Raw genomic sequence first — 72,089 nt, forward strand, 5'->3', positions numbered from 1 at the left:
GGCGTGGCTGGATGTTTTGGTGTTCTTTTCTTTTCTTTGCTCTCCAGGTGGCATGAGGGCTGATTTGTCTGTGAAGAAGGTGCTGGCTGAAGAGTCTTCACCCTCATCAACATCATGGAAAGCACCTGTGATCGGTGCTCACATGCAACCTGGACGACTTGCAGCTGAAGCAGATAATTGGATGGCGTTCTGCATTTAAGTCATGTGTGATTCAAGCAGAACTGCCGGGAAATCGACCTTGTGACGTTCGTTTGTGAGACGCTGAGGACCGCGCCTGGGTTTGACACATCGAGCCCGTGAAGCAGGGAGGGGTGAGGACACATGCTGTCAGCACACACGAAAGGTAATTAAGTGTTTAGGTACTTGTTGATAGTAACTTGGTGTTTTGTTACACAGTATACTGGAATTGTAAAGAGAATTGCGCAGTTTGCTTCTCACTGCTGTGGCGTGAAGGATAAGTGATCCTCCACTTGTTGTGAGAAGCTGCTCATTTGCATAAAGTAAAAAAAAGGACACTGACCTGAGTGTGTTGCTGGCAGCGTGTGTTTATTGGAAGATATAGTTGTATCTGTTGACTTACCTCACCGTCTCTTTGCTTCACAGAGAATCAGTTTGTCGTGTCCACCTGGGGGGTGTTTGGCGGTGGTAGGAAGTCCAGGAGCGCCGGCTTTAATCCTTGCGGGCGCTGGAGAGCGAGCCGCGGATCACTCCACCAGAGGGACGTTGTTTTTTATGTTTTTACACTTTTAAACACAGGTGTATAATAAATAGTTTTTGTTTGGAACCGCTTTCTGGTTATTTTTAGCACTGGGTCCTGTCTGACGCAGGTTCGCTCCTCAATCCGCATCGACACATAACACATTCTTTATAATACAGCCTTTTATTGTCATTGTACACATACATACAATGAAATTTGTCTGCATTTAACCCATCCAAATTACAGTTAGACCGTTCTCCCAATTTAAGATCAATTTACAGCTTGTTTAATACCTGCTTGATGTGTAACAGATATAATCCAGATCCTTTTTTACCAGATTATTAAATGCCCCAAACACACACAGAACTGAGTTTTTTTTTTAATATACCTGCAATTAAATGAGTCATTTAGATTAACTAATCACAAACCCTGTAATCAATTCCATTATTGTTTTAATAACCTGACAGCACTAATTAAAATATGTCTGCTGTGTGTGTGTGTTTCAGATGGTTTTCTCAGAGTCACCGCTGCAAAAGTTCATGCCACGGAATGGGACACCTTTGTCATCATTGGCCTACATGTTATACACCGGTTATGTTTCACTGTGAATTTTGAATAAATGTTTGTACTTTTTGCTAAAATGTCTCCACTTTTGTGTAACATCAGTTTGATTTGTAAAACTTAATAAGGTTTACTGATTTAAAGTTACAGTTAAAGTTACAGTTTAAAAAGTTGCATAATCCAGTAGTAAAATAAGTTTTACATTTAATGGGGTCATAAATGTACAATGAACTAAACAGACAGTAAAACTGGTTGTTCAACATTCCTTGATGTAATGGTGCTATCACTGAAGTGACTAAACCGTTTTGTTTATGTTAAATACCATTTGGTAAAATCTCAGTTGAGACATGGTTATTCCAGCATCTGTGTTAAGATTTAGCCAGGTGTAGTGTGCAGTGTCTTCTGGAGTGGCAAATCCCAAATTAAAAATTCTTAGAAATGAACCTTCATTGCACCAAAATGACACACAATGACAAAATGTTTTTTACTGTTGACTCAGCCTGAAATGACAAATTATGATACAATCACATAAGTCAAATTGTTTACTGCAACTAAATGAAGAGCAAATACAAAAAAAAAAAAAAAATGCAACACAAACTATACAATCAGCTAGCTCACTGTGTCCGCATACATGAGACAACAATGTTACTTTAACACAAGTTTAGACTCAAAATCTTCATTTGTTAAAGTGCGCTTCCCACCAATGGGATAAGTAACGTTAAATGGTGCTTTCAAGCAGACTACAGACAAAGTCTCAAAAACACTTACCATCTGTCCCCTCCAACAAAGCCATGGTCGAGTCGCGGTCATCCTGCCTCCGGGTGCTCGCTGGTCGGTGTCCGTAAACAGCGTTCCTATGGTTGGCCTTACAGCCCTTACAGTCTGACCTACTCCAGCTGTTGTGGTCCTGTAATCACTTTTAAGCTTTTTCAGCTGTTCTCTGCGTTGCTCTAATGTTAGGTACCGGTGAGCCACCAAAGACTGGGAGATTTTCTTATTTCGGATTGCTTTATCCACCTCTCTGTATTCTCTCCTCTGCCACCAAACACACAAATGTCTGCAATTCATCCATGGACCACGGTGTGGTTTTGTGTTAGTAAAAAAACTCGCCGTGAAATGGAAGAAAAGGACAGTCGCTGTAACACCACTGTGAGCAGGGCCGTATATAGGAATGTGAAAGGGGGGTTTCAAATCCTTCAGTTGGGGGTCCAGTGGGCCGCAGGGCCCCCGGTGGGGTCGAGGGGCAACGCCCTTGTGGGAGGCTCAGGGGGGCGAAGCCCCCCGAAGCAGAAGCTTTTTGAGGATTTCGAGGGGTAAAAAGCTACATAAATTTCATTTGAAACCCAAAATGTATCATTTTAGGAAACACATTTTTATATACAAATAGTCCTTGCTTGGGATTGGATCAGTTGCCATAAGAACCACCCAGGAAGAACCAAGATAACATTAATGCAAACTTTATACCTGCCTGTCGGTTGCGAATGACGCAACTGACAGATGTGAAAAAACTCACGCATGCGCACGAAGGTTCAAGCTTGGCTGATGCAAGCACACATGATTCAAATCCATATAGTTTTTGCAAAAAATAAAAAGGTCGGATAGTTTTCTAACAGATCTCGTATTTAGCTGTATTAATATTCGCGTTTACATTATGAATATGTACGTATATGTATGTTATGTATTAAAATAGCGGTATTTAATTTGGCGACCTTGTTTAACTCACAAAATTCGCATAATAAATCCCACGCGAATATTTGCACCTATACAGTATTTGCAACAGGAAGGAGAAGCTCCCTTTATTTCTCAGCTTATACATACAAACATGTTTTTACAAACTAGACAAGTGTAATTGTGTGTCTACATGGGTATTTACAAGCCTACTAATCTGTTTGATATCAGAGGAGAATAGGGACCAGGGAGCAAAAATTCTCAACCCCCATGGGAAAAGTTTATCTAGCAGTTTCCCCTTTCATCACTTAAGGGATTACTCTGGCAGAGGAAATTGAAACTTGAGGGTGTGTGATAATAGGTGTGTAACAGTTAGTGCTTGTTGCTTATTATCAATGAAAAGAAAATACATAACGTTGATATCCAGATCAGAAAAAAATCAGCAGAATTCTCAGGTGGGGGGTTCGGTTGAACCCCCTGAACCCCCTCTATATACGGGCATGGTGAGTATTTAAAAATAGTGGGTTTGATTCTAGTCTCAGACGGCACAATCATGAATCATCCAGTGACGACATTCTCTGTCCAATCAGTGGCCGGCAGCCTGTTGACGTCACATTTTAGTATCGGCTTGGCTCGCTTGGAACCGCTTCTGAGCAGGTACCAAAAAAGGTACCAGGTACTAACCGTAATGGAAAAGCAAAAAAAAAAAAAAACGAGTTGAGTCGAGCCGAGTATTGCTACTTTTGTGTAGTAGAAAAGCGCCTTTAGTGACCCTGACTCAGTTACAGCACAGCAACACATTTAACAATCTCCAGTCTGACAAGCATTATGCAAGTCAAATAAACCTGCTCATGTAGGGCTTGTGAAATAGGATAAGTTGGGTCACCAAAAACAAGATTTTATTCATTTTTTATGCCTAACCAACTGTGGTTGTCAGAATAATCCTGTTAAATATACATAAATCAATGCATGCATATACATGCAGCTAATTCAGTTGGCCTTTGAGATGGCGCTCAAGTTCTCGAATGAATGGAAGTACCAAGCTGAATGACCTGCAGTACTTTTTGAAGTTACCTTAAAAACTGTTCAGGGTTTCTTCAAAATTTGGAAAATGGAAATTTAGCGAAATGTACTTTGTCAGGCACATAGTCATGCATGATGTCATCCATTTTGATATAAATAACTTCAGCTTTCCTTTTCTGAAAAGAGTGTGTGATTAATATTTGTAATGAGTTTTGTCTGGAACCACAAATTGTTATACATATTTAAGATATATTATCAGCAGATCTTTGAGTTAAACTCATGAAAAATGGGAGCAAAAACAAAAGTGTTGCATTTATATCTCTGTTCAGTGTGTGTATGTATATACGAGGTCTGTAAGAAAAGTAATGGACCTTTTTATTTTATGCAAAAAATATATGGATTTGATTCATATGTTTTTACGTCAGCCAAGCTTGAACCTTCATGCGCATGCGTGCGTTTTTTCACACCTGTCGGTTGCATCATTTGCCTGTGGGCAGGCTTTGAGTGAGCACTGGTCCACCCCCCTCGTCGGATTTTTATTGTCAGGGAAATGGCGGAATGATTTGGGCTTTGCTGCATCAGAATTTTTTCAGAAACTGTTAGAGACAGGCAGCTGGAAACCATTCGGAAAATTCATTTGGCTTTCAGTGAAAATTTTTTGGGCTTCACAGAGATTAAGGAGTGTTACTACCGCTTTAAGGATGGCCCACAATGGCGCACGGCGCGCTGCGCTCCGAGCCGCTATCGACAGGCAGAAACGACCATTTCATTTCTAAACGGATGGCTGTATGGCTCCGGGACCATCGTGTGCAATTTCTCTGGTTATCACAAGAGCTGGACATCTGCCATTTTCTGGCAGATTTCACTTTTAACAAGAGATTTTGTCATGGAAAGCTGCACAGAGGCTTCACGCGTCACGACGGATTCGCTGATGGAGCGAGACAAAGAACACCTCCGTTTTGGAGTGTCAGAGGACAAGTTGGGACATGCCCAGCTCTCCACAATTTCTCTTATACTCACTCGACTGGTAAGCCACTGAAAGCCAACACTCTTAACCCAGATTTTGTTTTAACTTAAATTTCTGAGTTATCATTAATTATTCTTTCGTGTTTTGTAAAAAAGCATTCTCATTACTAAACTAAATTAGTTGATTGCACTATTCAACTGAAATTTTCGGTGCAATGATCATGTTAAGCAGAGTTAACTTTTTGTCTCAAGTTTCTGTAAGGGAGGGGAGGCGCCCATTTTAAATTCTACCTAGCAACCATGTCAAGTGTGAAGACTCCACTCATCCTGTTGCTTCTGCTCATGGCTTGCTGTGCTCAAATTCAAAACCTGTGGATTTTGAGAGCAACACATAACTTTCTGGTCAAAAGACGGTTCATTGAAAATAGCTTAGTGTTTAAGTGCTGCTTCTTCTTTTTTTTCTCTCCGCTGTACGCAGTGTACACTTGGCTGTGGGTTTTTGAAAGAAACACTGACTTAAAGTGGAATGTAGGCTTCAAGTTAGTTATTTGTTGATAACTTTCTGGAAATTAGTTTCGCCCAAAGAGTGGTCTAGTGAGAACACATTAGCTAAACTGAAGTTATTTTTTGGCAATATAACTCATCATTTGGTGTGCTATTACTAAATCAAACACATTTCAACTGTTGCTTTTTTTAACATGCACTTACTTTTTTTGTTTAGGTTTAGTTAATGTATTAAATACTTTTTAAACAAAATTGTAGAACTTAAAATCTGTTCATTTTTATTATGTGTCACTTTGTTGCCTTTTTTTAGTAAACATTTGTCACATTTTTTACAGTACAATTTTAATGCATTTTTTTTCTGTTTTTACTTGTCTTTTGGTTGACAAGGTGTTCATGAGGTGTTCCTTCGTAATATTTTTTTAAATAAAAGTCTTTGGAACATTTAAATGTATTGTAGCAATCGCCAGGCCGGTTGCTAAGACTGTGAACTGTTATGCTGCAGTGCATCATGGGAGTACAGGGTTTTGAGAGTTTTAAGTGTTGTTAATGTGTTTCATGTTAGTTTAATAGTGTGGTTAGTGTTACTGATTTATTGTGTTCAATAGTTCAGTTGAGTTAGTCAAGTTTAGTTAAGTGTCTGTTGCCACCATAAGTGAAAAGTGTATTGCGTTTGATGCTTTCCACCATTTTCTGTGTTGTTGGGGTTGCAAATAAAACGGCACTTCCTTGCGGCAGAGTGCAGAAAAGCTCAGAGTGTCTTGTTCTTCCATACCACTCGCCACAGTATTCTTTAATTACTTCCCTTCCATACACATTTGTTGAAACAATGCATTACAATCTCAAAATAAAGATGGAGTAGTTAATTAAATTACAAGAGAAGACATTATTTATATTAAGAAATAGTTTTAACTATTGATTAATAATGTTTATTATGTTATTTGTTATATGTTTACGTATGTTTAACTTAAAATAGTTATTTTATACACCAATGAGAAACCATTTATGTGAACTAATGATTTTGAGTAGCAACTACTACTGTGATTTGTTAATACAACTTAACCTGATTAGTTTTAGCTTGTGTAAAAACTAAAGCAGTTTAAGGCAACGGGTTTCCACGCAATTTTCTAGTAAACTCAACTAATTCAGGTTAAGAGTGAAGATAGGCATGTCCCAACTTGTCCTCTGACACGCCAAAACTCACGCATGCGCACGAAGGTTCAAGCTTGGCTGACGTAAAAACATATGAATCAAATCCATATATTTTTTGCATAAAATAAAAAGGTCCGTTACTTTTCTAACAGACCTCGTATTTGGTTTTACATTTTAGATCAGTTTTCTAATAGCTGCATCTGAAATCTCTTTTTTCATGTCTTCTCCATCCTTGGGTGGCTCAGAAATTGATCCGATCCACCATCATGAAGAATGTTCCAATTGCCTTAATTGTGCTACAAAGATCGAGAAGTAAGGATGGAGGAGGGAATCTGGAGGATTGATGATTGATGATACAACACACCATCCGTGGAAGTCTTTAAATGGAACAACAGGCTGCTTTATTGGTTATCTGTTAACAATTGGATGCTGAAGCACATCAGGCTGCTGAAACAACACAAACAATACAAGCAGCCAATCAGCACAGACCCATATGTAACATTATTCATGGCTTATATTGAGATGGTGTTGTTTTCTGATTTAAACTATATTGAAACTGGGTGGTTATATATTAAATGGTCATCTGGATTTATTTGCCCCTGGTGTGCATTCTTTTCTGCAATTATGTGAGGGCCCTGTATTGTAGTTATATGCCCCTAAATCAGCCTGCCAAGTACAAAATAAAACCAAAGATTTTATTGCCATGACCCATGTTAATTAATGTCTTTTCCCTTTTCCTTGTGTGCTTTGTTTCCTCCTTGCATTCTCTCTGTTTGTGTTAGCAGTGTGGGCATACCCACCATTTTCCTGTCAAGCTGAATCTAATCTGTTCTGCTCACCTACACCCTCTCAACACCCCATAAGGGCCAGTGTATCCGCTGTGGCTCATTAACCATTCTTTGCTGGTACATTAATCACAATTGTACAGTTTGTATCCATGTTTCTGGTATTATTTAGACAAGAATCATAAATTAACAATATTTTCTCTAACATTACGATCACATGTTGGCTCAGCTTTTGGATCAGGTCTCTATACCGCATTATGAATCCACATTTAGAAGAAGAAGAACAAGGGCATCATCAGAGGGAGTTTTTCCTTACCACTGTCACCTGTGTGCTTGTTCTAGGGGTTGGTAAGGTTAGACCTTGTGTGAAGCTCTTTGAGCCAGCTTTGTTGTGATTTGGTGCTATATAATATGAAATAAATTGAAGGGTCTTTATTGTCATTGTACATACATGAATACACACACACACACAGATCTTCAACCGCTTATCCAAGATCAGGTCATGGGGGCTTGAAGTCTATCCCAGAAGTCACAGGGGCTGAGGCCGGGTACAGGATGGACAGGATGCCAGTCTGTCACAGGGCCACATATAGAGAAACAAAGACAGTCACACCTGCACGCACACTTACAATTTAAAGTTTCCAATTCACCTAACCTGCATGTCTTTGGTTGTGGGAGGAAGCCGGATCTCCCGGAGAGAGCCCACACAAACGGGGAGAACATGCAACCTGCAAATGTCACACAGAAAGAATCGATCCCATGACCTTCTTACTGTGAGGCAACAGTGCTAACCACTACTCCACCATGCCATGGGTGTTTTGTTTTTATACCTCAGCCATTATTGTATTTTTATGAAAATGATATGTTAAACAAAAATGGTGATCCATGTTGTGTGGAACTTTTGTACTCATGCCAAAAAAGATGGCCGAAGGAAAGCAGTTCGGCACAATGTGGATCCACTACAAAGGATCCAGGGTACTGGATCCACTTGTAAACCCTTGATCCTTATCTAGCTGAGGTATACCGGGGCTTGCAAAAGTATTCAGCCCCTTGGTATTTCATGCATTTTAATTTGTTTATGGCATTTCAAATGCAAAATGTAGATTAATATAAAAGTTTCTAAAATTATCTTCCTTAGACTCAAACTGAAAGTAAATCTGTACAACTTGATATAAATTAATAAAAAAATATAAAAGTCAAGCTCATGGGTTGCATCAATAACCTGCCTCTTTGGTATAATACCTGTAAATAACCAGTTTAATTTCCAGTTTTCTTCAGACAAGTCAGAGGATGGATACATGAACATTTCCAAGTTAATGAATATGTCATGAACTTTATTTATATGGTAAATGGTAAAATAGTAAATGGACTGCATTTATATAGCACACATATATATATATATATATATATATATATATATATAAACTAAGAAATCACATGTACATAAATATTCACACCCTTTGCTCAATACTTTGTTGATGCAGCTTTGACAGCAATTACAGCCTCAGGTCTTCTTGAATATGATACCACAAACTTGGTGCACCTACCTTTGGGCAGTTTGCCCATTTCTCTTTGCAGCACCTCTCAAGCTCCATCAGCTTGGATGAGGAGCATTGGTGCACAACCATTTTCAGATCTCTGCAGAGACATTCAATAAGTTTCAGGTCTGGGCTCTGACTGGGCCACTCAAGGACATTCACAGAGTTGTCCTGAAGCCAATCCTTTGATACCTTAGCTGTGTGCTTTTGAAAGATGAACCGTCATGCCAGTATGAGGTCAGGACAGGTCTGAAGCAGATTTTCATCCAGGATGTCTCTGTACATTGATGCATTCATATTTCACTAATTCCTGACTAGTCTCTCAGTTCCTGCTGCTGAAGAACATCCGCACAGCATGATGCTGCCACCACCATGCTTCACTGTAGAGATGGTGCCTGGTTCCTCCAAACATGATGTCTGGTATTCACACCAAAGTTCACACCAGAGTTCAATCTTTGAATCTTTGTCTCAGCAGATGAGAGAATTTTGTTTCTCATGGTCTTAGAGCCCTTCAGGTGCCTTTTGGCAAACTCCAGGTAGGCTGTAATGTGCCTTTTACTAAGGAGTGGCTTCTGTCTGGCCACTCTGCAGCAATCTACTAATCATGCCCGTATGGCAGAGATGGTTGGCCTTTTGGAAGGTTCTCCTCTCTCCACAGAGGAATGCTGGCGCTCTGGCAGAGTGGAGCATTGGGTTCTTGGTCGCCTCCCTGACTAAGGCCCTTCTCCCCCAATTGCTCAGCAGCCAGGTCTATGAAGAGTTCTGGTGGATCTAAATGTCTTCCATTTATGGATTTATAGATTTTCCATTTATGGATTAGGGGAGGTGATGGTCTAAAGTTTTGGGCTTGAGACTAGAGGATCCTCGGTTCAAATCCCAGCCTGACCGGAAAATCACTAAGGGCCCTTGGGCAAGGTCCTTAATCCCCTAGTTACTCCCGGTGTGTAGTGAGTACCTTGTATGGCAGCACCCTCACATCGGGGTGAATGTGAGGCATTATTTGTAAAGTGCTTGGAGCGTCTGATGCAGATGGAAAAGTGCTATATAAATGCAGTCCATTTACCATCTATGGATGATGGATGCCACTGTGTTCATTGGGACGTTCAAAGTAGCAGAAAAGTTTCTGTACCCTTCCCCAGATTTGTGTGTCGAGACAATCTTGTCTAGGAGGTAGACAGACAATTTATTTGACTTCAGGCTTGGTTTGTGCTCTGACATGCACTGTCATCTGTGGGACCTTATATGTATGCCAATCCAAATCATGTTCAATCAACTGAATTTACCTCAGGTGGAGTCCAATTATGCTGTACAAACATCTCAAGGATGTTAACACAATGCTCAATTTTGAGCTTTATGGAAAAATACTGATGTACATGTGATTGCTTAGGTTTTTATTATTATTTTTAATAAATTTGCAAAAATCTCAAAAAAAGAACTTTTTTTATATTGTTATTATGGGGCATTGTGTGTAGAATTTTCAGGGAATAAATTAATTTCATCGATTTTGGAATAGTGGGGGTAAGATAACAAAATGCAGAAATTGTTTCCTATTAACAAAAAGAAACTCATCATGTGATGGCACCTTCATAGCAATATGTGTGCAGTTAATCGCTCTGATTACATTTTGGAAACTGAGTCTCGCTACAAATTGCACTTTAATGTTGGAATGTAGCTGGATGAGATTCGGATGATTGCGTTCCACACAGCTGGCATGGCTGAGCACAAGGTTAACTGTTACACACCTGACTGATCAGCCATTAACTCTGAGAACCAAGTTGATTCACTTTAGTTGTGGTTTTTAGGGTGGAGACTTGAGGTCTGATGTCAGCATCTGAACTGGGTTCGACAAGGTCATAGGTGTGGTGACTTTGATGATTGCCTTTGAGCAAGAATTTGGGGCCAGTAAACCAGTGGTGAACCAGTGGTGAACATGAGCTGATGTGCAGGAACAGATCGTGTTACAAGATCTGCAGGATTGTGATCAGTGGGGACATACTGCCATTGGTTTTCTCGTGAGGACCTCCTTATCCGAGCCACACGATTGCTGACATAGGCATAAAAGTGGCTGGTCTCGTTGTAAATATAACCCAGGACCACTTTACTGTCTGTAAAGAAATGAATATCATTCAAATGAATGTCCAGCTCTCCTGAGACCAGATCCGCAAGCTCAACTGCTGGCACAGCAGCACAAAGTTCTAGTCTGGGGATGGTTTATTCAGGACGTGGTGTTAGTTTAGCTTTCCCCATAATGAAGCCAATTTCACAATTCCCACCTGCATCAGTCACCTTCAAATAAGCCACCGCTGCAATGGCTTTTGTCGACTCATCACAGAAGATGCACAGCTCTCTGTATGCAGCTTCTGAGGGTGCGATATTTGTGTATGTTCTGGTGATTGAGAGGTTAGACAGTACATGCAGTGACTCTCTCCAAAGAACCTCCATCCCTTGGGGCAGTGAAGCATCCCAGTCACCATTATCTGCAGTGAGCTTTCTGAGGATGAATTTGCCATGGGTTGTGGTGGATGCTATGAAGCCTAGCGGGTCATACAGACTGTTTATAGTAGATAAGACACTGCGTCGAGTGAAGGGTTTTGTCTGATCAGACACATTAAAGGTGAAAGAGTCTTTCTTAAGGTCCCAAAGGATACATAGGCTACGCTGCATGGGCAATGCATCCGCTTCAACATCTAAGTCTTTAAGGTCTTTTGCATGATAATGGGATGGGAATGCTTCCAGGATCTCTTTCCTGTTGGCTGCAATTTTGTCCAACCCCAGGTTTGACTTGGCAAGGACATCACAAGTCCTTTGCAGCAGATTCACGGCTGCTTCAATAGTGGGATGGGATTTAAGGCCATCATCTACGTAAAAATCCCGTGTCACAAACAGCTGGACATCTGTGTCGAAGTCTGTCTCAGAGCACTGGACAGACTGGTGGAGGCCAAATATCACTACTGCAGGGGAGGGACTGTTTCCAAAAATGTGGACCCACATGCGATACTCTGTGATGTTGTTGCTGAGGTTGTTGTCTCGAAATCACAAAAACTGAGAAAGTTCCTGTCCTGTTGTCCTGTTTTTACTGTTTCTATGTGCGGGAGCACATAGAAACAGTAAAATATCTGCTCAATGTAAGCTGTAAAGGCTACAGCTTCTTTTCTGAAGTGCATGAGGACGGAGTGAGTTGTTGAGATCTGGTCATTAAGTGACAGTCCATTGTACTGAGCACTACTATCAAACGCAACTCTAATTTGTTTGGGCTTTCTGGGGTGATAAACCACAAACAGAGCCAAGTACCACCTCTCTTCATCTCCTTTAACGGAGGGGCAACCTCTGCATGGTCATTTTGGATGCATAGCTTGTGGTCTGTTATTTGGGAGTGGTGATTTGAACGGTAGTAGAGCTGTCCAACTCTTGTTTGCATCCTTTTTCATCCCTTGTTCCATTATTTTCATGAAGGCATTGTCTTGAACAGATGGGGAGACTTGATTGTCATTTTTAGTTTGTTCAAACACATAACACCCAAGGTGGTCTGATTCACAACCAGATCTGTCACTAGGTTGTAGGAGATTTGGACCCCGCAGGGTTTCTCTTTCACATTGAATAGATTTGGGCAAGGCTGGAAACATGTTGGTCGACCTCTCTCAGTTGCGTTTGTGTAGAAGGTGTTTACTGTTACTGTTTTGTGAACGCCACTCAAACACACATTTCCCACTATAACCCACCCCAAGTATAATTTTTGTGCAAAGGGTGCACTGCTGGGGCCACTTATCTGTTTATGGACTTTGTGTACCTTGACAATGTCCAATCCAAGCAGCATCAGTATGTGGGCATTTGGGTCAAGCTCTGGGATGATATGTATGACACTCTTTAAATGCGAGTGATGGAGTGCCATGCTGGGCGTCGGTATCTCCTCCCTGTTGTTGGGAATGTCACTGCACTCGATCAGACTGGGCAGGGGGACACTGACTGTGCCATCTACAACGTAACCAGTGGCTCTCCTACCCATTGTCTCTTTAAGACCAGCGCATGTTCTTAATGAGTAGGGTGAACTAGGGCCATTGTCATTAAAAATCTCAAAAAACTCTGAGCGAACAAGAGATCTGTTACTCTGTTCATCATGAATTGCATACAGCCTGACCGCCTGGTCTGGGTGGCCTGCTGGGTATACCTTTACAAGATTTTTTAACATGACCTGTCAGTAAGGTTTCCACCACAGACTTGAATGCATTTAGAGGTGATTTCACTGGGCAGACTAGCACCCTGCTCCCTGCCATGGTCTACATCAGGGTCAGAATCTTTGCTCCAGGGGGCTGTGCCTGGGTGAAGAGCTGTGTTGTGATTCTCATTGCCACATTCAGAGCATTGCACTTTAGCCTTACATTGTTTAGCAAAATGTGTTGAAGAGGCACATCATCTAAAGCAAATGTTGTTCTCTTTCGGAAATGTTCTGCGTTCAATGGGCTTCTCATGAAAAGCTCTACATTTTAGAAGAGCACGGGGTTTCTTGTGTACCCGGCACAGTTTTTACAATCATCTGTCATTTATTAATTTGTTTGTGATCCATATCTAGGGTTTGTAAGTACCTCTGTTTTGTGTACTGACACTTGTCACTGTTTGTTAAATTTTCAAGAGGGTTTCTCAGATCTGGGGGCTGTGTCAAGATGAGAGGTAAAGTCAAAGCTTGGGTTATTTTTGATATTAGCTTCATGACTGACAAAGTCTACAAAAACACAAAATGGGGGAACAGAGACCCAAAAGTCATGTTTGTAGTTTGCACCGACTGAAACCCACTTCTCTTGCAGGTAAAAGGGGATTTTTTGCACAATTGGGTTTAAACCCCGTGCTGAGTCTAGGAAAGTGAGGCCAGGGAGGTCTCCCTCCTTCTTGGCGCTCTGGAGCTCCATGAGTATGTCACTGAATTTTCTCAGCTTCACATAATCTCTGTTTGTTATCTTTGGAAAATTGTTAATTTGTTTAAACAGACCATCCTCAACTACCTCTGCTGAGCCGTAGCATTTGGTTGAGTCTCTCCCATATCATTCTTAACCCAGCATCTAGATGGTTGATGTGTATGGCTCGGATTTGTTCAACATGCTCTGCAGATTCTTTCCCAAGCCACTTAAGTAACAAATCCATCTCCTCACTTGCTGTCAAATCAAGGCCCCTTATTGTATTTTCAAAAGAATGTTTCCAGGCTCTGTAGTTCTGGGGCCTGACACTGAATTGGAAGCCTGTTGCTACAATTTCACAATGAGCAAAGTGTCTCACAAAGTATGTTACAAACTCACTGATATTTCCATCACTGTGGCTTGACGGCCTGGGGTTGCAGGCGGGAACATAATAGCTGTCTCTTTGGTTTTGTTGTGGCCAACCATGATTTCCATCACAGTTGTCTGGAGGTGGATGGGGTGGCAGGTGAGACAAAGAAGTGGTTGGCATGTGGTGCTTATACACAGGTTGTTCAGCTTTTGTTTCTAATGATGATCCACAGTTTATAGAGTTGGTGTGTGAGTGATGAGCATCACAGGGAGGGTCGACTATGACAGCTGGAGGTTTATCAAATGGTGGAGGCTCTTTCTGCATTGTAGCAGCTTCATTTTTTAATAACTTAGCCTGAGCCATAACATAATTTTTAGTCCGTAGTGAGCTTTCAAGAGAAGGGAGATCTAAAACATGTCCATTACTTTGTCCATCCATTTGTGATAGAACAGCAGCCTCTAAAACTTTTGCTTCCACTGCAGCTGTAGCAACCTCTTTCTCACATTGGATGAGTTAAATGGATGCTTCAGTTTGAGCCTTTTCCAGTTTAACACTTACTTCGTTTTGAGTGAAGGTGAGACGAACCTTTGCTGCCTCTGCTCTGGCTCTTGCCTTGGCTGCTGCTGAACCATTAGAAGAGCATGAGGTCAGAGATCTTGTATGATATGATTTTGCAGATATGATGGCTTCTGGTGAGACACTGGCATGCTAGCCATCCTTGCTGATGCATTGTGGCGTTGCATCTGTAGCCCTGTCAGCGCTACCTTGTCCGCTGAAATGCCAGCATTTCACTGTTCTGTCCTCAGTGCGTTCTAGCACCTATGACAGACAGCTAAACACTTTACTCCAATCAAAACTCTGCGTTTCCAAGAGGTTTTTTTGTTGACACAAAGTGTGAAACTAAAAAGGAAATAAACAAACAATATTCAAACTTGGAATATTGTATGCCCAATAAATGCACAAGGCATCAAATCAAAGAACTTCACGAAGTACAGCTAGCTTAAAATAGCATAGCTAATGCTAACAGTATGCTAGAAAGAAATGCGGCTGACATGAGACTCTAAAGGGCTTACAACATAAATTTAGCTGCTTTAACATAATAAAAAATATAAAAACATATCAATAATACATAACGACAATGCAAGCTTAAACAAGATGTGTGCTGTAGTGGCTGATTAAACATGATGAGCTGCCCGCTTCTCAGTTCCTCAAAGGTTTTGTTTTTCCTCAACTCAAAAAAGACAAAACTGCGGAACTAAAATTGACCAGTAGATGGTGGTATTGAGCTTTAGAGTTTCCTTCTCTGTAAAAAAAAACAATGAAATTAATGAAACTAGTAGATACAGGAAATGTTTTTTTTTTTTTTTAAACTTTAACACTGAATATTAAGAACTAAAACAGAACAACATCCCATAGAATTATAAGATACAGGGCTTCCTAAACTAGCAGATAAAAAATGCAAGTTGCAGTAGGAATGACAGATGCATTCAAGGTGGAGGTGGTATTACATCAAGAATTGGCTCTGAGCCACGAGTTGCTTACAATGGTGATGGACAGGCTGACAGGTGAGATCAAACAGGAGTCTCCATGGACTTTAATGTTTGCAGATAACGTTTTAATGTTGTGAGAGTCGAGAGCAGGTTGCGACTAACATGCAGAGGTGGAGGCTGTTCTGGAGAGAAAGGAAATTAAAGTTAGTATAAGCAAGATGCAGTATGTATGTGTATAAATACGAGGGAGACCCTGAATGACAGCAGCCGAAGGAATGAGGTATCTTGAGCTCTGTCTTCTGTCACTGGGTTTTCATCAGAACCTACTTGAACAGTAGTAGAGGGTATGAAAACAAATTGCTACTTTATAGGTATACTATTAGTAGTATTAGTATTACTATATTAATCCCTTAGAACTGTTTATATTTCATTTATTCTTCCATTTAATGTGTCTGACAGCATTTTTCTGAGAATAAGTCACAAGTCCTTATGTGTCATTCAATCCCAATAGTAATAATAATAATAATAATAATAATGATAATAATAATAATAATAATAATAATAATAATAATAATAATAATGAAATGGAACTGGCTGTTGAAATTCAGAAACAGCAAGCTGACACACAATTTGTTATACAAGTTTTCACCTCCCACTTCCAGGAATAGCGTGGTATTGTGCTGAATAAAGTCTGTGAATGTGTGAATCTGTCTGCTTTCAGTTTTGGTCAAAGTTTGTGCATGTCATGTGACTGAGAACTACTGGAACAAAAAAGGCAATTAGGCAGAAGGCCTGCACGCACACTGATACTCCAGTATATGTTCTAGCTTCAGTGAAAATATGAACAGTATAAATGTGTTGAATTAAGCAAGAATGTCCTAAAGGGCGGTGGCCAAGTGGTTAGTGTGCTTAAGCCCCCGTCACACATAGCAAGAATGTCAAAGTTTTGATTTGGTATCATTTTCAATGTGAAATATCACAAGATATTGTTGCATGCCAAACAATCATTGTTACAAATCAAATCAAATCAACTTTATTTATAAAGCACTTTAAAAAACAGCTACAGCTGAAACAAAGTGCTGTACACGAGGGAAAATAAAAAGCAACAAACCACAAAGTACAAATAACAAAAAACAAGTCCAAAAATTAAAACTGAAACAAGTAAAATCAGTTAAAGCAACCAAAACAGATCGAGATCTCATTCCGGGTTAAAAGCCAGTGCATAAAAGGGGAGGTGATGGTCTAGTGGTTAAGGTGTTGGGTTTGAGTCCAGAAGATCATGGGTTCAAATCCCAACCTGACTGGAAAATCACTAAGGGCCCTTGGGCAAGGTCTTTAATCCCCTATTGCTCCCGGTGTGTAGTGAGCGCCTTGTATGGCAGCACCCTGACATTGGGGTGAATGTGAGGCATAATTGTAAAGCGCTTTGAGCGTGTGATGCAGATGGAAAAGCGCTATATAAATGCAGTCCATTTACCATTTTTTACCATAAAAGTAAGTTGTAAGATTGGTTTTAAAAACAGAAAGTGAAGAGGCCTGCCTGATGTGGAGCGGTAGATCGTTCCACATCTTTGGAGCCACAACAGAAAAAGCTCGGTCCCCTCTGAGCATACGCTTGCACCTCGGCACCTCCAGGAGGAGCTGATCAGCTGACCGGAGGTGGCGAGCGGGGGCGTAAAGATGAAGCAGCTCAGAGAGGTAGGGCGGGGCAAGGCCATTTAAAGATTTAAAAACAAATAAAATAATCTTAAAATTACTTCTAAAATGCACAGGCAGCCAGTGGAGGGAGGCCACGACTGCTCTTACATGCACCAGTTAGCAGACGGGCGGCAGCATTCTGAACCTTAGCTTTCCTACTTTTATGCAAGACCTTGTTCTTTAAGTAAGTACCTACAGTTTATGACCACACGTGAGGATAGGAGTGCAATTTGACTGGTAATACTAGAGCCTCACCTTCAGGCCAGTCTCAGTTTTTTTTTTTTTTTTTTTTTTTTTTTTTTTTTTTGCCGTCACAAATTGAGTCAAATTTTCATGATTTTTTAAACTCACTATTACTAACCCTACTCCAACCCCCAACCCTAACCTTAACCATAACCTAATCCTGGTCCTTCCCCCCACCCTAACCATAACTACACCCGACCCCCCTTCACTTTTAATTTCATGCAGCCATCATGGAATGAATTAGAATGAATTTGTGTTGCCGTGACAAAAATGGGGCACTTTTCGTCACAATATCACAAACCAATAGATTAATGTATATTTCATGCTCCTGAATTACGACTTGCCGTGAGACAGGGTTATGCATTTTACCCTGACTTGTGAGCAAAACCCCACAATACTTGAACTCCTTCACTGAGGGTGGTATATCTCCCCTGACCCAGAGGAGACAATGAAGATGCTGATCCTCATCCCAGTCACTTTACACTCATCTTCAGACTTGCCCAATGTGCATCAGAGATCATAGTCTTTTGAGGTCAACAGAACATCATCTGTAAGTGTCAAAGATGTGATACTGAGGTCACCAAACTAGATACCCTCCAGTCCTGGACTGCACCTTGAAATCTTATTCATGAAAATCAAGAACAGGACTGGTGACAAGAGGCAGCCTTGGCAGAGTCCAACATTTATTGGGAGCATGTCTGTGATGCTGGAAATGCAGACACATATCCTACTTTGGTCATATAGAGACTGGATTGTGCATTGTACATGTTCTACTACTGGTAGGATAAAAATGTAAAACAAAATCTAAAAAAATCTAAAAATCTAAAAAATATCTGACACCTTATACAACAAACAAGGCAAAATTCTTCCTCTTGGTATACAAGGTGCCTTCAATAAGTTTTGAGACTTTTTTCGTAGGGACACTTTTTTCCTCGGACAAGCACGAAACTCTAGTCCCCTTCAAGTACTCCCCTCCAGATGCAATGCACTTGTTGTATCGTTCCAACAATGTCTGGAAGGCCCCCTTGAAGTCCTCTGGTGTGAATGTGTCCACGACCCTTGTCACAGCCTCTTTCATCTCCTCAATGGTTTCAAAACAACTGCCTCTAAGGTTTTCCTTGAGCTTGGGAACAACCAAAAGTCACAGGGAGCAAGGTCTGGACTGTAGGGAGGGTGAGGAACTGTTTGGATGCCCATCTCGGTCAAATAGTTGGAAACACGGATGGAGTTGTGGACTGGTGCATTGTCCTGAAATTTGCACAAATCTTCTGCACATTCAGTTCATCATGAATAATTGTGTGCACAGTTCCCACACTGACTTCAAACTCTACACTTATTGGGCCTCATGTATCAACGTGCGTACGGCGATATTTGAGCGTATATGGGGTGTACGCCAAAATGGCTGCGCTACTTGGCATTTATCAATGTGGTCGTTGGCGTACGCTGCGCTGAAAATATACACCAGGTCGAGAGGTGGTGTAAATTATACACCAAAATGAACCAGCTCTGGAATCCACATAAAAATTAAAATGATCAACATGATAAACAGTGCCATTATACAAATCAATGCATATGTTACATAAATAACACTTTCCTGATTATACTACATAATAATCAATACAAATCCCGCTTTTGCGGGATTGCTAGTTTATCGAGCACAATCCGTGGCCACAGCGCTGACTGCAAAGAAAGCACTGCTCACCTTTTTCTCCAGACTTCGAGCCTGGAGCCAAAGCAGCACTGAGCTTAACTTTATGTGGTGTGATCATTTTAGACAATGAAATTGATAATTACAACTGTAGTGTTGTCATTCCCTTCGCCCATGCTGCAATCAGGTTGTGTCGTCTCCATTCGTTTGTCACAATAAAATAAATAAAGAAATACATTTTAAGAATAAAGAAATCTGAAAAATTAGGCGTCTTATTAATTGAGCGAGCAAATATCCACGTCAAGAATTATTGACATGTGAAAAGAGAATACAGTGGTCCCTCGCTATAACGCGGCCTCGCCATTTCGCATGCCTTTTTTTTTTTACAGTGTTCTGTGTTCTGCATGTCTGTTTATAAGAATCTTCTCGCCCAGAAGAAAAAAGAGCGCCAACAACTACTCTTAACTGTGTTTGTCACTCGGAAACAGACACCTGCAGCCAGGTGTGAGTGGAAAAAGGCGCGGCGCCAGGACGCAGAGGCGCGATCTGTGAAATACTGGACAGTCACTATTAATAATTTCTTATGTGTCCAACCTCGTACGTTGATCGTTAAAATTAAATTTGTTAGTTCTAAAAGCCATCATAATTATTTATAGGAAAACGTTCTATTTTTATTTCTCAAACAAATGTTTGGGCCTGAAAACAGTTTGGTCTTATTTTCTACTAAGGTTTGAACTTTGAGAGTGTTTACACATGAGAGAAAAGTGAGAAAATGTTCATGCCTGATTGAGAAAGTGTATAAAGTGGTTTTACAGGGGTTTTACAGCTTTGAAACATCTATAATAATTGTAAAAAAATAACGCTGACTACATCGCGGTTTCGCGTATTACGGGCTATTTTTAGAACGTAACTCCCGCAATAAACGAGGGACCACTGTAACACTTTTTGATTATACTACAAAACAATTGATACGACGCCCGCTTTTGACGCTCTATTGGCACGCATCGTGATTGGTGGAGTTCTTTTCTTTGCCGTCTTCCTGGCTTCCATGTCTAAAATGAGGATGTGTCTGAAGCGGAGTCTGAATATTTATGGGCGTGTTTATTATAATTACAATTGTTTTCACCCTCCGCATTTATCAAGGTCACATCAGGCGTACGTCAGAAATGGGCAGGTGCGCACTGCTTGATACATGTCACGGCAGCTTTGGTGTACTTCAAATTTACACCGTAAATTTACGCCACAAGTGCGCAACTTTGATACATGAGGCCCATTGTCTCTATTGACACTCAACGGTCTCATCTATAAAGTATGAATTTCCCCCACCAGCTCCAGTGTTTTGACTTCCCTCTCCCTCCCACACCTCTCCATCGTCTCTCACAGACTCTCTGCCCCCTTAACCTTGTTGTGCCAACAAAACACAGATACTCTGCCCATGCAATTTAATCTATAAGCAGTCTGAAGCAGTTCAAAAGTCTGCGTAGCATTCTTTCTGAGCTTAACACAAAATTTTATAGCGTATCACTCTTCCAAAGTGTCCTCCCGTCCCGACTGCATTTTGCAAAAAAGTCAGCTGTGACGAGCGTCTCTTTCTACCTGGAATAACAAAAATTGGTAGATTATCTCCTTAGACATATGGTAATGACATATCAAAATTACAAGCGTGTGGGATGATTATAACTGCCCTACAAAAAAGTCTCAAAACTTATTGAAGCCTCCTTGTAATTATGTTCATATTTGTAAAACTTTGTCAAGGCCTAACGAAAGAAAGAAAGTCTTTGAGATGAGGGGACAGACAAACTGACACTAAACCCTCTTTATTGCCAGCACACACATTTCATGAAATCATGTTATTTGAGTGACTTTCCACAGGATTGAATTGGTGCTATTGAAATCCAGTATCTCATAATACATCCACATATGAGACATACTCACTCCAATACAAAAAAGAAAATAAAAAAACCCATCCATGTCACTTGATAAGGAGTACAAGTTGTATCAATGCCCTCTAAGTCAACACCTCTCAGCTCTGCTGCATTTTTCCTGGTGGAGAGAGATTTGTGATAGGGATGGAACACTTTCAATCCAGACAAATGGAGAGCTGTTGTATTGACCAGAGGATTAAGAGGAGGCTCTGTCCAGCAAGCTCCATGCAACATTTATCAGCTCCCCCAGCAGCAAGAGAGATGAGAAAGGGGGTGGTGGAGGAGAAGGTACACTGAGGACCTCCCAGCTGCTTCAGAAGCCTGTGTTCAATGTTTGCAAGCCCTCCATTAATGTGTAAGCCTTGTTTTAACAACCAGAAAGTGAAAAGGTAGCAACAAGAGAGAAAGAGGGAGAGAGATTGAATGAGAGGGATGTGGTGAGGACAGATTTCTGAAGCTGCAGTTTAATCCCACAGACTAAATTTTGCAACAGTGACTCTTTGTGTTAAACGTGTTACTGTAACCTTGATAATGTTGCCACTGTGTTTCAAATTAATAATCCATAGCATTGCTCTTGCACTCTAAAAAATAAACCGCTGTCTCGAGAAAACGTGATGTAACAATTTGCATTTTTGTAAGTTATTTCAATTTAACTATAGTTATTTCAACTTAAAGGCTTGTGGTAGTAAATCAGTTGAAACTTGAAATAACTGAGTTGAAATAACAAAAAAAAAACTATGCAAATTGTTACATCTATTTTGTCATTGAGACAGCAGTTCCTTTGTACGTCTGCCAAGGGCGTAATAAAACCATCTGCGTTCATTCACTTATTTCTGTCTGTCTGTCTGTCTATCTGTTAGAAAGATTACATCAAAACTACTGCACAGATTTTGATGACATTTTCACCAACAGATACAGATTAGATCATGGAAGAACCTTGAAAATTTTGCAGGTGATCTGGATCTGTATTCAGTCTCTGGATCACGTTTCACTTTATATAGACTTTGAAGGATTACTGTTAGCAGAATTACGCCAAAACAACTAGACATATTTTGATGAAATTTTCAGATACACATTAGGTCATGGAAGACTCCATTAAACTTTGGAGGTATTGTGGGTTCGAATCCAGATTCTTGATCAAGATTCACTTAATATACTATACTTTGAAGGATTTCATCAAAGTGACTTCAGATTCTCACCAAATTTGCACCACAGATCGATATTAGGGTATGAAGACTCCACTGAATTTTGGAGGTGATCTGGATCCGGAATGGCAGACATCATAAATCAATGATTGCTCTTGATTAGAATGTAGTTATCAACAGTGTTAATAAAAACTTTTCAAAACTGTTGTTTAGACAGAGCTCTACATGGAGGGTAACATTAGGACTTCACAGCAGGCCACAGAGCAGGTGATGAGAGACCCTGCAAGGTTTATGACAAATGTGGGTGTGGAATCCATTAGCTTAGCGGGGCAATTAGTGCAGAAATTCCACTATGGTGATAGTGCAGTTTATCTGCCAGGGAGAGAAATTCAACAAGTTGAGATTGTGGTCTGCTTCCGTAGATGTGGCCATAAAAATCATAGAGGGATATGCTTTGCAACCTAATAGCCATTACTACATTGGATGATGCTGAAATTGAGGATGGCCCATTGGCTGTTCCAGCAATATCAAAGATTTCATGTCTGCTACCTACAACTTGTGTGGAATGTCTCACACCTAAACCTACTTCCAGGTATCTTATATATATATATATATTAATATATATATATATATATATATATATAATATATATATATATATATATATATATGCTTACTCTGGAGCCACCCCTAACCCAAACAGTCTAACCATCAACCCCACTGAGGTCCTTAGTCTGGTTCTCATTAACATAAGATCACTGTCCTCAAAATCATTGTTGATTAATGATCAAATTATGGATCATCACTTAGATATAACTGGGTTATGTGAAACCTGGTTTAAAACCTACAGCTGTCCTCCCCTTAAATGAGGCCTGCCCACCAGCATATACATCTAGTCATGTCCCTCGTGATGCGAGCAAGGTGGGGGCGTTGCTCTTATTTACAAATCTAGGTTCAGCTTATTAGCTGTTGGGGGTCACAATATAAACTCGTTTAAGCATCTGATTCTCCACTCTGCTCAGGATACAACGTATTGCCAAGGTCAGAAGATAAAAATCAGCCGTATTATTTTGTCATTGTATATAGGCCCCCTGGCCCGTACTGTGACTTCTTAGATGAATTGGTGCGTTCCTCTCTAACTTGTCGACTTGTGCAAATAACATTCTGATTATTGGTGACTTTAACATTCATGTAAATAAACCTTCTGATCCCCTCTGCAAATCATTTATGGAAATTGTGGATGCATTAAGATTCATCAATGCATCAGCACTTGACACACATTAGTGGAATACCCTGGATTTGGTTCTTGCATGTGGTATTGCTTTCACAAATATTGACCTCATGCCTCTTACATCAGTGGTCTCTGATCACTCACTTATTAATTTTACAGTTTTGCTGCCGTGTTTAGTGGAACAACAACCTATTTATCACTACAACAGTGCATCAGCTCTTCAACCCACGACTAAAATCAAAGCTAGACTGCCTGATATCTTAGCTTCACATTTGGAAAATGCCCAATCAGTAGACAAGTCCTGTGGATAGTTTAAATTCAGTGCTCAAAACTACACTCGACCATATTGTGCCACCTTTGTTTAAACCACACTCCCCCAAAACACAGTCACCTTGGTTCAGTGATTACTTGCGTGACCTCAAGCATGAGGCTAGAGGTCTAGAAGGAAATTGGTATAGTTTCAAAATTAGAACTGTTCCACCTTGCATGGTGTGATGCTACCTTAGACTATAAGCATGCACTACTGGCTGCAAAGCAACCTATTACTCTGATATAATCAACAAAAACACGCATAACTCAAAGTTCTTGTTGACACAGTGGCAACACTTGGCAATACATGGACAACCACTTGTAGTTCGCTCTCCTTTTACAGCACAAGATTTCTGGATTACTTTGAGAAGAAAATAGAAGACATTCGGTTAACACATCCCAGCACGCCTTAACCCAGCCACTACACCCTGCTATTGAGGTTGGTGCCATTAGTGAGGTATTACCTAGATTTACAGAATTTGACAGTATCTCACAATGCATGCTGGTGAAACTCATAATGTCAACAAAAAGCACAACCAGCTTATTTGATCCCATACCAGTGAAACTGTTTAAGGACCTTTGGCCCATTCTTGGGCTGACTGTGCTGGAAATTATTAATCTCTCATTAACTTCTGGATCTGTTCCTAAATGTTTCAAATCTGCAGTGATTAAACCATTACTTAAGAAATCTAATCTTGACCCTAGTGTATTGAAAAACTATAGGCCAATATCAAATCTATCATTTTGCTTTAAATTCTGGGAAAAGTGGTTTCACGGCAGCTCATGGACTACCTTTGTGAGAATAATCTTTTTGAGCAGTCTGGTTTTAGAAAATATCATTACACAAAGACATCTCTCACTAAAGTGGTGAACGAACTTCTGCTTGCAATGGATTCGGACACCACTATGGTTCTGGTGCTGTTAGATCTCAGTGCTGCATTTGATACAGTGGATCATCATGTTCTACTTGATAGGCTGGAAAATCATTTTGGAAATACTGCGAGTGCCCTTGCATGGTTGACATCATACTTAACCAGTCATTCTCACTGTGTTTTGTACAATAACACTACCTCTAACCATAGTGACATGAAATTTGGGGTTCCACAGCAGTCTGTCTTAGGCCCCCTGCTTTTCTCCCTTTATATAGCAACCCTTGGACACATATTGCGGCGTTTTGAAATTACCTTTCACTGCTATGCTGATGATACTCAGTTATACATGTCGATAACTGCTGGTAATCTCATCCACATAGAATCCTTAGATGACTGCGTTCAAGGGCGCAATTAGAACTAGAAATTTGGGGGGGACAAAGTGCGAGGCCCGCAGGGCTGAAGCCCATAGGCTGGGGGTCTGGGGGCCGCTTTAGGCCCCCAGAAGCCATGGTTTCTAGATAAGCTCAGATGCATTCTGAGCATCCAGAACAGAATTTTAATGTTTGAGAAAACCATAAAGTGGACACATTTTGACTTATGCAATTTAAACCTGTGGATATAAGTACTTTATTCTGAGACAGCCAGCATTGATTTTATTAACAGCCTGGTGTAAATAAGGGTATCACCACATGTGTAGAACTCAAAAGAATGATAGGTTGAGTTTTCATTAAAAAACAACTGACAATGTGGTAAAATGTATTTATAAATATGAAGAACAGGCTCTTAATAATTACTAACTATTGCATACTGTATTTTTTTCTCAAGATTTGTTTTTGCATAAGTTTGAAAAAACAACCGATCATAAGTTAGGAATAAATACTTATCATGAATTTAATTTCGAAGTGGCACTAATGACAACCACTCATACTGAACATAATTCGCTTGCATAGATGATATTGGGATCAAACAATAATTGCAGATGGGCTTTCTGAGGTCCCAGATAGATTTTCTCATTTCCTTTTCTAACTTTCAGAATTTAGTAGATTAGCATATGCTCCACTGATACTTATGTGTAGACACTAGTCCCTAGAGGCAAATATTTTTGGTTTCAAATCTGGGCAAATGCAGTCCCAGAAAATTCTGAATGTGACAAACAAGAAACAGGTGTTGTAACAAGTCAATGCTGTTAAAAATACAAACTGCAGAAACAAAGATACTATTCTGACATGGTTTTGCACATAAGACTAACATGGTTTCCACATAAGACTGGCATAGCATGTTTCAAGTACACACATATATGTCAGAAGGTGGGGGAGACATACCATATTCTGTCCCCCCTGGATGAAAAGGTGGGGGCCATGTCCCCCCTCCACCAAATTGCACCATGATTGCCTTGCATCAGTGAGAAGCTGGATGTCTAGAAACTTCCTACTTTTAAACTCCTACTTCCCTACCCTAAACTTCCTGACTTTTTAAACTCCTACTTCCTACTCCTAAACTTCCTACTTTTAAACTCTGTCTTTTTTAAACTCTGCTACTAGCCTATAAAATTGTTCATCGACTGATCACTTCCCCACCTAACTGTCCTAATTAAACCCTACGTACCGGCTCACGCTTTGCGTTCTCAGGGTGCAGTACTGTTTTTGTCCCTCGGGTAAATAAAAAGTCTGCATGTCATAGAGCTTTCTCTTATCATGCCCCTATTCTGTGGAATGATCTCCCTGCATCAATAAAACAGTCAGGTTCTGTAGAGACCTTCAAGTCCAGATGTAAGACACACTTATTTTCCCTTTTTGTATGGCTACCATACTGGCATAGTATAATTTTATGCTTTTTCCTCTTAATTTGTTTTATTAGGAAATGGAGCATGGTGCAACCTCAACTTATCTAAATTCTGGGTCTTTTAGTGAAGCTTAAGGCTAGTGGATGGCAATCACCTTAGTATTTCTTGTTGCTTAACACTGACAAATTATACTGTATTTCTTGTCTTTCTGATGTCTGATTCTGATGTTTACTCTCTGTTTAAAGTGTGGCTCCATCCAGAAATGTGTGTGGTATCTGTGCTGGAGACCCTCCTGACCAGTGCACCAGCAACATTTCCTGTATATTCGTTTTGTGAATTGTTTTGTAATTTATGTCGGTAGCATGGCCCAAGCAGAGGGTCACCCCCTTGAGTCTGGTCTGCTTGAGGTTTCTTCCTCAGAGGGAGTTTTTCCTTACCACTGTCACCTGTGTGCTTGCTCTGGGGGTTAGTAAGGTTAGACCTTACTTGTGTGAAGTGCCTTGAGGCAACTCTGTTGTGATTTGGTGCTATATAATTGAAAATAAATTGAATTTTAAAAATAAATTGAAACGTTTACTGAATATTTACTGTGATATTTTCATGAAATAGATGGAAAATTAAGTACTTCATTTCTGATTTGTTTTGGAACCATGCAATGGGGACTCATTAGGAACATTAATAGTCACCAAAGGGCTTATTATTTATTTATTTAGTAAAGCTTAATATGATCAAAACCTAAACAAAAATTAAAATGCTAAGCTGCACTTTTTCAAGATAAAGTGCATTCTTCAAGGCGGAGGGGAAATAGGGAAATGTAATTCAGTAGAACAAGCATGATACAATATTTTATTCATATTGTATAATGAGGTACAACTGTACTCACATAGTGGGTGGTGGAATAATAGCTGTGGTTGTTTGCCAAGATGAGGGTATTAAGGCAAATACTGATAGTACCAAACCATTAGCTTCAAGAGTCAGAGAATGGGAGAGTAAACATTTAGAATAATTACATTTTCCACTCTGCACTTACTACAAGTGTTAACCTCAAGACTGAGGCTAAACCCATTACATGGGAAAACACAGAGTGAAAGAACTATAGAAGCTCAGGATGGAGGAAGAGAGATATGATCAGCAAAGTCTATTGCAACAAAAGAATAATTGAGTAAAAAAAAAAAAGCATTTGTGTGTTTGTTCCCAATGCTTGCCCTTGAATGTGACCCTAACAGATGAAGAGATCTACAGCCTGAGGACAGTGACAGCCATCGACTGTATTACTGCGGCTCTGTCCCTTAATCTGCTGTTCAAGGCACCAGGATCGTAGTCCATCATCATATTGGAGCACTCTGGGAATCACAGTCACTATAACACAGCATCGCTCTGCGTTAAGTGATTGACAAACAGTGCACGCACCATGTTCACAATTCACACTTACATGCACACCACTGTAGAAAATTCATCAATGCAATGTCACAAGTGACAGATGAGACTAAATATCAGACCTAACAGGGTGTACAGAAGCTTAAAATCTCTATAATTATTCGTTACAGAGAGAGAGAGACATTGAGAGAGGAAAAACAGAGAGATTAAAGAGACTGAGTTGTTGCTCAACAAAATCAGCAGGATCAGCACCATGGACAGCGTCTTAGAAAATTGTTCTTTATAATGTTGAGCATGACACCTTTTTATATTACATTACCAATGTAACTTTTAGGGCCAAGTGGTTACTGTGCACAGTAGAAGGTTCCTGGATCAAGGCCACCCCTGCCTATTTTCCATGGAATGTAGAGTTGTGTCAGCAAGGATATCCATCACAAAAAAAATGTGAAAAATCAACATCTACCTTGGATCTGCTGTGGTGACCCTGAGTGAAACAAGGCAGAAGCAGGAAGTCCTTACTTTTTACAAATGTAACTTTTAGATTATTTGGTGTGAATGTTCTTGTATATGGTTGGTGCTGCAACATTTCTTTCTTTGCATGTTTGGCAATTGTTCAAATTTTATTTTGCTATTCTTATTATAGCCACAGCAAATTGTCACCCCTCTAAATCTGGTCTGCTTGATGTTTTTTCCTGTAGTAAAAAAAAAAAGAGAAACACCTAAGGGATTTTTCCTTTACCACCTTTGCCAAAGTTCTCACTCTTGGCGGTGAGAAAGGTTAGATTTTACTCTTGTTGAGCACCTTGGAAAGACATATGTGTCATGTAGTGCTGTACATTGAATTGAAATATATTTAAATTGAATTGAACAATTTCTAGTTAGCAGTTATAAATAATATATATAATATAATACAAATTAATAATAATAAATAAATAAATTCATAATTAATTGAAACTGAATTGAATTGTGTTAGGATGGCCAAAGCAGATGACCTCACCGATTCTGGTCTGTTTAAGGTGTCTTCCTATAATTAAAAGCAAGTTTTTACTTACAACTGTTGCCAATGTGCTTGCTCATTCGGGGGGTAGGGTTCAAACCTTATTCATGTGTAGCACCTTGGAGTCACTCATGCTGTGTTTTGACATTGTATCAACAAATAGAATGTAATGATCCATGTAATGCTGGTCCAACTGTTATCCAACAGCGACAGCTGTTTTTCATTTTCATCAGCCAAACATGGGACAACCTCCCATAATTACAAATATAAGATTCATCATTAATACTTAATGACATCCCATTATACTCAATGACTGCTAAAAGTATAAATAAAAATAAACATCACCAAAAGATGAGTTTCCTTCCCTGAGATGCTTTGCAATGCCATTACTGAAGCCTTCGTCTGTTGCTCTTTGTATATGGACCTGTCTGTCTTCACTTTTATCTTCACTTTGTGAACAATATCAAGTTGTATTGGGTTGAGATCAGGTGACTAATTTGGCCATTGAAGAATATTTCATTTCATTGCCGTCAGAAGGTGCTTTGCTTTTTCATAAGATCTGCAGGGCCGGCCCAAGCCTTTATGGGGCCTTAAGCAGAATTTAATTTGGGGGCCCCCCTACCATCACCTCAGCACCAGATGCCTCATTATTCCATAGGCTACACTGTTATGTGTGCAACGTACCCACAATCATTAGCATCATGTGTAATTATCTTACATCATACAGGTGTCACTCTTGTTTTTAACCTTAAAGGGGTAGCAAACTCATAAATATGTTTTAATTAACTTCTACATACAGAGTGATGTATAAGTATGGCTCATTAATTTAACTATTTGAAAGTAACATCAGCGGGCAGGAGACTGCATTTATAGTAAACACGTTAAATAGTTTAATTTCTTTCAGATGTGCAGTAGTGTGCAAAATGTTCAATATACAAATACAAAATAGAATCAAATGACATTCACATTATCTTACAGAAAAATAAAGTTGTAATCAAAATTAAATACTTAAATAATAAATACAATACTTAAATAATCACCAAAATGAACATAGAGATCCACAACATAACAGCAATGTGTGTGCACAGCAATGCACAAACATTGCACTGGGGGCTATTGCTTTAACTTGGCCTGCAAACCATTGAGCTGAGCTACTTTTCCCCACCTTTTGCACCAAATTAATCTGAGGAGTTGATCTGCCCTGCTGTTTAACTCTAAGTTTTTCTTCGTAAGGAAGACTATCAAATGGCTTCGCCAAAATCCGGTCCACAACAAATTGTCTGCCATTATGTGCAGCTTGCTACCTAGCTAGCTCGCTAGCTGGGACTGGCGCGAGGCTAGTGTGAAGTGTGTCCGCCTGTGAGTGCTTTGTGACGGTGGAGGAGCTCAGCAGCACCCGCTGCTCGGTAGGGACAGAAAGTGCAATAGAAGTCAGAAAGAGTGATAGAAGTCAGTCTCCAAACACAAGCAGCTACAAAAAAAACACACACCAGAAACAGAAGCTCGATTTGTCGCTAGTCGTTTTTAACAAAGACAACGCCGCTAAGAGGATTAGGAAAGTCTTCGGTTCAACTCAGAACAGAATGAAAATGCTCCCACGGATGTTTACACCAAAAGATCGCTGATTCGCTCATTTCACTGTCAATCAAAAAGGGATTCAGCCTCAGACAGATCATCCAATCATCATGCAGAAGCTGAGCGTCCGGGCCAGCCGAGGCCAGCCACTGCCCCATAGACCCCAGACACGCTGAGCGTCCGATGGGCGGGACAAAGCCCAGATTTATCCAATGACTCGTCTCGTTTCGCTGCATGCTTTGTGTCGCTATTGAACTCTGTGGACGCTAAGCGACACCTAAAGCACTTTACACTAAACGAACGGAGCATTTCACAAATAATGACAACAAAAATTGTAATATTGGACATGCAAACCTACCTTTGTCTTGTTGTTTTTCTTGTCTTCCAACTTCTTCTTTTTTTCTTTTCTCTGCTCCAGAGGGATAATTTCTTTTCTGAGACATGACTTGCACTCACTTCATTCCTCATGATTAGTCATCGACCACCTGACCCAAGCGGTGCATCTAAATGTGCCCAACGGTGGCAGCAGCCAACAGGAGGCATCAATTAACCTAGTATTGGTATTTTGTCAAAATGAATTTATTTTTTTCGGGTGTAATACAATTTTGTTTAAATTATTCAATATTATTTTAATTTCATGTATATATTTACTTTTTTATCACAACATCTCGGTGCTCTCGGGGCCCCCTGGTGGCATGGAGGCCCTAAGTGACCACGTAGTTGGCGTATGCCTTGGGCCGGCTCTGAAGATCTGTTCTCATAGCACTGTTGCCTCACAGCAAGAAGGTCTGGGGTTCAGTTCCACCCATGCCAGGTTACTTTCTGTGTGGTTTGTATTTTCTGGGTGGGTTTCCTCCAGACACTCTCCTTTCTCTGCCGCTGTCCTAGACAGCATCTCTACATCTCGAGGTGGTCCCCAAGCGCCGGACTGTGGATGCCAGCTGTGCCTATTGTGTCTAATTTAAAATGGGTTAAATGCAGAGGACAAATTTTGTTGTATGTATTCATGTGTATTCATGTCATGTACAATGACAATAAAGGCTCCTCCTTTTCTTCTTCATCATCTATCATCCATCTGCATGGCAAAGCTCCATTTGGCAGCATATGGTTGAATGTGATGAGACAGTATAGCTATATGCATTTCAGAATTCATTATTCTACTTCCATCAGCTTTCACATCATCAATAAACACCAGTGACTCAGATCCATTGGCAGCCACAACTGCCCATGATATAACACTGCCTCTGCCATGCTTGACAGATGATGAAATGTGCTTTGGATTGTGAGCTGTCCCTTTCGCCATACTATTTCAATAATTCTGGTACAAGCTAATTATGGTTTCAGATGTCTAAAGACTCTTGTTCCAGAAATGGGCAGGCCTTTTTAGATGTTTTTTGAGCAAAGGTTAATCTGACCTTTCTTCTCTTGAGGGTTACCTGTGGTTTGTACATTCTCCTAGATCAGGGGTGGGCAACGAGGGCTGAGACACTACAGGTTTTCCTTGCAACCAAACACCTCAGCAGATGGGGGGTTCTATCCTGGGACCCATCCTCTTTGCTCTTTATCTCCTCCCACTCAGAGAGATTTTTAAAAAAACATGACGTGGCCTACCATTTTATGCTGATGATTGTCAAATCTACATGCCTATCATTAAAAACAGCCTTTGACCCCTGACACACCTACTCGACTGTATGTGTGATGTCAGGGCTTGGATGCCACAGAATTCTTTGAAACTTAATGAGGTTATGACAAGACAGAGGTTATGTTGTTTGGAAGTGCCCTCGTTGACTTGGGACCTCTCAAGGATTTTGTACGTCCCAAGGTCACCAGCCTTGGCGTCACTATAGACAGCGATTTTAAATTTGATAAACAAATCAATGGCGTTTTGAAATCATGCTTTTATCATCTTCATCTTTTATCAAAGGTAAAACCGTTTTTATCTTTTAACCTTTTTGAACAAGTTGTGCACTCTTTTTCAAGTCATCTGGACTACTGTATCGCACTTTATTCCAGCATTGGCCGAAATAAAGTTAGTCCAGAACACTGCAGCGCGACTTTTAACAGGGGCCTGGAAGCGTGAGCACATAACCCCAATTCTTGCATCTTTGCACTGGCTTCCTATTAATTTTAGAATTGATTTTAAGATTTTATTGTTTGTCTTTAAAGCTTTGAATGGAATGGCACCTCAATACATCACTGACCTCCTACAAATTTACTCTCCAGTGCGTGCTCTGAGGTCTGAGGGCCATTTCCAGCACGTGGTACCCAAGACGAGACTTAAAACCAGGGGGGGGGCAGGGCTTTCTCTGTGGCTGGCCCCAGACTTTGGAATGCTCTGCCCCACCATGTCCGAACAGCCCCCACAGTGGAGTGCTTTAAGTCTCGTCTGAAGACCCACTTTTATTCTCTGGTTTTTAACACTGCGTGAGTTTTGTGGTCCTCTGTTTTATTGGTTTTGTTTTTATTTTGGTAGATTTTATTGGTTTTGTCTTTTGTATGCTGTATGTATGTATGTATTTATTTATTTATTTATCTTGCACTTTTAGTTATTTTTATTGTTAATTTTCTTATTTTTAATTTATTTCTTGACTATTGGGGTTTTATCTATCGTGATTCTACTGTATGTGCAGCACTTTGGAACGTCTTTCATGTTAAGTGTGCTATATAAATAAAGTGGATTGAATTGGATGAGCATAAGCGCCTGATCATCAATTAAATCACCTCCCAAGGTCATTGGTAGCAAGGAAAGCTGCAGTGCCTCAGCCCTTCATGGCCAAATTGTCATCTTTGACAATAAAATGCTTAGTGTAGTTTTGATTTCTCAAGGTTGGGAAGGCTGTTTTCTTCACCAAGGAAATAGTAATTTTGCCATCATCCACTTTCATCATCTTCCATGATCATCCAGGCCTTTTGTTGTTGCTTAACGAGCCAGTTTGTTGTTTGTTTTGATTTTTTATTTTAGGAATGTACCAAATTGTTCATGTCACCACTCCTAAAGTTATAGTAATAGTTAATGTAATGCACAGTGATCAAATGCAAATTCAGCACTTGGAGTCAACTCCAGAACTTTTATCGACTTAATTTGTCATGGATGATGACTGCATGAGCTCTTTAAACCTGATGGAACTCTGACTCAAAATAACACAAACCTGACCTATAAAAATATAGAAGTCCTGCCTGTTTTTACAACTCCAAATCAGAAAAAAAAAAAAAAAAAAATGGAATGGTGTGGAAAATGCAAATTAAAAAAAAAACCCTGCTGTGAATCTTGTTTATTTTGGCTTCTGTTTCACTGCAGATAGATAGACCAAGACATTTCATGTTTTGTGTGATAAAATTCTTTTTTTTTTTTTTTTTAATATGCATCCATTCCTACAGTAAAATCACCACTGTTACATTACCACTGTCAGTGAGCATATGGTCCCACTTTGACCAGAGTAGGACCATATGTACACTGGCAGTGTTAATTTAATACTGGCAGTGTTAGTTTTACACTGGTGATTTTACTGTGTACATTAAGGCCTGCATTTAAAAAGTAGGGATACTAAAGCATTTATTATTTTGTAATGTCACCAATTCTTCTCAAACACTTAATACATGTTGGCACTGAGGATTTCAAGCAATAAAGGTTTTCATGTATTATTCTCTCCCATTCTTCCTTCAAACATATCTTAAGGTGTGGAATAGCAGCCCAGTTTCAAGGATTTTTGTTTGGTTTTTTTGCGCTCCCGTGATGAAATGAGCCAAATTTTCATGATGTTTTTTTTTTTAACTCACTATTTCTAACCCTACTCCTACCCCCGACCCTAACCTTAACCATAACCTAATCTTACTCTTCTCCCCCCACCCTAACCATAACCACACCCAACCCCCCCGCTTCACTTTTAATTTTGTGCAGCCATCACAGAATGTATTAGAATGAATTTGTGCTGCCGTGACGAAAATGAGGTACTTTTCTTCACAATATCACGAACCAATAGATTAATGTATATTTTGTGCTGCTGAATCACGACTTGCCGTGAGACCAGGTTGGGAATAGTATCGGGTCAGCACTGTGTATGTTTCATGCCAGAATTCTCCACCCTTTCTCTCGTGGGACAGGTCAGAATTGCAGGAAGGAAAGTTCAGTACCCATACTCCCTCCTCTGCAGCCATGTGTGCAGAATGCAGTTTTGCATTGTCTTGTTGAAAAATTCATATATGTCCCTGGAAAACATGTTGTCTTGAAGGCACAACACGTTGCTCTCAAATCACCTTTCTGCATTCATGCTGCCATCACAGAAGTGTAAATTATAATAGACAAGGGGCACTGACACACCCCCATGCCATGACAGACCCTGGCTGTGGATGTTTTGCTGATTACAGTCTATAGATAGTCCTTTTGATCTTTGGTCCAGAGCACATGGCATCCACTTCTTCCAAATTAAGATCTGGAATACTGATTGGTCTCACTGCAATACACTACACTGTGTGATGATCTAACCCAGATGCCTCGAAGCACAGAGAAGTGCTGAGTTTTCATCACAGCTGATATTTTCAGATTGTTGACAAACCAGAACTGCAAAATGTCTGATTGAATGTAACTGCTGGGTTCTGTGTTATTGTGAGAACCTGTCTTCTGACGAGGCTTCACAAGAACTGTAATTCTAAGAATAACGGTGACAGATCAGTAAGTCTGGCTAAAATTGCCATGATTTTTTTTTTTATCCAGTGTCGTAACAATGAACATTCACTCCGCGTCTTACTCCAGCCAGACATATGGTGTCATGTATTTTAGAATGCCATTCAAAGCTTTCTGAAAATAATGTATCAGATATAGCCACAGACACATCTTTACAGAATCAAAGTTGCTTTACCAAATAACTGACTGTCCAGACAATTCAAAGGTTGAAATGTGGCAGGTGCTCTGACCTGATGTCATCACTACAGAGAAAGCCTCCACATTCTAACAGAAGTGACCAATCTTCAAGAAACACTATTATACATCAAAGTTTCTTCTGTAACCAGGACGGTTAAACCCAGTTCAACCTGAAATTATTAGACAGTTTAATGAAACCTGTCCAAAGTCAACAGACTCTCCCTACAGATAACAGCTCAATAAACTAAAATCCCAAGCAGCCAGACACAAGTATCAAAGGTCGTAAATGACCCACCTTGGGCTGTAGCGGCAGTGCCACCTGGAAGAACACAGACACACTCCAATGTGCAAATAAACTCTTTACCAAAGTGGGAAATTGTAATTCCCTTTATTGTTGTTATAGTTATCAAAGATAAAATGTATATTCCAGTTTAATCTGTAAACACATTTCTTTCGTGTGATGCCTTTTATAACTGTTAATGTATGTAAATGTTATTTCTTGAATTAGTTATTTAGTTCATGAATTGTCATGGTGAAAAGTGTTTCTTTTAATTGCTTTCCTGTTCTAGGATGTATATAGAAAACTCAATATTCTTATATTTTGTTAGCCCAAGAAGAAAGAAGGTCTGTGCCATTCATTGTATCTGATGTGTGTTTCAAATAACTTTCTTTTGGGGAAGAATCTACCAAATGGGCAGAGCTTATGAACATCAATCAATCAATCAATTTTTTTATATAGCGCCAAATCACAACAAACAGTTGCCCCAAGGCGCTTTATATTGTAAGGCAAGGCCATACAATAATTATGTAAAACCCCAACGGTCAAAACGACCCCCTGTGAGCAAGCACTTGGCTACAGTGGGAAGGAAAAACTCCCTTTTAACAGGAAGAAATCTCCAGCAGAACCAGGCTCAGGGAGGGGCAGTCTTCTGCTGGGACTGGTTGGGGCTGAGGGAGAGAACCAGGAAAAAGACATGCTGTGGAGGGGAGCAGAGATCGATCACTAATGATTAAATGCAGAGTGGTGCATACAGAGCAAAAAGAGAAAGAAACAGTGCATCATGGGAACCCCCCAGCAGTCTACGTCTATAGCAGCATAACTAAGGGATGGTTCAGGGTCACCTGATCCAGCCCTAACTATAAGCTTTAGCAAAAAGGAAAGTTTTAAGCCTAATCTTAAAAGTAGAGAGGGTGTCTGTCTCCCTGATCTGAATTGGGAGCTGGTTCCACAGGAGAGGAGCCTGAAAGCTGAAGGCTCTGCCTCCCATTCTACTCTTACAAACCCTAGGAACTACAAGTAAGCCTGCAGTCTGAGAGCGAAGCGCTCTATTGGGGGTGATATGGCACTACGAGGTCCCTAAGATAAGATGGGACCTGATTATTCAAAACCTTATAAGTAAGAAGAAGAATTTTAAATTCTATTCTAGAATTAACAGGAAGCCAATGAAGAGAGGCCAATATGGGTGAGATATGCTCTCTCCTTCTAGTCCCCGTCAGTACTCTAGCTGCAGCATTTTGAATTAACTGAAGGCTTTTTAGGGAACTTTTAGGACAACCTGATAATAATGAATTACAATAGTCCAGCCTAGAGGAAATAAATGCATGAATTAGTTTTTCAGCATCACTCTGAGACAAGACCTTTCTGATTTTAGAGATATTGCATAAATGCAAAAAAGCAGTCCTACATATTTGTTTAATATGCGCTTTGAATGACATATCCTGATCAAAAATGACTTCAAGATTTCTCACAGTATTACTAGAGGTCAGGGTAATGCCATCCAGAGTAAGGATCTGGTTAGACACCATGTTTCTAAGATTTGTGGGGCCAAGTACAATAACTTCAGTTTTATCTGAGTTTAAAAGCAGGAAATTAGAGGTCATCCATGTCTTTATGTCTGTAAGACAATCCTGCAGTTTAGCTAATTGGTGTGTGTCCTCTGGCTTCATGGATAGATAAAGCTGGGTATCATCTGCGTAACAATGAAAATTTAAGCAATACCGTCTAATAATACTGCCTAAGGGAAGCATGTATAAAGTGAATAAAATTGGTCCTAGCACAGAACCTTGTGGAACTCCATAATTAACTTTAGTCTGTGAAGAGATTCCCCATTTACATGAACAAATTGTAATCTATTAGACAAATATGATTCAAACCACCGCAGCGCAGTGCCTTTAATACCTATGGCATGCTCTAATCTCTGTAATAAAATTTTATGGTCAACAGTATCAAAAGCAGCACTGAGGTCTAACAGAACAAGCACAGAGATGAGTCCACTGTCCGAGGCCATAAGAAGATCATTTGTAACCTTCACTAATGCTGTTTCTGTACTATGATGAATTCTAAAACCTGACTGAAACTCTTCAAATAGACCATTCCTCTGCAGATGATCAGTTAGCTGTTTTACAACTACCCTTTCAAGAATTTTTGAGAGAAAAGGAAGGTTGGAGATTGGAGAACATGCACCAAGCTTTTTTTATAAAGACTCTGAAACAAAGGAGCTCTCTCTCTTTTGGTCTGTTCACAAATAAAGTGATGCGCGGGTGCCGCCCTGTTACTGAGGTGAGGGGATGGTGAACGGCTGCGAACCTTGCGCCGAACTGTGCCAATTTCCTTGCAGATGCCACTTGCAGGCTCTCACAACCCACTGAGATACTACCCTTACTGAATGGTGGTGATACTTGGATGCTAACCAGTGACCTAAGGGGACAACTGGATGTCTTTGGTATTTGGTCTTTGTCAGATCTTTAGGTACTACTGGAATGACTTTGTGTCCAGCAAAAATAAGACTCAGAAGAGGAGGATCACTTGCGTTGTAAGGGGATGTCAAGTGACTACATTTCAGCCATGTGACATGTTCTCTGGGCATGATCCAGCATGCAGTCACCTCAGTGTTGAGGACCCAGTGTCTGCGGAAAGACAAGGGGATGCCCACAATTCAACTGACTGAGCAGATTGATGATAACTTTTCCTGAGGTGGGAGTGGACCAGTTGTCAGACAGGCTGGTTGCCATCCAGGACCAAGTTGGTTCTCTTGTGTGATGGACTTGGTGACATGCAACATCAGTGCATGTTACGAGATGTGAGCTGGCATCTAACATGCAAGCCATGGGTTTTATACTCTCTGAATGTTCATTCTTGTTGTGATATGATTTTAATTGAAGGTGCAAATCTGCAGAAAAGTAGCAGATTCAGGTCAGATGATAAGGCTTTATAAGTTTGCAAGAAGCATTGTCTGAAGCCATGTCAGGCACTGTAAGGAGTGACAGTGTAGTTTTTAACTCTACCAAAGGCTCAAATTTTGGGTGCCCTCTTTGTCGACTCATTCATCACATACATGGAGTGTCAGGGTTAATGAAGCGATGATTTTCAGAAGTAAGTGCAAGGCCGTTTGTGTGCATGTGTCGATTTTGTGCATGGCTGTGTGTGTGTAAAAGAGGGAGAAACTTCTGAATACAAATGTGCAACCCAACTCTCTGTTTCATTGGCTGCAATAACACCCCCACAGACATTTGCAAAGTGCTTTCTCTGATAATTAACTTTGGCCACATCTCCCTGCTCAGTAAGATACACATGCAAAAATGCACACACACACACACACACACACACACACACACACACACACACACACACACACACACACACGTACATCATGATTCCAGTGGGAATCCTTGGCAGTGATCAATGCTGAGAGCTTTCTCCGGTTTCACTCCCCTGATCACTGGTTATTACAGTGGAACAATCTAATTTAATATTCACACATGTATTTTCTTTGCTTGCAGTGCCACTTGCACATATTTGCATGGGCATGTGTAAATGCCTCTGTGCTCTCTCTCACACACACACACACACACACACACACACACACACACACACCACACACACACACACACACACACACACACACACACACACACAACCTACACAAAGAGGTGAGCACAGAACTTATTTCACATCCTGTTGTGAACATGCACATGGCACAATGAATCACTGCAGCCACCGAATCAAAAGCAGATGGATAATTCCATTAATAAACTTTTGTTTGAAAAGCTTGTCTTGAGTTTCTCTATCAATAACTGGAACAATATGTGATGGTCGTGACACACTCACAAACGACACACTCTATAAAGGAAGAATCCACCAAAACTGGCGGCAAGATGCTTTGATTTCCTCGTCAACATTGGAAGACATCAGTTTGAGTCAATGTATAATTTGATGACAATACATTGGGAGTGGGTTTTCTTCTGTTGGCTAAAGTGATTTATATAAGTAATGCTAACAGTTATCAGTCAGATATGTCCTGCATTTTAAGTTGTGAAATCTCCATGAAAATTTATTTCTTCTTTTGGCTGCTGCTTTGTCAGGATCACTGCAGTAGATCATTAATTCTGTTCAGAGATAAAATAATAATAAAATAATCAAAATAATTTATAAGCTACACCCTGAGTGCGGGTTTAACCTCGACACCGTTTCTTTCCTGGGATTCATAATCTCCCACAATCAGGTCAGACCAGACCGAGCCAAGGTCAAAGTTGTCACTGAGTGGCCAGTACCATCTTCAGTAAAGCAGTTACAGCAATTCATTGGCTTTGCGAACTTTTACCGACGCTTTATTCGCGGGTTTAGTCAGATCGCAGCTCCTCTCACTGCACTTACCTCCTCAAAGACTGTGTTTCAGTGGACACCTCAGGCTGACACTGCCTTCTCTGTTCTAAAAGAACAATTCCCCATGGCACCAATCCTCACCAACCAGACTGAACCAGACTGTCAGCTCATTGTCGAGGTTGACGCTTCAGATCAGGACTAGGAGCAGTACTGTCTCAAAGGTCTGAGAAGGACAATTGGGTACACCCGTGCACTTATTTCTCACAGTGCTTGACCCTGCTAAAAAAAAAAACTATGATGTGGGTAACCAGGAACTCCTAGCGGTTAAAGAAGTGCTAGCAGAGTGGAGACATTGGCTGGAGGGGCCACAGTCCTGTTCATTGTTTGGACAGACCATTGCAATCTAGAGTATATCCAGATTGCCAAACGACTGAACACCGGCAAGCCATGTGGTCCATGTTTTTTGGAAGGTTTAACTTTTCCATCTCCTACCGCCCAGGCAGTAAGAATATCAAACCTAACGTGCTGTTTCACCAGTTTTCACCTTCCACGGATCCACCTGAGACACCCGAGACATCCTTCCTCGATCCATGGTTGTGGGGGCACTGACCTGGGATGTCAAGCAAGCCGTCCAGGAAGCCCTCACCCACCATCCGGACCCTGGGGAGGGCTGCCCTGGTCGGCGTTTTGTTCCACCTGAGGCCCGTTCTCAAGTCATTCCAATTCTGCCACTCATCCAGGCTGTCGTGCCATCCCGGGGTCACCCGTACACTGGAGCTCCTTCGTCATCGCTTCTGGTGGCCCACGGTACAAGCTGATGTGAGGGAGTTCATTCAAGCCTGCTTGATCTGTGCCCGAGGGAAGACCTCCCCCCAACCTCCTGTCGGATTCCTGCAGCCTCTCCCGATTCCGGGCCGTCGTGGTCCCACCTCAGGATGGACTTCATCTCAGGACTTCCTCCATCCCAGGGTAACTCAGTTGTCCTCCCAATAATGGATTGGTTCTCCAAGACAGCCCACTTCGTGCCCCTGTCAAAGTTACCAACTGCCCAGGAGACCACCGACCTTCTAGTCTTCCATGTCGTCTGGCTTCATGGCATACCCCTGGAATTGTATCTGACCAAGGGCCTCAGTTTACGTTGCAGTCTGGCGGAGCTTTTGCACTGCTCTTGGGGCTTCAGTCAGCCTGTCGTCCGGGTTTCAATCCTCAGTCCAACGGGCAGGCAGAGCGAACCAACCAGACCCTCGAGCCATCCTACAGGGTGTCTACGCCACCCAACTGACGGACTGGAGCCACACATACCTTGGGTGGAGTATGTGCATAATTCTCAGATCTCGTCAGCCACCGGACTTTTGCCCGTTGAGGCCTCTCTGGGCTACCAACCACCTCTCGTACCCTCCCAGGAAACTGAGGTCTCAGTTCCGTCCATGCAGCTTCACCTCAGGAGGTGCCGTCGGGTGTGGAAAACCGCCCACTCTGCCCTGCTGAAGGCCCAAACACGGACGCAGGGTCATGTGACCGGCATCGGACCCCCGCCCCCGACTATCAGTCTGGGCAGGAGGTGTGGCTCTCATCTCAGGACATCCTCTTCAGACAGACTCTCCGAAATGAGCTCCCAGCTATATTAGACCTCTTGTGATTGAGGGTGGTTAATCCTGGATATTCATCGTCGGGGCTGGGGTTTTCAGTATTTGGTGGACTGGGAGGGCTACAGTCCAGAAGAACGCTCCTGGGTTAAGCGGGGGCTCATCTTGGACCCTTCCCTCATCCGGGATTTCTATCAGGAGCATCCTGATCGCCCTGGTAGGTCGCCTGGGGCTCCCGATTGGGGGGGTTACTGTTGTAGGTTGCCTGCTCCCATTTTCCTGCTGCTGCTGCTTTCCTCCTCTGCTCTGCACAGGTGGTGTGGCGCAAGCTGATCGACACACCTGTTTAATATCTCATCAGCATCTGTATATGAAACTGGGCTCTGCACTCCATCCTCACCAGAAACTTAGTGAACCTTCCAAGGTATATGGCCTCTTTTGTGCGTTTTTATGCAGCGTAACCTCTAGCTAACCTTGAGCTTCCAGGTTCATAAATTATTCTGTTTTTTTCTGTAAGTCGTCTGAGATTATTCCCAGCTCCGGAAATTTTGTTGCTGCGTCTTTTCAGCTTCAGCTTTCATCATCTCTCTGGACCCAGCTAAGACAACTAGTGCATAGTGACTGTGTAACTTTCTGTAAGAACTAACCAGTGCAACCCTGACTCACCTGTGTCTCTTCCCCAGACAGCATCAACAGCTGCAGGCGGCCACCTGGCTTCGAATCCATCCACCGGGACTGACCGGACTGCGGATCCCCTGTTTCCACTGCTGAGCGGGCGGTCCCCATGCAGCTAGACAGTTTGCACATTTATACTCTGTAAATCCTCTGTCAAACAGCTCCGGAGTAATAAATCCGTGATTAATATCTCTCCGCTCCCTGCTTCTGGGTTCGTCTCCCACTCACGCCTGAACTGTAACACTTTGAGCTGCAAATGCTGTTTGCAAGGTGAGACTGTACCCTAAGACACCAATTTGGCAGAGTCTGATGGCACATAAGTCTCAGCCACCCCATAAATTGACAAAGCGGTGATGAGTGGGTATGTCAGGCATGACCTGGGTGTGATGATTCAAAGCAAAACACACCCACAATCTCATATATAGCAAACATATAAGACTAACTAACTTTTGTCTGGATACTTGTCTAATATATTTTTGAAGACTGGGTGGTGCTTTTTATAATATGAAGCTTAGGTTTGGGTTTTAAAAACTATGAGTGACAGAATGCCTCAGTAACCCTGGTATCATCATTGAAGTTAACATCAGCAAGCTATCAATAACTGCTAATTCATGCTAATGGCACTAATGATAAATGGACTGCATTTATATAGCGCTTTTCCATCTGCATCAGATGCTCAAAGCTCTTTACAATTATGCCTCACATTTACCCCAATGTCAGGGTGCTGCCATACAAAGCGCTCACTACACACCGGGAGCAATAGGGGATTAAGGACCTTGCCCAAGGGCTCTTAGTGATGTTCCAGTCAGGTGGGGATTTGAAACGAGGCTCTTCTGGTCTCAAGCCCAACACATTAACCACTAGACCATCACCTCCCCTGCACTAACATACAAATTGTGTAATTCAAAATTTTCACTCAACACAAACACTTGAGCACCAACTTCTTAGATGGCCCGCTAGTACAGCTCACCACACAGCAAGTCATATCATCTCAGATAATTGCAATGAAATATTCAGAGTGGAGAATTACAGTTGAGTCCATGAATGGTTAGCTTGATCTGACATACAGTGAGTCTTTTTTTGCCAGCTTTCACTCGGCCGAGACGGACGCATTTTTCTCTTCTCCCTCCCTCCTTATCTTTCCTGCGTCTGTGACGTGTTGTCTGTGAGGCTGCAGCTTTGCTCTTCTGGAAAACGACAAAAATGGATCTGTTAAAGTGGTCTCTGAACACAATTGACACTATTTTTTCCACAAGACATTCGGGGGCGGAGGACCCGACCTGTCCTGCCGGGATGCATGTGATGGGTTACATGATGGACTCGTGGAGGAGATGGCAGGTCATGTACCTTTACACGCTTTCTGTGGAGGACGTCGAAGATGTGTATATTTGGCTTGGTGGTGACCGGCTTTCTGCTGTGTGGAGCGGGTATGGCGCTGGGTTACCGGAAAATTCTGAAGGTGGAAGCAGCGATAATTGGGCTGTCCAGGCTGCCCCACATGATTGATTCGATTGGGAAGGCAGTGGCTGCGCAGTCAGCGGGTGTTATCCGCATGCTGGAAAACATCTCGGGCAGGATTGCAGCTCTGGAAATCCACTTTGACCGTCAAAGACCACATCCTACATTCAGACGTAATGAGAGCCACCCTGTTCTCAGAACTGTGGAATCTTTCAGGCATCTGCTAATCTGGATATTCATTTGGCTTCCCCAAACACAGCTGCACTTCAAGGCCGCTGCGATAAAAAACTCCTCAAGAAGATCAACACTTAAGCCTCGCTCCCTGGTCATCCCCCTCCCTCAGCTTCTCCAGCTCTGACATTAACTGTGGACAGTGGACTGCTCAGGGCTGAGCCCCTCCCCCTTCCAGGATTGTCGGACAAGGCCGTTGATGGCACCTAATAGGCTGCCTCAGGAGTGTTCTGATAAACTGGACTTTCAAATCTCGGTTGTCATCCTGCATCTTTGTTTGTCTGTGTGATTATTGTTTTTCTGTGCTGATGGGGGTTTTTTTCCCTCATTGCTGCTGTGTAACGCAGTGGCTATGAGGGTTTTTTTTCTCTTCCTTACCTCGTGTGTGCTTTTTATATGTGTTTATGTACCGAGCCGACTTATGTTGTGTGTTATGTGTGTGTCGTTTGTTATGGGTCGGTCTTGGTTTGCTCAGCCCTGCTGTTGACCAAGGCAGGGATGTACATCTGGAGCTGGTCCCCGGGCGCCTAATGGCGACTTCTGCTCCTAACTGGCAATTAGGATGGGTTAAATGCAGTAGACACATTTCATTGTGCAGGGAACATGTTCCTTTGTGCATATGACAATAAAATTCTTTTGAATCCTTTTGAATGCTTGAATTTTGACTCCTTCAATTCTTGAAAATAAGTATTTGAACACCCTGCAATTTTGCAAGTTCTCCCACTTAGAATTCATGGAGGAGTCTGAAATTTTCATCTTAGGTGCATGTCCACTGTGAGAGACATAATCAATCAATAAATAAATAAATAATCCAGAAATCACAATGTATGATTTTTTTTAATAATTTCTTTGTATGTTACTGCTGCATATAAGTATTTGAACACCTGTGAAAATCAATGTTAATATTTGGTACAGTAGCCTTTGTTTGCAATTACAGAGGTCAGGGATTTTGGTCCACTCCTCCATACAGATCTTCTCTAGATCTTTCAGGTTTGGAGTTGCAACTCCCTCCAAAGATTTTCTATTGAGTTCAGGTCTGGAGATTGGCCAGGCCACTCCAGGACCTTGAAATGCTTCTTACGGAGCCCCTCCTTAGTTGCCCTGGGTGTGTGTTTGGGGTCACTGTCATGCTGGAAGACCCAGCCATGACCCATCTTCAATGCTCTTACTGAGGGAAGGAGGTTGTTTGCCAAAATTTCGCAATACATGACCCCGTCCATTCTCCCTTCAATACCGCGCAGTCGTCCTGTCCCCTTTGCAGAGAGCACCCCTAGAGTATGATGTTTCCACCCACATGCTTCATGGTTGGGATGGTTTTTTTTGGGGTTGTTCTCATCTTCTAAACATGGTAAGTGGAGTTGATTCCAAAAAGCTCTATTCTGATCTCATCTGACCACATGATCTTCTCCCATGCCTCCTCTGGATCATCCAGATGGTCATTGGTGAACATCAAATGGGCCTGGACATGTGCTGACTTGAGCAGGGGACCTTCTGCCCTGCAGGTTTTTAAACCATGACAGCATCATGTGTTACTAATGTAATCTTTGTGACTGTGGTCCCAGCTTCTTCAGGTCATTGACCAGGTCCTCCTGTGTAGTTCTGAGCTTTCTCAGAATCATCCTTTCCCCACAAAGTGACATCTTGCATGGAATCCCAGACCAAGGGAGATTGACAGTCATCTTGTGTTTCTGCCACTTTCTAATAAATAATCATAACAGTTGTTGTCTTCTAGCAAGCTGCTTGCCTGTTGTCCTGTAGTCCATCCCAGCCTTGTGCAGGCCTACAGTTTTGTCCCTGGTGTCCTTAGACAGCTCTTTGGTCTTGGCTATGGTGGACAGGTTGGAGTGTGATTGACTGAGTGTGTGAACAGATGTCTTTTATACAGGTAACAAGTTCAAACAGGTTTAATTAATACAGGTAAAGAGTGCAGAATAAGAGGGCTTCTTAGAGAAAAACTAACAGGTCTGTGTGAGCCAGAATTCTTGCTGGTTGGTAGGGGATCAAATACTTATTTGCAGCAGTAACATACAAATAAATGATTAAAAAATCAACATTGTGATTTCCGGATATTTGTTTTAGATTATGTCTCTCACAGTGGACATGCACCTAAGATGAACATTTCAGACCCCTCCATGATTTCTAAGTGGGAGAACTTGCAAAATCGCAGGGTGTTCAATACTTATTTTCCTCACTGTACAAGCTGTTACTCAAACTGCCCACACTTTAAATTTTCTAAACATTGCGGTTTACAATAACTTAAACTGATAAGTCACATATAAATGCCCCATCCTCCACCAAGTATAACTGCCATTAATGGAAAAATGAGCTCAAGACGCAATAGGCATTTTTAATACCAGGCTGTAAATGTGGACATTTTCATAGCGTCATCTGTGGGAAGTGACTTGCTTTTGGAACCATGAGCTATTAAATGAACTGCAAGATTTTGCACTCATTTTTTCAACATCAGAGCTGCTGCTTTGTCACAAATCCACTTATGTAAGGTGTTTCTGATTTGATGTTGTTTAACTACCAGAAATACGCTACACTCAACTCTAGACCACATGTTGTTGCAAACAAGTGTTTGCTGATTGTGTGCACCCTTTTGAGCTGTGTCTCTCTGGGTGGAGAGTGTTGGACTCACCTCATGTTTTCTTCACCGACTCGGTTTGTCGCGGCCACCTGGGGGGTGTTGGCGGGGTCCCTGGGTCCGAACTGCTGTGGCTCCGGACCGTTTGCGCTGCTGACAGCGCGCCGTGTTTTCACTTCACCAGACCGCGGACATTTTTGGTTGTTTATCACTGCACTTATTATGATTATTAAATTCTGTTATCTTTTGAACTGTGCTCTTCTTATTTCATGCTGGGTCCTGCCAAACGCTGGGTCAATGCTCCGACCGCGTCCGACACATAACAGTAGTCTCTGGCCATTTAACAATGGACCAGCGGAAGCAGAGACGGTGTTTTTGCCGGGAAGGCTGCAGCAGATGTTGGAGTTGATCCGGGATCAGTTGCGGGTGCTCTCCGCCCGGGTTGCGCGCATTGGTGCGGCATGGCGGAGTTCACAGCTTGGTTGCGTCGCACCCCGCTGTTACGGCTGTAGCCCCGTCTCTCCCGTGCAGCTGGCTCCAACGCCTGTTGTAGCAGCCCCGGTGGTATTTAGTTTGCACGTTAAGGTGTTGGGTATAACCTGCTGTCATTTACAGCAGTGTGTATTGGTTTTTACTCTGTTACCACGGGGATTTTCTTATTTGGCACTTTGGCTCCCTCTGGTGACAGAGTCACATTACCGTTCAGGTTCAAAGGATGGAAAACACAATGTTTTTCCATTCTTTGCACTTGACGATGTAGGCCAATAGTTTTTTTATTGGTCTATATCTGTTTCTTGTTTTAGTATGAGGTGTTTTTATCAGGGGTTAATTTGTTTTTGTGGGTTTAAAGCACTGTCTGTGGTCTGGAGTTGAAAATGCAGGCTGTCTGGAGCATAGGTTGACCCAGGTGACTTTATGTTAGTGTTGGTCTTTCTTTTTTTTCTTTTGGTTTCACCTCCCAGGGTTTGATGGGATGGTCCTCTGGGGGGTGATGGGGGGGGGGGGTAATTGGGTTGTTTTTTTTTCTCTTTTTTTGTTTTTGTTGTTCCCTCTCTTCTCCTCTGGCTCCAGCCGTGTGAGCCGTACATTGTCGGCGTTGCTGGAGTGGTGCAGTTTGGTTGTGTGGGCGTTTCCCAGGTAACGTCTGCACCCGGGGGGTATTTTTTATTTTTTTTTTCCCTGTCTTCTCCTCCGGCCCCAGCCGTTTGAGCCGTACGTTGGGCGTTGCTGGGGTGGTGCAGTTCGGTTATGCTGGCCATTTCCCAGGTAACCTCTGCACCCGGGAGGTGGGGGGGTTTGGGGTATTATTATTTTTTTTTACATTCCCTTTACAACCTCCAGCCTTGGCGCGCCTCTGTGCCGTTTGCCATTGGCGTTGCTGGGGTGGTGCAGTTCGGTTATGCTGGGGTTTCCCAGGTAACCTCTGCACCCGGATGGGGGGGGTTTAGGGGTGTTTTTCGTTACTTCCCTGTTCCACCTCGGCACCTTCAGCGCGCCTTTGAGCCGTACGCCATCGGCATAGCTGAGGTTTGGGGCAGTGGAATATACCCACAGCTGGTGGCTGGTTTAAAAGTCGGAGGGGTGGCGCCGTCTTGTGCCGTACGCCATTACCGCTGTTCCACTCCTCCGGTTGACTTTTGGGGTATAGTCATGGTTAGTGACACTGGACGTACTTCCAGTTTCCCCTGCGCTGAGGGGGTGGGGTTGGGGTTGTTGTTTTGTTTGTTGTATGTTTTTTTTCCCCAGTTTCCACCCTCAGGGTGTGACTGTGGTGTCCTCTGGGGGGGAAATGACTGTGGGACCATCTAGCCGTAGACGGCTGGGGCTGGGTCTGTTGTTACTCATGGGCGGGTGTCTCCTGGGGTTTGATGGAACGGTCCTCTGGGAGGCGCTGGGAGCCCTCGGAGCCCCCGTGGGTGACTTTGGATCCCAGAGGGACCTCGGCTGTGGTTATTACTCCTGCAGCTGGCGGGATGTCCTCTGGGGGGTGGTCCCTACATGTCGCGGGGGAGGGGGGGGTTAGATTTTTTTTTGCAAGCTTAAATTTGGGTCGTGTTTGGGTTTTTTTCGCCTCTTCCGGGGTTTTTGATGTTTTACTAAGGAGTGGCTTCTGTCTGGCCACTCTGCAGCAATCTACTAATCATGCCCGTATGGCAGAGATGGTTGGCCTTTTGGAAGGTTCTCCTCTCTCCACAGAGGAATGCTGGCGCTCTGGCAGAGTGGAGCATTGGGTTCTTGGTCGCCTCCCTGACTAAGGCCCTTCTCCCCCAATTGCTCAGCAGCCAGGTCTATGAAGAGTTCTGGTGGATCTAAATGTCTTCCATTTATGGATTTATAGATTTTCCATTTATGGATTAGGGGAGGTGATGGTCTAAAGTTTTGGGCTTGAGACTAGAGGATCCTCGGTTCAAATCCCAGACTGACCGGAAAATCACTAAGGGCCCTTGGGCAAGGTCCTTAATCCCCTAGTTACTCCCGGGTGTAGTGAGTACCTTGTATGGCAGCACCCTCACATCGGGGTGAATGTGAGGCATTATTTGTAAAGTGCTTGGAGCGTCTGATGCAGATGGAAAAGTGCTATATAAATGCAGTCCATTTACCATCTATGGATGATGGATGCCACTGTGTTCATTGGGACGTTCAAAGTAGCAAAAAGTTTCTGTACCCTTCCCCAGATTTGTGTGTCGAGACAATCTTGTCTAGGAGGTAGACAGACAATTTATTTGACTTCAGGCTTGGTTTGTGCTCTGACATGCACTGTCATCTGTGGGACCTTATATGTATGCCAATCCAAATCATGTTCAATCAACTGAATTTACCTCAGGTGGAGTCCAATTATGCTGTACAAACATCTCAAGGATGTTAACACAATGCTCATTTTGAGCTTTATGGAAAAATACTGATGTACATGTGATTGCTTAGGTTTTTTATTATTTTTAATAAATTTGCAAAAATCTCAAAAAAGAACTTTTTTTATATTGTTATTATGGGGCATTGTGTGTAGAATTTTCAGGGAATAAATTAATTTCATCGATTTTGGAATAGTGGGGGTAAGATAACAAAATGCAGAAATTGTTTCCTATTAACAAAAGAAACTCATCATGTGATGGCACCTTCATAGCAATATGTGTGCAGTTAATCGCTCTGATTACATTTTGGAAACTGAGTCTCGCTACAAATTGCACTTTAATGTTGGAATGTAGCTGGATGAGATTCGGATGATTGCGTTCCACACAGCTGGCATGGCTGAGCACAAGGTTAACTGTTACACACCTGACTGATCAGCCATTAACTCTGAGAACCAAGTTGATTCACTTTAGTTGTGGTTTTTAGGGTGGAGACTTGAGGTCTGATGTCAGCATCTGAACTGGGTTCGACAAGGTCATAGGTGTGGTGACTTTGATGATTGCCTTTGAGCAAGAATTTGGGGCCAGTAAACCAGTGGTGAACCAGTGGTGAACATGAGCTGATGTGCAGGAACAGATCGTGTTACAAGATCTGCAGGATTGTGATCAGTGGGGACATACTGCCATTGGTTTTCTCGTGAGGACCTCCTTATCCGAGCCACACGATTGCTGACATAGGCATAAAAGTGGCTGGTCTCGTTGTAAATATAACCCAGGACCACTTTACTGTCTGTAAAGAAATGAATATCATTCAAATGAATGTCCAGCTCTCCTGAGACCAGATCCGCAAGCTCAACTGCTGGCACAGCAGCACAAAGTTCTAGTCTGGGGATGGTTTATTCAGGACTGGTGTTAGTTTAGCTTTCCCCATAATGAAGCCAATTTCACAATTCCCACCTGCATCAGTCACCTTCAAATAAGCCACCGCTGCAATGGCTTTTGTCGACTCATCACAGAAGATGCACAGCTCTCTGTATGCAGCTTCTGAGGGTGCGATATTTGTGTATGTTCTGGTGATTGAGAGGTTAGACAGTACATGCAGTGACTCTCTCCAAAGAACCTCCATCCCTTGGGGCAGTGAAGCATCCCAGTCACCATTATCTGCAGTGAGCTTTCTGAGGATGAATTTGCCATGGGTTGTGGTGGATGCTATGAAGCCTAGCGGGTCATACAGACTGTTTATAGTAGATAAGACACTGCGTCGAGTGAAGGGTTTTGTCTGATCAGACACATTAAAGGTGAAAGAGTCTTTCTTAAGGTCCCAAAGGATACATAGGCTACGCTGCATGGGCAATGCATCCGCTTCAACATCTAAGTCTTTAAGGTCTTTTGCATGATAATGGGATGGGAATGCTTCCAGGATCTCTTTCCTGTTGGCTGCAATTTTGTCCAACCCAGGTTTGACTTGGCAAGGACATCACAAGTCCTTTGCAGCAGATTCACGGCTGCTTCAATAGTGGGATGGGATTTAAGGCCATCATCTACGTAAAATCCCGTGTCACAAACAGCTGGACATCTGTGTCGAAGTCTGTCTCAGAGCACTGGACAGACTGGTGGAGGCCAAATATCACTACTGCAGGGGAGGGACTGTTTCCAAAAATGTGGACCCACATGCGATACTCTGTGATGTTGTTGCTGAGGTTGTTGTCTCGAAATCACAAAAACTGAGAAAGTTCCTGTCCTGTTGTCCTGTTTTTACTGTTTCTATGTGCGGGAGCACATAGGAACAGTAAAATATCTGCTCAATGTAAGCTGTAAAGGCTACAGCTTCTTTTCTGAAGCATGAGGACGGAGTGAGTTGTTGAGATCTGGTCATTAAGTGACAGTCCATTGTACTGAGCACTACTATCAAACGCAACTCTAATTTGTTTGGGCTTTCTGGGGTGATAAACCACAAACAGAGCCAAGTACCACCTCTCTTCATCTCCTTTAACGGAGGGGCAACCTCTGCATGGTCATTTTGGATGCATAGCTTGTGGTCTGTTATTTGGGAGTGGTGATTTGAACGGTAGTAGAGCTGTCCAACTCTTGTTTGCATCCTTTTTCATCCCTTGTTCCATTATTTTCATGAAGGCATTGTCTTGAACAGATGGGGAGACTTGATTGTCATTTTTAGTTTGTTCAAACACATAACACCCAAGGTGGTCTGATTCACAACCAGATCTGTCACTAGGTTGTAGGAGATTTGGACCCCGCAGGGTTTCTCTTTCACATTGAATAGATTTGGGCAAGGCTGGAAACATGTTGGTCGACCTCTCTCAGTTGCGTTTGTGTAGAAGGTGTTTACTGTTACTGTTTTGTGAACGCCACTCAAACACACATTTCCCACTATAACCCACCCCAAGTATAATTTTTGTGCAAAGGGTGCACTGCTGGGGCTTATCTGTTTATGGACTTTGTGTACCTTGACAATGTCCAATCCAAGCAGCATCAGTATGTGGGCATTTGGGTCAAGCTCTGGGATGATATGTATGACACTCTTTAAATGCGAGTGGAGTGCCATGCTGGGCGTCGGTATCTCCTCCCTGTTGTTGGGAATGTCACTGCACTCGATCAGACTGGGCAGGGGACACTGACTGTGCCATCTACAACGTAACCAGTGGCTCTCCTACCCATTGTCTCTTTAAGACCAGCGCATGTTCTTAATGAGTAGGGTGAACTAGGGCCATTGTCATTAAAATCTCAAAAAACTCTGAGCGAACAAGAGATCTGTTACTCTGTTCATCATGAATTGCATACAGCCTGACCGCCTGGTCTGGGTGCCTGCTGGGTATACCTTTACAAGATTTTTTAACATGACCTGTCAGTAAGGTTTCCACCACAGACTTGAATGCATTTAGAGGTGATTTCACTGGGCAGACTAGCACCCTGCTCCCTGCCATGGTCTACATCAGGGTCAGAATCTTTGCTCCAGGGGGCTGTGCCTGGGTGAAGAGCTGTGTTGTGATTCTCATTGCCACATTCAGAGCATTGCACTTTAGCCTTACATTGTTTAGCAAAATGTGTTGAAGAGGCACATCATCTAAAGCAAATGTTGTTCTCTTTCGGAAATGTTCTGCGTTCAATGGGCTTCTCATGAAAAGCTCTACATTTTAGAAGAGCACGGGGTTTCTTGTGTACCCGGCACAGTTTTTACAATCATCTGTCATTTATTAATTTGTTTGTGATCCATATCTAGGGTTTGTAAGTACCTCTGTTTTGTGTACTGACACTTGTCACTGTTTGTTAAATTTTCAAGAGGGTTTCTCAGATCTGGGGCTGTGTCAAGATGAGAGGTAAAGTCAAAGCTTGGGTTATTTTTGATATTAGCTTCATGACTGACAAAGTCTACAAAAACACAAAATGGGGGAACAGAGACCCAAAAGTCATGTTTGTAGTTTGCACCGACTGAAACCCACTTCTCTTGCAGGTAAAAGGGGATTTTTTGCACAATTGGGTTTAAACCCCGTGCTGAGTCTAGGAAAGTGAGGCCAGGGAGGTCTCCCTCCTTCTTGGCGCTCTGGAGCTCCATGAGTATGTCACTGAATTTTCTCAGCTTCACATAATCTCTGTTTGTTATCTTTGGAAAATTGTTAATTTGTTTAAACAGACCATCCTCAACTACCTCTGCTGAGCCGTAGCATTTGGTTGAGTCTCTCCCATATCATTCTTAACCCAGCATCTAGATGGTTGATGTGTATGGCTCGGATTTGTTCAACATGCTCTGCAGATTCTTTCCCAAGCCACTTAAGTAACAAATCCATCTCCTCACTTGCTGTCAAATCAAGGCCCCTTATTGTATTTTCAAAAGAATGTTTCCAGGCTCTGTAGTTCTGGGGCCTGACACTGAATTGGAAGCCTGTTGCTACAATTTCACAATGAGCAAAGTGTCTCACAAAGTATGTTACAAACTCACTGATATTTCCATCACTGTGGCTTGACGGCCTGGGGTTGCAGGCGGGAACATAATAGCTGTCTCTTTGGTTTTGTTGTGGCCAACCATGATTTCCATCACAGTTGTCTGGAGGTGGATGGGGTGGCAGGTGAGACAAAGAAGTGGTTGGCATGTGGTGCTTATACACAGGTTGTTCAGCTTTTGTTTCTAATGATGATCCACAGTTTTATAGAGTTGGTGTGTGAGTGATGAGCATCACAGGGAGGGTCGACTATGACAGCTGGAGGTTATCAAATGGTGGAGGCTCTTTCTGCATTGTAGCAGCTTCATTTTTTAATAACTTAGCCTGAGCCATAACATAATTTTTTAGTCCGTAGTGAGCTTTCAGAGAAGGGAGATCTAAACATGTCCATTACTTTGTCCATCCATTTGTGATAGAACAGGCAGCCTCTAAAACTTTTGCTTCCACTGCAGCTGTAGCAACCTCTTTCTCACATTGGATGAGTTAAATGGATGCTTCAGTTTGAGCCTTTTCCAGTTAACACTTACTTCGTTTTGAGTGAAGGTGAGACGAACCTTTGCTGCCTCTGCTCTGGCTCTTGCCTTGGCTGCTGCTGAACCATAGAAGAGCATGAGGTCAGAGATCTTGTATGATATGATTTTGCAGATATGATGGCTTCTGGTGAGACACTGGCATGCTAGCCATCCTTGCTGATGCATTGTGGCGTTGCATCTGTAGCCCTGTCAAGCGCTACCTTGTCCGCTGAAATGCCAGCATTTCACTGTTCTGTCCTCAGTGCGTTCTAGCACCTATGACAGACAGCTAAACACTTTACTCCAATCAAAACTCTGCGTTTCCAAGAGGTTTTTTTGTTGACACAAAGTGTGAAACTAAAAAGGAAATAAACAAACAATATTCAAACTTGGAATATTGTATGCCCAATAAATGCACAAGGCATCAAATCAAAGAACTTCACGAAGTACAGCTAGCTTAAAATAGCATAGCTAATGCTAACAGTATGCTAGAAAGAAATGCGGCTGACATGAGACTCTAAAGGGCTTACAACATAAATTTAGCTGCTTTAACATAATAAAAAATATAAAAACATATCAATAATACATAACGACAATGCAAGCTTAAACAAGATGTGTGCTGTAGTGGCTGATTAAACATGATGAGCTGCCCGCTTCTCAGTTCCTCAAAGGTTTTGTTTTTCCTCAACTCAAAAAAGACAAAACTGCGGAACTAAAATTGACCAGTAGATGGTGGTATTGAGCTTTAGAGTTTCCTTCTCTGTAAAAAAAAACAATGAAATTAATGAAACTAGTAGATACAGGAAATGTTTTTTTTTTTTTTTAAACTTTAACACTGAATATTAAGAACTAAAACAGAACAACATCCCATAGAATTATAAGATACAGGGCTTCCTAAACTAGCAGATAAAAAATGCAAGTTGCAGTAGGAATGACAGATGCATTCAAGGTGGAGGTGGTATTACATCAAGAATTGGCTCTGAGCCACGAGTTGCTTACAATGGTGATGGACAGGCTGACAGGTGAGATCAAACAGGAGTCTCCATGGACTTTAATGTTTGCAGATAACGTTTTAATGTTGTGAGAGTCGAGAGCAGGTTGCGACTAACATGCAGAGGTGGAGGCTGTTCTGGAGAGAAAGGAAATTAAAGTTAGTATAAGCAAGATGCAGTATGTATGTGTATAAATACGAGGGAGACCCTGAATGACAGCAGCCGAAGGAATGAGGTATCTTGAGCTCTGTCTTCTGTCACTGGGTTTTCATCAGAACCTACTTGAACAGTAGTAGAGGGTATGAAAACAAATTGCTACTTTATAGGTATACTATTAGTAGTATTAGTATTACTATATTAATCCCTTAGAACTGTTTATATTTCATTTATTCTTCCATTAATGTGTCTGACAGCATTTTTCTGAGAATAAGTCACAAGTCCTTATGTGTCATTCAATCCCAATAGTAATAATAATAATAATAATATAATGATATAATAATAATAATAATAATAATAATAATATATAATAATGAAATGGAACTGGCTGTTGAAATTCCAGAAACAGCAAGCTGACACACAATTTGTTATACAAGTTTTCACCTCCCACTTCCAGGAATAGCGTGGTATTGTGCTGAATAAAGTCTGTGAATGTGTGAATCTGTCTGCTTTCAGTTTTGGTCAAAGTTTGTGCATGTCATGTGACTGAGAACTACTGGAACAAAAAAGGCAATTAGGCAGAAGGCCTGCACGCACACTGATACTCCAGTATATGTTCTAGCTCAGTGAAAATATGAACAGTATAAATGTGTTGAATTAAGCAAGATGTCCTAAAGGGCGGTGGCCAAGTGGTTAGTGTGCTTAAGCCCCCGTCACACTAGCAAGAATGTCAAGTTTTGATTTGGTATCATTTTCAATGTGAAATATCACAAGATATTGTTGCATGCCAAACAATCATTGTTACAAATCAAATCAAATCAACTTTATTTATAAAGCACTTTAAAAAACAGCTACAGCTGAAACAAAGTGCTGTACACGAGGGAAAATAAAAAGCAACAAACCACAAAGTACAAATAACAAAAAACAAGTCCAAAAATTAAAACTGAAACAAGTAAAATCAGTTAAAGCAACCAAAACAGATCGAGATCTCATTCCGGGTTAAAAGCCAGTGCATAAAAGGGGAGGTGATGGTCTAGTGGTTAAGGTGTTGGTTTGAGTCCAGAAGATCATGGGTTCAAATCCCAACCTGACTGGAAAATCACTAAGGGCCCTTGGGCAAGGTCTTTAATCCCCTATTGCTCCCGGTGTGTAGTGAGCGCCTTGTATGGCAGCACCCTGACATTGGGTGAATGTGAGGCATAATTGTAAAGCGCTTTGAGCGTGTGATGCAGATGGAAAAGCGCTATATAAATGCAGTCCATTACCATTTTTTACCATAAAAGTAAGTTGTAAGATTGGTTTTAAAAACAGAAAGTGAAGAGGCCTGCCTGATGTGGAGCGGTAGATCGTTCCACATCTTTGGAGCCACAACAGAAAAAGCTCGGTCCCCTCTGAGCATACGCTTGCACCTCGGCACCTCCAGGAGGAGCTGATCAGCTGACCGGAGGTGGCGAGCGGGGGCGTAAAGATGAAGCAGCTCAGAGAGGTAGGGCGGGCAAGGCCATTTAAAGATTTAAAAACAAATAAAATAATCTTAAAATTACTTCTAAAATGCACAGGCAGCCAGTGGAGGGAGGCCACGACTGCTCTTACATGCACCAGTTAGCAGACGGGCGGCAGCATTCTGAACCTAGCTTTCCTACTTTATGCAAGACCTTGTTCTTTAAGTAAGTACCTACAGTTTATGACCACACGTGAGGATAGGAGTGCAATTTGACTGGTAATACTAGAGCCTCACCTTCAGGCCAGTCTCAGTTTTTTTTTTTTTTTTTTTTTTTTTTTTTTTTTTGCCGTCACAAATTGAGTCAAATTTTCATGATTTTTTAAACTCACTATTACTAACCCTACTCCAACCCCCAACCCTAACCTTAACCATAACCTAATCCTGGTCCTTCCCCCCCCCCTAACCATAACTACACCCCACCCCCCCTTCACTTTTAATTTCATGCAGCCATCATGGAATGAATTAGAATGAATTTGTGTTGCCGTGACAAAAATGGGGCACTTTTCGTCACAATATCACAAACCAATAGATTAATGTATATTTCATGCTCCTGAATTACGACTTGCCGTGAGACAGGGTTATGCATTTTACCCTGACTTGTGAGCAAAACCCACAATACTTGAACTCCTTCACTGAGGGTGGTATATCTCCCCTGACCCAGAGGAGACAATGAAGATGCTGATCCTCATCCCAGTCACTTTACACTCATCTTCAGACTTGCCCAATGTGCATCAGAGATCATAGTCTTTTGAGGTCAACAGAACATCATCTGTAAGTGTCAAAGATGTGATACTGAGGTCACCAAACTAGATACCCTCCAGTCCTGGACTGCACCTTGAAATCTTATTCATGAAAATCAAGAACAGGACTGGTGACAAGAGGCAGCCTTGGCAGAGTCCAACATTTATTGGGAGCATGTCTGTGATGCTGGAAATGCAGACACATATCCTACTTTGGTCATATAGAGACTGGATTGTGCATTGTACATGTTCTACTACTGGTAGGATAAAAATGTAAAACAAAATCTAAAAAAATCTAAAAATCTAAAAAATATCTGACACCTTATACAACAAACAAGGCAAAATTCTTCCTCTTGGTATACAAGGTGCCTTCAATAAGTTTTGAGACTTTTTTCGTAGGGACACTTTTTTCCTCGGACAAGCACGAAACTCTAGTCCCCTTCAAAGTACTCCCCTCCAGATGCAATGCACTTGTTGTATCGTTCCAACAATGTCTGGAAGGCCCCCTTGAAGTCCTCTGGTGTGAATGTGTCCACGACCCTTGTCACAGCCTCTTTCATCTCCTCAATGGTTTCAAAACAACTGCCTCTAAGGTTTTCCTTGAGCTTGGGAACAACCAAAAGTCACAGGGAGCAAGGTCTGGACTGTAGGGAGGGTGAGGAACTGTTTGGATGCCCATCTCGGTCAAATAGTTGGAAACACGGATGGAGTTGTGGACTGGTGCATTGTCCTGAAATTTGCACAAATCTTCTGCACATTCAGTTCATCATGAATAATTGTGTGCACAGTTCCCACACTGACTTCAAACTCTACACTTATTGGGCCTCATGTATCAACGTGCGTACGGCGATATTTGAGCGTATATGGGGTGTACGCCAAAATGGCTGCGCTACTTGGCATTTATCAATGTGGTCGTTGGCGTACGCTGCGCTGAAAATATACACCAGGTCGAGAGGTGGTGTAAATTATACACCAAAATGAACCAGCTCTGGAATCCACATAAAAATTAAAATGATCAACATGATAAACAGTGCCATTATACAAATCAATGCATATGTTACATAAATAACACTTTCCTGATTATACTACATAATAATCAATACAAATCCCGCTTTTGCGGGATTGCTAGTTTATCGAGCACAATCCGTGGCCACAGCGCTGACTGCAAAGAAAGCACTGCTCACCTTTTTCTCCAGACTTCGAGCCTGGAGCCAAAGCAGCACTGAGCTTAACTTTATGTGGTGTGATCATTTTAGACAATGAAATTGATAATTACAACTGTAGTGTTGTCATTCCCTTCGCCCATGCTGCAATCAGGTTGTGTCGTCTCCATTCGTTTGTCACAATAAAATAAATAAAGAAATACATTTTAAGAATAAAGAAATCTGAAAAATTAGGCGTCTTATTAATTGAGCGAGCAAATATCCACGTCAAGAATTATTGACATGTGAAAAGAGAATACAGTGGTCCCTCGCTATAACGCGGCCTCGCCATTTCGCATGCCTTTTTTTTTTACAGTGTTCTGTGTTCTGCATGTCTGTTTATAAGAATCTTCTCGCCCAGAAGAAAAAAGAGCGCCAACAACTACTCTTAACTGTGTTTGTCACTCGGAAACAGACACCTGCAGCCAGGTGTGAGTGGAAAAAGGCGCGGCGCCAGGACGCAGAGGCGCGATCTGTGAAATACTGGACAGTCACTATTAATAATTTCTTATGTGTCCAACCTCGTACGTTGATCGTTAAAATTAAATTTGTTAGTTCTAAAAGCCATCATAATTATTTATAGGAAACGTTCTATTTTTATTTCTCAAACAAATGTTTGGGCCTGAAAACAGTTTGGTCTTATTTTCTACTAAGGTTTGAACTTTGAGAGTGTTTACACATGAGAGAAAAGTGAGAAAATGTTCATGCCTGATTGAGAAAGTGTATAAAGTGGTTTTACAGGGGTTTTACAGCTTTGAAACATCTATAATAATTGTAAAAAATAACGCTGACTACATCGCGGTTTCGCGTATTACGGGCTATTTTTAGAACGTAACTCCCGCAATAAACGAGGGACCACTGTAACACTTTTTTGATTATACTACAAAACAATTGATACGACGCCCGCTTTTGACGCTCTATTGGCACGCATCGTGATTGGTGGAGTTCTTTTTCTTTGCCGTCTTCCTGGCTTCCATGTCTTAAAATGAGGATGTGTCTGAAGCGGAGTCTGAATATTTATGGGCGTGTTTATTATAATTACAATTGTTTTCACCCTCCGCATTTATCAAGGTCACATCAGGCGTACGTCAGAAATGGGCAGGTGCGCACTGCTTGATACATGTCACGGCAGCTTTGGTGTACTTCAAATTTACACCGTAAATTTACGCCACAAGTGCGCAACTTTGATACATGAGGCCCATTGTCTCTATTGACACTCAACGGTCCTCATCTATAAAAGTATGAATTTCCCCCACCAGCTCCAGTGTTTTGACTTCCCTCTCCCTCCCACACCTCTCATCGTCTCTCACAGACTCTCTGCCACCCTTAACCTTGTTGTGCCAACAAAACACAGATACTCTGCCCATGCAATTTAATCTATAAGCAGTCTGAAGCAGTTCAAAAGTCTGCGTAGCATTCTTTCTGAGCTTAACACAAAATTTTATAGCGTATCACTCTTCCAAAGTGTCCTCCCGTCCCGACTGCATTTTGCAAAAAAGTCAGCTGTGACGAGCGTCTCTTTCTACCTGGAATAACAAAAATTGGTAGATTATCTCCTTAGACATATGGTAATGACATATCAAAATTACAAGCGTGTGGGATGATTATAACTGCCCCTACAAAAAAGTCTCAAAACTTATTGAAGCCTCCTTGTAATTATGTTCATATTTGTAAAACTTTGTCAAGGCCTAACGAAAGAAAGAAAGTCTTTGAGATGAGGGGACAGACAAACTGACACTAAACCCTCTTTATTGCCAGCACACACATTTCATGAAATCATGTTATTTGAGTGACTTTCACAGGATTGAATTGGTGCTATTGAAATCCAGTATCTCATAATACATCCACATATGAGACATACTCACTCCAATACAAAAAAGAAAATAAAAAAACCCATCCATGTCACTTGATAAGGAGTACAAGTTGTATCAATGCCCTCTAAGTCAACACCTCTCAGCTCTGCTGCATTTTTCCTGGTGGAGAGAGATTTGTGATAGGGATGGAACACTTTCAATCCAGACAAATGGAGAGCTGTTGTATTGACCAGAGGATTAAGAGGAGGCTCTGTCCAGCAAGCTCCATGCAACATTTATCAGCTCCCCCAGCAGCAAGAGAGATGAGAAAGGGGGTGGTGGAGGAGAAGGTACACTGAGGACCTCCCAGCTGCTTCAGAAGCCTGTGTTCAATGTTTGCAAGCCTCCATTAATGTTGTAAGCCTTGTTTTAACAACCAGAAAGTTGAAAAGGTAGCAACAAGAGAGAAAGAGGGAGAGAGATTGAATGAGAGGGATGTGGTGAGGACAGATTTCTGAAGCTGCAGTTTAATCCCACAGACTAAATTTTGCAACAGTGACTCTTTGTGTTAAACGTGTTACTGTAACCTTGATAATGTTGCCACTGTGTTTCAAATTAATAATCCATAGCATTGCTCTTGCACTCTAAAAAATAAACCGCTGTCTCGAGAAAACGTGATGTAACAATTTGCATTTTTGTAAGTTATTTCAATTTAACTATAGTTATTTCAACTTAAAGGCTTGTGGTATTAAATCAGTTGAAACTTGAAATAACTGAGTTGAAATAACAAAAAAAAAACTATGCAAATTGTTACATCTATTTTGTCATTGAGACAGCAGTTCCTTTGTACGTCTGCCAAGGGCGTAATAAAACCATCTGCGTTCATTCACTTATTTCTGTCTGTCTGTCTGTCTATCTGTTAGAAAGATTACATCAAAACTACTGCACAGATTTTGATGACATTTTCACCACAGATACAGATTAGATCATGGAAGAACCTTGAAAATTTTGCAGGTGATCTGGATCCGTATTCAGTCTCTGGATCACGTTTCACTTTATATAGACTTTGAAGGATTACTGTTAGCAGAATTACGCCAAAACAACTAGACATATTTTGATGAAATTTTCAGATACACATTAGGTCATGGAAGACTCCATTAAACTTTGGAGGTATTGTGGGTTCGAATCCAGATTCTTGATCAAGATTTCACTTAATATACTATACTTTGAAGGATTTCATCAAAGTGACTTCAGATTCTCACCAAATTTGCACCACAGATCGATATTAGGGTATGAAGACTCCACTGAATTTTGGAGGTGATCTGGATCCGGAATGGCAGACATCATAAATCAATGATTGCTCTTGATTAGAATGTAGTTATCAACAGTGTTAATAAAAACTTTTCAAACTGTTGTTTAGACAGAGCTCTACATGGAGGGTAACATTAGGACTTCACAGCAGGCCACAGAGCAGGTGATGAGAGACCCTGCAAGGTTTATGACAAATGTGGGTGTGGAATCCATTAGCTTAGCGGGGCAATTAGTGCAGAAATTCCACTATGGTGATAGTGCAGTTTATCTGCCAGGGAGAGAAATTCAACAAGTTGAGATTGTGGTCTGCTTCCGTAGATGTGGCCATAAAAATCATAGAGGGATATGCTTTGCAAACCTAATAGCCATTACTACATTGGATGATGCTGAAATTGAGGATGGCCCATTGGCTGTTCCAGCAATATCAAAGATTTCATGTCTGCTACCTACAACTTGTGTGGAATGTCTCAAACCTAAACCTACTTCCAGGTATCTTATATATATATATATATATATATATATATATATATATATATATATATATATATATATATATATATATATGCTACTCTGGAGCCACCCCTAAACCCAAACAGTCTAACCATCAACCCCACTGAGGTCCTTAGTCTGGTTCTCATTAACATAAGATCACTGTCCTCAAAATCATTGTTGATTAATGATCAAATTATGGATCATCACTTAGATATAACTGGGTTATGTGAAACCTGGTTTAAACCTACAGCTGTCCTCCCCTTAAATGAGGCCTGCCCACCAGCATATACATCTAGTCATGTCCCTCGTGATGCGAAGCAAGGTGGGGGCGTTGCTCTTATTTACAAATCTAGGTTCAGCTTATTAGCTGTTGGGGGTCACAAATATAACTCGTTTAAGCATCTGATTCTCCACTCTGCTCAGGATACAACGTATTGCCAAGGTCAGAAGAATAAAAATCAGCCGTATTATTTTGTCATTGTATATAGGCCCCCTGGCCCGTACTGTGACTTCTTAGATGAATTTGGTGCGTTCATCTCTAACTTGTCGACTTGTGCAAATAACATTCTGATTATTGGTGACTTTAACATTCATGTAAATAAACCTTCTGATCCCCTCTGCAAATCATTTATGGAAATTGTGGATGCATTAAGATTTCATCAATGCATTCAGCACTTGACACACATTAGTGGAATACCCTGGATTTGGTTCTTGCATGTGGTATTGCTTTCACAAATATTGACCTCATGCCTCTTACATCAGTGGTCTCTGATCACTCACTTATTAATTTTACAGTTTTGCTGCCGTGTTTAGTGGAACAACAACCTTATTTATCACTACAACAGTGCATCAGCTCTTCAACCACGACTAAACTCAAAGCTAGACTGCCTGATATCTTAGCTTCACATTTGGAAAATGCCCAATCAGTAGACAGTCATGTGGATAGTTTAAATTCAGTGCTCAAAACTACACTCGACAATATTGTGCCACCTTTGTTAAAACCACACTCCCCCAAAACACAGTCACCTTGGTTCAGTGATTACTTGCGTGACCTCAAGCATGAGGCTAGAGGTCTAGAAGGGAAATGGTATAGTTCAAAATTAGAACTGTTCCACCTTGCATGGTGTGATGCTACCTTAGACTATAAGCATGCACTACTGGCTGCAAAGCAAACCTATTACTCTGATATAATCAACAAAAACAAGCATAACTCAAAGTTCTTGTTGACACAGTGGCAACACTTGGCAATACATGGACAACCACTTGTAGTTCGCTCTCCTTTTACAGCACAAGATTTTCTGGATTACTTTGAGAAGAAAATAGAAGACATTCGGTTAAACACATCCCAGCACGCCTTAACCCAGCCACTACACCCTGCTATTGAGGTTGGTGCCATTAGTGAGGTATTACCTAGATTTACAGAATTTGACAGTATCTCACAATGCATGCTGGTGAAACTCATAATGTCAACAAAAAGCACAACCAGCTTATTTGATCCCATACCAGTGAAACTGTTTAAGGACCTTTGGCCCATTCTTGGGCTGACTGTGCTGGAAATTATTAATCTCTCATTAACTTCTGGATCTGTTCCTAAATGTTTCAAATCTGCAGTGATTAAACCATTACTTAAGAAATCTAATCTTGACCCTAGTGTATTGAAAAACTATGGCCATATCAAATCTATCATTTTGCTTTAAATTCTGGGAAAAGTGGTTTCACGGCAGCTCATGGACTACCTTTGTGAGAATAATCTTTTTGAGCAGTCTGGTTTTAGAAAATATCATTACACAAAGACATCTCTCACTAAAGTGGTGAACGAACTTCTGCTTGCAATGGATTCGGACACCACTATGGTTCTGGTGCTGTTAGATCTCAGTGCTGCATTTGATACAGTGGATCATCATGTTCTACTTGATAGGCTGGAAAATCATTTTGGAAATACTGCGAGTGCCCTTGCATGGTTGACATCATACTTAACCAGTCATTCTCACTGTGTTTTGTACAATAACACTACCTCTAACCATAGTGACATGAAATTTGGGGTTCCACAGCAGTCTGTCTTAGGCCCCCTGCTTTTCTCCCTTTATATAGCAACCCTTGGACACATATTGCGGCGTTTTGAAATTACCTTTCACTGCTATGCTGATGATACTCAGTTATACATGTCGATAACTGCTGGTAATCTCATCCACATAGAATCCTTAGATGACTGCGTTCAAGGGCGCAATTTAGAACTAGAAATTGGGGGGGACAAAGTGCGAGGCCCGCAGGGCTGAAGCCCATAGGCTGGGGGTCTGGGGGCCGCTTTAGGCCCCCAGAAGCCAATGGTTTCTAGATAAGCTCAGATGCATTCTGAGCATCCAGAACAGTAATTTTAATGTTTTGAGAAAACCATAAAGTGGACACCATTTGACTTATGCAATTTAAAACTGTGGATATAAGTACTTTATTCTGAGAACAGCCAGCATTGATTTTATTAACAGCCTGGTGTAAATAAGGTATCACCACATGTGTAGAACTCAAAAAGAATGATAGGTTGAGTTTTCATTAAAAAACAACTGCAATGTGGTAAAATGTATTTATAAATATGAAAGAACAGGCTCTTAATAATTATTAACTATTGCATACTGTATTTTTTTCTCAAGATTTGTTTTTGCATAAGTTTGAAAAAACAACAGATCATAAGTTTAGGATAAAATACTTATCATGAATTTAATTTTCGAAGTGGCACTAATGACAACACTCATACTGAACATAATTTCGCTTGCATAGATTGATATTGGGGATCAAACAATAATTGCAGATGGGCTTTCTGAGGTCCCAGATAGATTTTCTCATTTCCTTTTCTAACTTTCAGAATTTAGTAGATTAGCATATGCTCCACTGATACTTATGTGTAGACACTAGTCCCTAGAGGCAAATATTTTTGGTTTCAAATCTGGGCAAATGCAGTCCCAGAAAATTCTGAATGTGACAAACAAGAAACAGGTGTTGTAAACAAGTCAATGCTGTTAAAATACAACCTGCAGAAACAAAGATACTATTCTGACATGGTTTTGCACATAAGACTAACATGGTTTCCACATAAGACTGGCATAGCATGTTTCAAGTACACACATATATGTCAGAAGGTGGGGGAGACATACCATATTCTGTCCCCCCTGGATGAAAAGGTGGGGGCCATGTCCCCCCTCCCACCAAATTGCACCCATGATTGCCTTGCATCAGTGAGAAGCTGGATGTCTAGAAACTTCCTACTTTTAAACTCCTACTTCCTACTCCTAAACTTCCTACTTTTAAACTCCTACTTCCTACTCCTAAACTTCCTACTTTTAAACTCTGTCTTTTTAAACTCTGCTACTAGCCTATAAAATTGTTCATCGACTGATCACTTCCCCACCTAACTGTCCTAATTAAACCCTACGTACCGGCTCACGCTTTGCGTTCTCAGGGTGCAGTACTGTTTTTGTCCCTCGGGTAAATAAAAAGTCTGCATGTCATAGAGCTTTCTCTTATCATGCCCCTATTCTGTGGAATGATCTCCCTGCATCAATAAAACAGTCAGGTTCTGTAGAGACCTTCAAGTCCAGATGTAAGACACACTTATTTTCCCTTTTGTATGGCTACCATACTGGCATAGTATAATTTTATGCTTTTTCCTCTTAATTTGTTTTATTAGGAAATGGAGCATGGTGCAACCTCAACTTTATCTAAATTCTGGGTCTTTTAGTGAAGCTTAAGGCTAGTGGATGGCAATCACCTTAGTATTTCTTGTTGCTTAACACTGACAAATTATACTGTATTTCTTGTCTTTCTGATGTCTGATTCTGATGTTTACTCTCTGTTTAAAGTGTGGCTCCATCCAGAAATGTGTGTGGTATCTGTGCTGGAGACCCTCCTGACCAGTGCACCAGCAACATTTCCTGTATATTCGTTTTGTGAATTGTTTTGTAATTTATGTCGGTAGCATGGGCCCAAGCAGAGGGTCACCCCCTTGAGTCTGGTCTGCTTGAGGTTTTCTTCCTCAGAGGGAGTTTTTCCTTACCACTGTCACCTGTGTGCTTGCTCTGGGGGTTAGTAAGGTTAGACCTTACTTGTGTGAAGTGCCTTGAGGCAACTCTGTTGTGATTTGGTGCTATATAATTGAAAATAAATTGAATTTTAAAAATAAATTGAAACGTTTACTGAATATTTACTGTGATATTTTCATGAAATAGATGGAAAATTAAGTACTTCATTTCTGATTTGTTTTGGAACCATGCAATGGGGACTCATTAGGAACATTAATAGTCACCAAAGGGCTTATTATTTATTTATTAGTAAAGCTTAATATGATCAAAACCTAAACAAAAATTAAAATGCTAAGCTGCACTTTTTCAAGATAAAGTGCATTCTTCAAGGCGGAGGGGAAATAGGGAAATGTAATTCAGTAGAACAAGCATGATACAATATTTATTCATATTGTATAATGAGGTACAACTGTACTCACATAGTGGGTGGTGGAATAATAGCTGTGGTTGTTTGCCAAGATGAGGGTATTAAGGCAAATACTGATAGTACCAAACCATTAGCTTCAAGAGTCAGAGAATGGGAGAGTAAACATTTAGAATAATTACATTTTCCACTCTGCACTTACTACAAGTGTTAACCTCAAGACTGAGGCTAAACCCATTACATGGGAAAAACACAGAGTGAAAGAACTATAGAAGCTCAGGATGGAGGAAGAGAGATATGATCAGCAAAGTCTATTGCAACAAAAGAATAATTGAGTAAAAAAAAAAAAGCATTGTGTGGTTGTTCCCAATGCTTGCCCTTGAATGTGACCCTAACAGATGAAGAGATCTACAGCCTGAGGACAGTGACAGCCATCGACTGTATTACTGCGGCTCTGTCCCTTAATCTGCTGTTCAAGGCACCAGGATCGTAGTCCATCATCATATTGGAGCACTCTGGGAATCACAGTCACTATAACACAGCATCGCTCTGCGTTAAGTGATTGACAAACAGTGCACGCACATGTTCACAAATTCACACTTACATGCACACCACTGTAGAAAATTCATCAATGCAATGTCACAAGTGACAGATGAGACTAAATATCAGACCTAACAGGGTGTACAGAAGCTTAAAATCTCTATAATTATTCGTTACAGAGAGAGAGAGACATTGAGAGAGGAAAAACAGAGAGATTAAAGAGACTGAGTTGTTGCTCAACAAAATCAGCAGGATCAGCACCATGGACAGCGTCTTAGAAAATTGTTCTTTTATAATGTTGAGCATGACACCTTTTTATATTACATTACCAATGTAACTTTTAGGGCCAAGTGGTTACTGTGCACAGTAGAAGGTTCCTGGATCAAGGCCACCCCTGCCTATTTTCCATGGAATGTAGAGTTGTGTCAGCAAGGATATCCATCACAAAAAAAATGTGAAAAATCAACATCTACCTTGGATCTGCTGTGGTGACCCTGAGTGAAACAAGGCAGAAGCAGGAAGTCCTTACTTTTTACAAATGTAACTTTTAGATTATTTGGTGTGAATGTTCTTGTATATGGTGGTGCTGCAACATTTCTTTCTTTGCATGTTGGCAATTGTTCAAATTTTATTTTGCTATTCTTATTATAGCACAGCACATTGTCACCCCTCTAAATCTGGTCTGCTTGATGTTTTTTCCTGTAGTAAAAAAAAAAAGAGAAACACCTAAGGGATTTTTCCTTTACCACCTTTGCCAAAGTTCTCACTCTTGGCGGTGAGAAAGGTTAGATTTTACTCTTGTTGAGCACCTTGGAAAGACATATGTGTCATGTAGTGCTGTACATTGAATTGAAATATATTTAAATTGAATTTGAACAATTTCTAGTTAGCAGTTATAAATAATATAATATAATATAATACAAATTAATAATAAATAAATAAATAAATTCATAAATTAATTGAAACTGAATTGAATTGTGTTAGGATGGCCAAAGCAGATGACCTCACCGATTCTGGTCTGTTTAAGGTGTCTTCCTATAATTAAAAGCAAGTTTTTACTTACAACTGTTGCCAATGTGCTTGCTCATTCGGGGGGTAGGGTTCAAACCTTATTCATGTGTAGCACCTTGGAGTCACTCATGCTGTGTTTTGACATTGTATCAACAAATAGAATGTAATGATCCATGTAATGCTGGTCCAACTGTTATCCAACAGCGACAGCTGTTTTTCATTTCATCAGCCAAACATGGACAACCTCCCCTAATTACAAATATAAGATTCATCATTAATACTAATGACATCCCATTATACTCAATGACTGCTAAAAGTATAAATAAAAATAACATCACCAAAAGATGAGTTTCCTTCCCTGAGATGCTTTGCAATGCCATTACTGAAGCCTTCGTCTGTTGCTCTTTGTATATGGACCTGTCTGTCTTCACTTTATCTTCACTTTGTGAACAATATCAGTTGTATTGGGTTGAGATCAGGTGACTAATTTGGCCATTGAAGAATATTTCATTTTCATTGCCGTCAGAAGGTGCTTTGCTTTTTCATAAGATCTGCCGGGCCGGCCAAGCCTTTATGGGGCCTTAAGCAGAATTAATTTGGGGGCCCCCCCTACCATCACCTCAGCACCAGATGCCTCATTATTCCATAGGCTACACTGTTAGTGTGCAACGTACCCACAATCATTAGCATCATGTGTAATTATCTTAATCATACAGGTGTCACTCTTGTTTTAACCTTAAAGGGGTAGCAAACTCATAATATGTTTTAATTAACTTCTACATACAGAGTGATGTATAAGTATGGCTCATTAATTTAACTATTTGAAAGTAACATCAGCGGCAGGAGACTGCATTTATAGTAAACACGTTAAATAGTTTAATTTCTTTCAGATGTGCAGTAGTGTGCAAAATGTTCAATATACAATACAAAATAGAATCAAATGACATTCACATATCTTACAGAAAATAAAGTTGTAATCAAATTAAATACTTAAATAATAAATACAATACTTAAATAATCACCAAAATGAACATAGAGATCCACAACATAACAGCAATGTGTGTGCACAGCAATGCACAAACATTGCACTGGGGGCTATTGCTTTAACTTTGGCCTGCAAACCATTGAGCTGAGCTACTTTTCCCCACCTTTTGCACCAAATTAATCTGAGGAGTTGATCTGCCCTGCTGTTTAACTCTAAGTTTTTCTTCGTAAGGAAGACTATCAAATGGCTTCGCCAAAATCCGGTCCACAACAAATTGTCTGCCATTATGTGCAGCTTGCTACCTAGCTAGCTCGCTAGCTGGGACTGGCGCGAGGCTAGTGTGAAGTGTGTCCGCCTGTGAGTGCTTTGTGACGGTGGAGGAGCTCAGCAGCACCCGCTGCTCGGTAGGGACAGAAAGTGCAATAGAAGTCAGAAAGAGTGATAGAAGTCAGTCTCCAAACACAAGCAGCTACAAAAAAAAACACACACCAGAAACAGAAGCTCGATTTGTCGCTAGTCGTTTTTAACAAAGACAACGCCGCTAAGAGGATTAGGAAAGTCTTCGGTTCAACTCAGAACAGAATGAAAATGCTCCCACGGATGTTTACACCAAAAGATCGCTGATTCGCTCATTTCACTGTCAATCAAAAAGGGATTCAGCCTCAGACAGATCATCCAATCATCATGCAGAAGCTGAGCGTCCGGGCCAGCCGAGGCCAGCCCACTGCCCCATAGACCCCAGACACGCTGAGCGTCCGATGGGCGGGACAAAGCCCAGCATTTATCCAATGACTCGTCTCGTTTCGCTGCATGCTTTGTGTCGCTATTGAACTCTGTGGACGCTAAGCGACACCTAAAGCACTTTACACTAAACGAACGGAGCATTTCACAAATAATGACAACAAAAATTGTAATATTGGACATGCAAACCTACCTTTGTCTTGTTGTTTTTTCTTGTCTTCCAACTTCTTCTTTTTTTCTTTTCTCTGCTCCAGAGGGATAATTTCTTTTCTGAGACATGACTTGCACTCACTTCATTCCTCATGATTAGTCATCGACCACCTGACCCAAGCGGTGCATCTAAATGTGCCCAACGGTGGCAGCAGCCAACAGGAGGCATCAATTAACCTAGTATTGGTATTTTGTCAAAATGAATTTATTTTTTTCGGGTGTAATACAATTTTGTTTAAATTATTCAATATTATTTTAATTTCATGTATATATTTACTTTTTTATCACAACATCTCGGTGCTCTCGGGGCCCCCTGGTGGCATGGAGGCCCTAAGTGACCACGTAGTTGGCGTATGCCTTGGGCCGGCTCTGAAGATCTGTTCTCATAGCACTGTTGCCTCACAGCAAGAAGGTCTGGGGTTCAGTTCCCACCCATGCCAGGTTACTTTCTGTGTGGTTTGTATTTTCTGGGTGGGTTTCCTCCAGACACTCTCCTTTCTCTGCCGCTGTCCTAGACAGCATCTCTACATCTCGAGGTGGTCCCCAAGCGCCGGACTGTGGATGCCAGCTGTGCCTATTGTGTCTAATTTAAAATGGGTTAAATGCAGAGGACAAATTTTGTTGTATGTATTCATGTGTATTCATGTCATGTACAATGACAATAAAGGCTCCTCCTTTTCTTCTTCATCATCTATCATCCATCTGCATGGCAAAGCTCCATTTGGCAGCATATGGTTGAATGTGATGAGACAGTATAGCTATATGCATTCAGAATTCATTATTCTACTTCCATCAGCTTTCACATCATCAATAAACACCAGTGACTCAGATCCATTGGCAGCCACAACTGCCCATGATATAACACTGCCTCTGCCATGCTTGACAGATGATGAAATGTGCTTTGGATTGTGAGCTGTCCCTTTCGCCATACTATTTCAATAATTCTGGTACAAGCTAATTATGGTTTCAGATGTCTAAAGACTCTTGTTCCAGAAATGGGCAGGCCTTTTTAGATGTTTTTTGAGCAAAGGTTAATCTGACCTTTCTTCTCTTGAGGGTTACCTGTGGTTTGTACATTCTCCTAGATCAGGGGTGGGGCAACGAGGGCTGAGACACTACAGGTTTTCCTTGCAACCAAACACCTCAGCAGATGGGGGGTTCTATCCTGGGACCCATCCTCTTTGCTCTTTATCTCCTCCCACTCAGAGAGATTTTTAAAAAAACATGACGTGGCCTACCATTTTATGCTGATGATTGTCAAATCTACATGCCTATCATTAAAAACAGCCTTTGACCCCTGACACACCTACTCGACTGTATGTGTGATGTCAGGGCTTGGATGCCACAGAATTCTTTGAAACTTAATGAGGTTATGACAAGACAGAGGTTATGTTGTTTGGAAGTGCCCTCGTTGACTTGGGACCTCTCAAGGATTTTGTACGTCCCAAGGTCACCAGCCTTGGCGTCACTATAGACAGCGATTTTAAATTTGATAAACAAATCAATGGCGTTTTGAAATCATGCTTTTATCATCTTCATCTTTTATCAAAGGTAAAACCGTTTTTATCTTTTAACCTTTTTGAACAAGTTGTGCACTCTTTTTCAAGTCATCTGGACTACTGTATCGCACTTTATTCCAGCATTGGCCGAAATAAAGTTAGTCCAGAACACTGCAGCGCGACTTTTAACAGGGGCCTGGAAGCGTGAGCACATAACCCCAATTCTTGCATCTTTGCACTGGCTTCCTATTAATTTTAGAATTGATTTTAAGATTTTATTGTTTGTCTTTAAAGCTTTGAATGGAATGGCACCTCAATACATCACTGACCTCCTACAAATTTACTCTCCAGTGCGTGCTCTGAGGTCTGAGGGCCATTTCCAGCACGTGGTACCCAAGACGAGACTTAAAACCAGGGGGGGGGCAGGGCTTTCTCTGTGGCTGGCCCCAGACTTTGGAATGCTCTGCCCCACCATGTCCGAACAGCCCCCACAGTGGAGTGCTTTAAGTCTCGTCTGAAGACCCACTTTTATTCTCTGGTTTTTAACACTGCGTGAGTTTTGTGGTCCTCTGTTTATGGTTTTGTTTTTATTTTGGTAGATTTTATTGGTTTTGTCTTTTGTATGCTGTATGTATGTATGTATTTATTTATTTATTTATCTTGCACTTTTAGTTATTTTTATTGTTAATTTTCTTATTTTTAATTTATTTCTTGACTATTGGGGTTTT

General features: G+C 41.3%; 1 long non-coding RNA gene across 1 annotated transcript; it reads left to right on the plus strand.

The window, feature by feature from the left end:
• Window positions 1-31,199: 31,199 nt before the first annotated feature.
• Window positions 31,200-47,019, plus strand: LOC117518791. Its single transcript, XR_004563078.1, has 3 exons — window positions 31,200-31,265; window positions 32,193-32,198; window positions 47,010-47,019. It is a non-coding gene; the product is annotated as an uncharacterized LOC117518791 (long non-coding RNA).
• Window positions 47,020-72,089: the final 25,070 nt, after the last annotated feature.

Source organism: Thalassophryne amazonica, chromosome 10, assembly GCF_902500255.1.
Source record: "Thalassophryne amazonica chromosome 10, fThaAma1.1, whole genome shotgun sequence".
NCBI classification, from domain to species: domain Eukaryota; kingdom Metazoa; phylum Chordata; class Actinopteri; order Batrachoidiformes; family Batrachoididae; genus Thalassophryne; species Thalassophryne amazonica.